The sequence below is a fragment of the Physcomitrium patens genome, chromosome 3 (assembly GCF_059467195.1).
Source record: "Physcomitrium patens ecotype Gransden chromosome 3, ASM5946719v1, whole genome shotgun sequence".
NCBI lineage: Eukaryota > Viridiplantae > Streptophyta > Bryopsida > Funariales > Funariaceae > Physcomitrium > Physcomitrium patens.
Genome location: NC_143412.1, coordinates 5,807,703 through 5,879,791, shown reverse-complemented (window position 1 = coordinate 5,879,791; position 72,089 = coordinate 5,807,703). Strand labels below are relative to the sequence as shown.

General features: G+C 33.4%; 5 protein-coding genes across 6 annotated transcripts; 3 read left to right on the top strand and 2 right to left on the bottom strand.

The window, feature by feature from the left end:
- Positions 1-42,025: 42,025 nt before the first annotated feature.
- Positions 42,026-44,093, top strand: LOC112279365 (uncharacterized). Of its 2 annotated transcripts, XM_024513743.3 has the most exons (3): positions 42,026-42,093; positions 42,334-42,505; positions 42,846-44,093. In XM_024513743.3, the coding sequence occupies exon 3, from the start codon at positions 42,885-42,887 to the stop codon at positions 43,857-43,859; it is 975 nt and encodes a 324-aa protein (XP_024369511.1). In that variant the 5' UTR covers positions 42,026-42,093; positions 42,334-42,505; positions 42,846-42,884; the 3' UTR covers positions 43,860-44,093. The 2 variants fall into 2 exon arrangements, with proteins under 2 accessions (XP_024369511.1, XP_024369512.1); XM_024513744.3 differs by lacking the exon at positions 42,334-42,505.
- Positions 44,094-44,584: 491 nt separating this feature from the next.
- Positions 44,585-46,278, bottom strand: LOC112279367 (early light-induced protein, chloroplastic). Its single transcript, XM_090248591.1, has one exon. It carries the CDS (start codon positions 45,583-45,585, stop codon positions 44,884-44,886), a length of 702 nt encoding a protein of 233 aa, XP_090104717.1. The 5' UTR covers positions 45,586-46,278; the 3' UTR covers positions 44,585-44,883.
- Positions 46,279-50,928: 4,650 nt separating this feature from the next.
- On the top strand, positions 50,929-52,848 carry LOC149989487 (early light-induced protein, chloroplastic-like). The gene has a single exon (XM_090248590.1). The coding sequence runs from the start codon at positions 51,852-51,854 to the stop codon at positions 52,551-52,553; it is 702 nt and encodes a 233-aa protein (XP_090104716.1). The 5' UTR covers positions 50,929-51,851; the 3' UTR covers positions 52,554-52,848.
- A 10,589-nt stretch (positions 52,849-63,437) lies between these two features.
- Positions 63,438-65,127, bottom strand: LOC149989486 (early light-induced protein, chloroplastic-like). Its single transcript, XM_090248588.1, has one exon. The coding sequence runs from the start codon at positions 64,432-64,434 to the stop codon at positions 63,733-63,735; it is 702 nt and encodes a 233-aa protein (XP_090104714.1). The 5' UTR covers positions 64,435-65,127; the 3' UTR covers positions 63,438-63,732.
- Positions 65,128-69,775: 4,648 nt separating this feature from the next.
- On the top strand, positions 69,776-71,695 carry LOC112279830 (early light-induced protein, chloroplastic). The gene has a single exon (XM_090248589.1). It carries the CDS (start codon positions 70,699-70,701, stop codon positions 71,398-71,400), a length of 702 nt encoding a protein of 233 aa, XP_090104715.1. The 5' UTR covers positions 69,776-70,698; the 3' UTR covers positions 71,401-71,695.
- The last annotated feature ends 394 nt before the right edge of the window (positions 71,696-72,089 follow it).

Below are 72,089 nucleotides of genomic sequence, written 5' to 3'. Positions count from 1 at the left end.
AGGCATCTTTGTGGAATCAGTCTTCTGGTGAAACATATTAACTACAGAAGTCTTCAGCATTCGAGACTATCTTGTCGAAAAGGGGGACTGGTCTTAACATATCCATAAATGTCAACACCTGTAGCTAAGTGAGTTACAAGTAAACACGTCCTACAGCTGAAAAAATCACTGTGTAGTCCTCACGCAAGCGCATAAAAATTACTATAACACATTGAACTTGGCAGCTGTTCTTCAACTGCTGATCGTCATGTAAAACTGGGAGATTCCCCTGATCATGTTCTGGTTACTAGCGACTGACAGTTAGGCACCATTCCCAACATGCAGTATGATAGGATAAATTAACCCCACATACCAAGGACTGCATGTTGTAGAAGAGTGTTCGCGAAGTTCTAATCATTAGCGTATTGAGTGCTGGATTATCGCTGTTACGGTTATCTGCTTGGACAGCTTGTCCCGCTTTTACCACAGTTATCCCTGTCGGTGTTGTCATCGACACTTACATTAATCGCAGTCAAACTCAAATCTGCATTTCATGTTTCATGCCCTGCAGTGCAGATCCAACTTGTTTACCTCGTCCACACAAATCCCTCTACAGCACCTCGCATTCTCCTGCTACTATGTTTCCCTTCCCAATCAACATCATCGCAGCCAACAGTGATGTGGGTGTCTTCAGCGGCTCATCCTGGCAGATCAAAAGCAGCAGGAGTCACAACGTGCTGTTTGGCGATGAATTCCATGTTACGAGGTGTAGATGAATCCACATGAGGTTTACCGCGACTGCACAGGTCAAATGCATCATGATCTAGAATGGAACATACAAGTCTAGATATTTTCATAAGAGCTCCGGCTATAATATAAATTTTGCAGAGCAACCATGATCACAGACTGCACAAACCGAATCGCCGTGTGCGATGTTTAATCCTGACCAAAAACATGTAAAGAGTGGCGGTTGCTAAGCGATGAAGCCGTTGGCAACTCTGTCGGGCACTTTCACTGCAGCTTTAGACTGGTTCTGTTTAAGCTATATCAGGAACTGGGTTCAAGCTTTCAACACCATAAAAAAAAACTGTACCAACTCCATGAAGTATTTTATTCAAAGTTTGGTCGCATGTCTGATGAGTAATCTCGGGCTTTTACTCTTGAAACATCTGTTAGTGGCTTTATTTGTTTGAGATGTAAAACACAAAACCTGCCGATAAAGATATACAAAGATAGAGAATCATGAATATACTTGTACTCACAGTTCTAATAGTGATTCCACCATATATAGAAGTTTCTCTTTCAAACTAATTATACACGTCATATGCTTATTATACTTCAGGTTATTATACCACAAATTTATATTAAGAATTCTGCTAATGCCACAACATTTTTTTTTGCTATTGTCATAAAATCTCTTCACCTATTAAACATAATATTTTTAGTTTATTATATTTCCAATCAAAGTTTTTATTCAATTATATGGTTTGAAAATCATAGAACAAAAAAATTTAATTGATTTAAAAGGTTTTGAACAATGATGACATGAAGTAGATGAAGGATTGTGGTAGCAATAGCAAAAACTTAAGTGATAATAAAATAATCCTATACTAATAATGTTCAAATATAATAAAATTTCATACTTGAAAGATTTTTATTTAATTTTAATTTTAGATATTAAGCAAAAGTACAAGTAAATATTATACAAGTAAAAACATATTTCTTATGATAGATATAAGTATATAATTTTATTTATATGTTTGAGTTTTAAAAAATATTTTCCTAATTATGGTTAAAGATATTATTGGCTCTAATATAGTAACATGAACAATATTATATATGATTTAATAAAATATATTAGCTAAAGGATATTTCATATAATTGATAAGATGAATTACTATGCTCAACTTTACATCTATATAAGAATAGATCAATATAAGATTGTATTATTGCAATACTCAATTTATTTAAAATAATGTAAAATTCTTATAGCATATTTAAACAATAAAAAAAAAGTGATCAAAAAAGAAATAAAACACAAGTATTTAGCAATACATAAATTATAGTAATCAAAATTACCATTTATAGATAATAATCAGATTTTAAAATATGTATATAATTAACTTAACTCGATTTTTATGAAGTTTTGTCATATCTTAGAATTATAAACTATAACATATACATATTTTTTTAATAATAATATAAATTAATATAATTTATAAAAAATATAAATTTATTTAAATAATATTAATTTTTTTTTTTAATTTAATTTTTTTATTTATGTACAGCAATTTAAAACTGATGAAGTCACAAATTCCCATCTTAAAATCAAGGGAAAAGAGTAAAAGTATAGTTCTTTTTTTCCTAAAACATGATTTTTATCACCAATGGTATAACCTTTTTATAACAATTACAATCTATAATTGTACTTTTTTGCAACTAATATATGCACAAAATAGTTGTTAGAATAGCATTCTCAGTGTTGTGTAATTTTTTTTTCTACATCAATTTAAGGAGATGAAAGTAAGCTCTTTGTTTTTAAATATAAAAATAAAAATATTACTTTAATTGATCTAAAGTATGAAGGAGCATGTTCAACATTTGTTATTCATTTGCAAAACTTTGCTCCTTACTTAAGAATATTATAATACTTTGGTAATAAGGTTGAGTTAGATTTACTAATATATATTAAAATTAAGTAATGTATATTAGTAAACATAGAATTATATTTAGGTAGATACAAAATAGTTATGAAGAAGTTATAACTATTCTCCCTACAAGACAATACAAAAGGCTCTTATCATTATACTGAATTATTACATTATGAAAGGTTCTTATCATTATAATCAACTTATTTCAGTGCATACCTACATACATACATACAAACATTTAGTGGAATACCGGAGCTCCACGGATTAAGCTCAGTCAAAACCAGGCAACAAGAATCCCAGCATCGCCAGCCACCCGTTCCATCACTCAACCCCCACCGTGAACGGCCCGTAGCTGCAAGCATCCGTTCACTCGTCGTTCATGATCAACACCAACCATATTTTTGTATATTATACAACACAACATCTGCAATTATCATGTCCAATAAATAGCCATTTGTAAAATATTTTATTTTAACAAATCTGTCCTTATGAGGATACAAGTCTCTGAACTCCATGATTGAGCAACTCCTAATTAAAACATTAAACATGTTACTACAGCACCACCCCTACCATTCTTGAACCATATTACTTCAACTTCAACTATTCCATATTACATGTTACATATTTATTAAATTCGTGTGGATGATGCAATACACATAGGTGGATTAAGACTCACCACCAAGCTTAACTACAAAAATATGTATTTTCAAAACCTCACGCATGACAAACAATTGAACAATTCGTCAATAAGAAATTCTTTCAAAACAAACATATCAAATCCACATTGGAGCAATCCATCGTGCAGATGCAAGATTGGATGTAGACCAAGGATGCTTTTGAATTAGCAATGGCTATAGAAGTCCATAAGGATAATGTTGTGAATTCTTGGATCTTGAACAAATGTCATACAAAAAGCCAAAGTCCTTGATAATCTCCCACATTTGAGGCCTTTATTCTTTATTCTTTACTTAAATGATTTAGTAAGTTCATTGGTTAGTTACTATGGACAAATTCTAGATGAAAGATTAAAAAAAATACAAAGATTTAATTTAGATAATTGGTTAAACTAACATATTAAAAATTTGGATGAATAATTTTTTTGGATGAAGTCATCAATTTGGATGAATAATTTTTTTGGATGAAGTCATCAATTTGGATGCAATGCATTCTATAGATAAAAAAATAAAATGACATCCATTATAAAAATTAAGATGAATTTATTTAGTTGGATGGATGTATGAAACATTATTAATCAATAGAATAAGAATTAGACTAAACTATAAATGCATATCAATTAATTTAAAATAATTAATAATTATTCATTAGTTTGTCAAAATTTAAGACATCCAATTGGAAAACACTTAATTCCTCTTGCAAAGTAAACTTCTCAAATATATATATATATATATATATATATATATATTAATCATGTAGTATTAAATACTTATAAAAGCTACAAAATATAGGTGTTATTGCTCTTTATACTATTTGAAAAAGATAATACAAAGTAAATGAACTAAAAACAAGTCAGTGATTCTGGCAAACAATTAAAGCAAAAAAATGAAGCATTCTTTATTTGGTGTATAACACAGTTAAGAGAAAAAATTGTTTTTCTATTTTTAATTTTTACAGCACATATAGTTGTAATTTTCAAGTAATATTATATATTTTTTAAAATTCTTATGAAATAAAATAGCTATGAGATAAAAATATACATTTAATACTATTTTAATTATTAAATACCAGTATATATATATATATATATATATATAGGTATTATCTATCTATAAGTGAACTTGATAATGATGTCACACATAATTTTTAAATAATATGAAAATTAAAATATACCTTCTTAAGTTGAATCTTACTTTCTTTTAATGTGCAATGAAAGACTAGTAATATTCTTTAATTTCATCATTATATGTAATTGATATCTAATATGCATATTAATCTATAATTTAATCTTTTTTTCTATTTTAATTTAAAATTTATATTCAAAAAATTATAATTATATCAAAAAATTATAATTATATCAAAAAATTATAATTATATTAAAATATAAATCTTGTTAAGATAAAATAATGTTAATTAAAATAATTTATTTAAATTATAATTCAAATAATCATAAATAAATCTTAAAAAATATATATTAGAGATTCTTAAAATATCTTTAAAAAATCTTAATTCTTAGGGAGACCTTAAATTTTAGATCTCATATTCTAAATAAATTCTAAGTTCTGAATTCTAAATTATAAAAATAAATAAATAAATAAATATATATATATATATATATATATATATATATATATATAAATAAAAAACCTTGATTTAAAGTTTTTTTCATTTTTTCACATCTTAAGACTTAAATGAGATTTTAGTCAATGTTAAGGCTTATATCTTTTAAATCAAAATTTGTATTTTTTGAGAATGATCTATTTATATTCTATTATATGTATATTTTTTGTATTATTAATATATTTGATGAATACATTGAATTTTTTCACATATATTATTTTTTATCCTTAGTTATTAATCTTTTTAAAAATTTTAAACTATTAATTTCAAAAGAATTATATTAAAAATTAAATATAATGCTTTTTACTTTGAGATATGAATTTCTTTAGTTCAATTGTTGCATATCAATAAAATCTATACAACATGGTTATGGTGAGGCAATTTCACCACAAGTTTATATTGCTACATCTTAAAACTATTTTGTTCTTTTAATCTAAATTATGTAAAATATACTAATTTAAAATTTATTTAAAAAAATATTATAATTATTTATTATTGAAAATAAAAAATAAAATAAAATTAAAAATAAAAAATAGATAGATAGATAGATAGATAGATAGATAGATAGATAGAAATAAACTAATTTTTATATTATTCAATACAAAGAAACTAAAGAGTCTTAAACCAAGATTAGAATTTAAGATAAGAGTTGATAAGAATTAAGAAGGTCTTAGTCTTGTTTCTATAAATAGTTGTTACTAAAAAGAACATGTTAAAGCTTCTTCAAAACCAAGAGACTTATATCCTACATGGTGTTATATTACATATAATTTAATTTCGAAATATATAAAATGTTTGGATGCTAAAGTCTTCTTGTCTACAATTATTTTATAATAAAAAAATAAAGAGCACAAAAATACCTTCCTTCAACAATTTCTATTATCTTAATAATTATAAATCTAATTACTTTCATACTAAACTATCCTATTAAATCTTTAAATCCAAATCCTAAAAAATATAAATCCTAATTCCTACAAATCATAAAAAAAAAAAAAAAAAATTTAATGCTTTAAATTTAATGCTTTAAATTTTGCATAGTATTGTTTTTCTAATTATTTTATAAAGTTATAAAATTCAAAAAAGATCTATCATAGAAAGCAATATTTATTACGATAAAACCATTATTAATGTTACTTGACTTCTCACTCCATATTTAGTGAAGACTTCTAATAGCTGATTTTCTTATTTCGATTGTTAACTTCTCTTTAAACTTAATATTCAACTTGGTTGTAACATCTTCAAGAAATTTTAATTTCTTCTTTTATATAAAATTAAATATTTTTTTATTATATTTTTAAAACAAATTAAGTTTTAAAACACTATATCTTATTTATATATGTATAAAATGATCAAAATTCAATTATAGATTAAGTGCATAGTATGAAAAATAAATCCAAATTTTAGACTCATCTCTACTATTTTTATAATCTTATTGCATACAAAACAGACTTCAATTGTTTCGTCAAAAATACTTTTAAAGTTATAATATTATGGTCTTTATACTTTTTAGAATGCTTTCAATACTAAATCCATAATAACCTCTTCTAATTTCTAAAAAGATCCTTATTTTGCTAAAGTCCCTTGCATTTGTGCCTATAAATCAAATTTAAACCTTTTTGTATAATTAATCATTTTTTACGTACCAATTTAAATTGTTTCATAATAGAAAATTGAAGAAGTTAAGATTGAAATATCTTAGAGGTAAGTATTTAATATTTCTACTTTACCATATCTTGTTCTACTTATAGTTCTTTCAAGGCAATAAAAGATTTTTTTCATACAAAAAAAAACATAAATTATAAAACTTGTTGTTAAACTCAATTTATTTATCATTAGGACATAAAAAATTCTATTAACTTAATAATTAGAGTTTTTTCTAAATATCTTAGATATTTTTAAATTTTTTTATTAAATAATTATATCATGATATAATAAAATTTAAATTATAATTTTTTAGTAAATTGATAATTATAATAAATTCCAAAACAAATTCTATAGCCACATGGAATATTTAAAAGAATATACAAATCTAATTTCTATCTAGTAGAATTCTTTGATTTGTTTTTAAGAAGATATTTAAATAATTATCTATTTCTACTTATTTCTATTTATTTAATTAATATAAAATATCTATTATATATCAATAATAATTTTATACAAAGCTTATCAAGTTCTTTCTTACAATAAGATATGACTATCAAATTTCTATCTAAATCAAATTCTATGAAATAAATATTAAATAAATCATAAAACTCTTCAAAGCTCATTTTATAAATTTTTCTTTAGCTTCTACTATGAAATAAGCTTTTCATTATAAATAATTCATAATTATTTTTTCTTATTTTTAATTATTATTCAATATAGGTCTACACATTTTACATTAGTTTTCTTTCTTAACTACAATAAATTTATCTTCATTTTTATGTTATATTTTATTCTAATATTGTTTACTTTTAACTATTCTTTTATATATGAATACTTTTATTTTATACTTACATATCTTTTTTTTTTTTTTTTTTTTTTTTTTTTTTCCTTTACCAACTAGATTCTATAGCTCTATTAATAATTTAAAATCAAAATTTAATTTTACTTTTCAGTAATTTTGTATTTAGAATGTAGTTTAAAATTTTTAAATTTTATTATTTATATAATTTAAATTCTAATTTATTATAAAATCTTTTTTAAACATCTTTCTTAATACTTAAGAATTCTACTTGCATATATAACCTTTGGTTGATATATATCTAATAGAACCACTATCTTATGTAAATATTATATTTTTATAATTATTGATTTAATTTGATTTCTAATTTATTGATTTTTAATATTCAATACAATTTAAAGTTATTTTTTTCTAATATTGAAATCAAATTGAATTATTTTTATTTGTACACTTATAAATTTCTATTTCATATGCTATCTTTAAAAGCTAATATTTGATAATATATCACTTGTATCTACTTGATAATATCACAATTTATCTTAACTAAATTTGTGATTAAAGATAGATAGCTGGTTCTTGCTAGATATCTATATAGTCTAAAAACTTGATATTGTTATTATACTAAAGTAGAACATGTATTCTACATTAGTTTCTACTTCTATTAAAATGTAAAATTTAATAATTTAGCCAAATTTATGGCTTTCAATTCTTACATTACAAATTCATGTCCAAAAACAATACAACATAGCAAGCTTTTCTTTGCCTTATTTAAGTATAATGAATAGCAAAAATATAATTAGTTTATAATTTCTCAAGAACATTGATTTTTCAAGTAGTATTTTGTTTTATATAATATATACATGAAGGCATCAAAAGCTTTTATTACATATAATTACAATTTAATTCTTATATATCTCTATTTTATGTTAAGTAAAGAAATTTAGAAAGTTTGAAAAATCTAAAATAATTACCAAACCATTTTTGATATCTAATAAATATTCAATCTCCACACATCAAAGTAAATGATATCAAAATAATTATTGTAACTTTAATGTTCTTTGTGATAAATGAATCTAAGCACACTACTCAACATTGTCATAAGAAGCAAAGCAATTATAAAATGAAGAGTACAAATGTCAAAGGAGACAATACATCAAAAAACAAGTTTGTCTAGTTACAATAGGGACCGAGCAACTGGAACCTTGTATAATATCTAATAAAGGTCCTATTTTCTCTTCAAAATCCTCTCCTTGTTTTATATTAAATATTATTTTAGGACCTAAATATTACAAAGTCTTTGCCTTATTAGATTTAGGAGCCTCAACATGTTTCTTAAATGAAGGATTTGCTTAAAGACTTAGCATATCTTTAGTAAGAAAAACTAAACCTGTTCATATAGAAATCATAGATCGTCGTCTATTGTCTGTTGAGATGTTTCTTACAAAATCTTTCTTAGAGACATAATAACTAATGGTTATAATAGCTTTGTGGTATTTAATATCATTAAATCTTTTTTTAATCCAATCATTTTAGGCTTATCATGGTTAGAAAAATATAATCCTTAAATAGATTTAAATTCTTCTATTCTTAATTTTTCTAAAAATATAACTAAGAGTGTAGTTAATCAAATAGAAAATCACAAGTTTAATACAATTAAACTTGTGTTTGTAGGTGCAAGAGCCTTCTTGCATGCTGCAAAAGAAGGAGCACCTTGTGTCATTTATACCACACTTGTTTCCAATGGTCCAAGTTAATATCTAGAATTTTAAGATGTATTTGAGAAAAAAAATATAGATATTCTTTAAAAACATCATCTACGATTGTTCAATTGACTTTCAAGAAGGAGCACAACTACCATTTGGATTAATCTAAAATTTATCATAAAAAAAGTTGGATAAATTTAAAGAGTATATTGAAGAGAATCTAGATAAGAATTTTATATGCCATTCCAAATTTCCAATAAGAGCTCCAATTCTATTTGAAAAGAAAAAAGATGAATCATTGTGGATATATATTGATTATCAAAGATTCAATAAGATCACTATCAAGAACAAGTATCTATTACCTTTAATATCTAGACTTCTTGATTAATTGAATCAAGCTAAGATCTATATAAAAATAGATCTATAAAGAGCATACAATCTAGTACGCATTAAAAAAAGATATCAATAGATGACTACTTTTCAAATCAGATACGAACATTTTGAATACAATGTCATGTCTTTTGGACTATAAATGCATTAGCAACTTTTTAACATCTTATGAATGATATTTTTCAAGAATTTTTGGACGATTTTGTTGTCTATTATCTAGACAATATTTTGATCTATTCTAAGAACAAAAAAGAATAAAAACTTTATGTTTGTCATATATTACAAAAACTAAGAGATGCAAGATTTTATATCAAGATAGAAAATTATGTATTTTATAATACTTAAGTTGACTTCTTAGGTTATATTATTTCAAATGATGGACTTATGATGGATCGTAAGAAAGTTCAAACTATTATGGATTAGATCTTAAAATGAATCCAAGATGTCCAATGTTTTTTAAAATTTATCAATTACTATTGGATCTTCATCAAGGACTTCCTTCAAGTTGCATCTCTACTTACACATTTGACTTGTAATGACAAACTTTAATGGAATCATGAAACAGAAGGAACATTTGAAGCTTTAAATACAACCTTTTTTTTTCCATTAATCTTGTATTGCATTGAGTTTTTTAAGGCATTCTTTATGGAAACAGATGCATCGGACTTTGCTTTGACTGCCATATTATCACAAATGCGAACAGATGATAAACTTCAGCCAATAGCTTTTCATTTCAAGAAATTTTTAGCAATCAAAATTAATTATGAAATCCATGATGAAATACTTTTTACAATCATGGATTCTTTTCAAGAATGGCATCATTATTTAGAAGGCACTTCTAGTCTAATCACCATATATAAAAATCACAAGAATCTCAAGTATTTGATGTCAATATGTATTTTGAATCATCACCAAGCTTATTGGAGCATAACTTCATCAAAATTTCAATCCAATATCACTTATTGAATAAAAAAACAACAAGGTTTGTTAGGTGCTCTTTTAAGACATTCTTATCTTGTACCTAAAGAAGGAGATGTAGCTTTTTATCAACAAAGAATAATTTTATTGAAGCTAGAATAATTTCATCTTTAAGTAGTGAAATCAACATTGATTGTTGATTCAACTTTTCTCAAGAAAATTCAATCAAATATATTCTCTTATCTTTTTGGTCATGATATCAAAAATACTTCTTCTAAGTTTTATGTTACTTCCAAGTTTGAATTCAAGAACAATCTACTTTATTTCAAGGGACGCCTATACATTCTAGAAAGAGAATCATGTTTACGTATTCTTTAAATACATTATGACTTTCCAACAACGAGACATTTTGGATACAATAAGACTTTGGAACTAATATCCAAAGATTTTTAGTGGCTAAAAATATAGAAGGTGTAAAAGATTTTGTTTAATCATGTGACATTTGTTCAAGGTCAAAAACTCCTTGTTATTGACTTTATGGACTTCTTCAACCATTACCTATTCCAAAACATCAAAGTCTTCTATTTCTATAGATTTTATTACGGACCTTTTAAATTCAAATTTATGCCATTTTATATTTATGATAGTAGATCATTTTACCAAAATGGCACATTTTAACCATGCATAAAATCTATCACAAGTGAAGAAACTGCCAAGCTTTTTTTTTCATAATATCCATCAAAGTCATGGATTGTCAAAAGATATTATATCAAATAGGGAGACTGGATTTGTATCAAGATTTTGAAGAATTATTTTTAAGATTCTAAAGATAGATATAAAGCTTCCTTTGACCTTTTATCCTCAAACTGATGGACAGATAGAGTGTGTAAACTAAGTTTTAAAGTAATACTTAAGGTGTACCATCAATAATCAATAAAACAATTAGACAACTTTCTTCCCATTGGTGTAATTTATTTATAATAATACAATGTATTCTTCTACGCAATAAATATCTTTTTTTTCCAATTATGATTACCATCCACAACTTGATATTTTTGACTTTTCAAAAGTTGATAATCTTACAATGGAAGATTTGGCATATTGTTTGTTAAAGCTACATGCAATAATGAAGGTGCAATTAAAGGAAGCTCAAGAATGACAAAAGATCAATACATGTGTCTATTGAAAAAAACAACCACAATTCAATGTAGGTGAGAGGTATAGTCACTTTGTTGTAATATCAAGACTATTCATTCTTGTAATAAATTGGATTATTGTAGGCTTGGACACTTTTTTAGTTGTGGAAAAATCAATATAGTTTCCTATTGATTACATCTATCAAAGTTAATGAAGATTCATCCCATATTCCATGTATCTCTTCTTAAACCATACAAGATTGTGAACATTTGAAAAAGAAGATAAGCCTTTTTTTATTTTTTTTTATTTTTTTATAGAAGTAAACAATTATGAAGAATTTAAAATAGAAGAAGTTCTAGACTCAAAGAAAAACCAAAATAAATTAGAATATCTTATCTACTAGCTTAGATATTATTGAAGAAAAGAAGTCTAAAAGCTACAAATACTTAGAATCAGCAAGGTTTGCATACAAAGAGAATTGAGGAATAAGATAATTCTTACTTCCAACATGCTTTACTTATAGGTAGTGGTTTGCTAACCAACAAGGCACCTTCCTATCTAAGATATACTCATGTAAGCTAGTAATTACATATACAAATAAGTAGAAGTAAGTAAAAGTAGATAAAAGTAAGTTAATTCTATAGTATTTGATATGGAAGCTTCCTAGAAGCTTTATAGACGTTGCTTTGACTTTATAGGTGTCTTTAATTGGCTTTTTGGATCAAAAACGTGGTCAACAAGTTGGCCATGTGCCACACATGTCATTAGCTTAAAGACCAAGCTAACTATGTAGCCCACACGTAGAAAAACTTGCCTTGTAAGTCAAGGCATGTGTCCTACAAAGTCAATACATATTGAAGGTCCTATAGAACGTTGCCACGTAGCCCCTTGTTAGATAGTATATATAGAGACAAGAATGAAGCCTTCTTCACTCTTGTCAACTCCTTTCTTACTTCCAGTCTAGTTTCAAGGGTCTCTAGTTTTCTTGTCTTTTGGCAATAGCCATTCTAGTTTCTCTTTCAATATACATACTTGTTTATTTATATTTTGTTACCTTTCTTTAAGTGAAGGGTCACTTGTCTGAATTGCCTTTTCATCGAGTTCTTATCCTTGACAGATCGATAAGAGTACACCTACAATATCAGAGCTTTGTCTAATCTTGATTAAGAGTAGATTACCTCTTTTTCTTGATAAGATATAAGCATATTAGAAGTTGCGGATTACCTTCTTTTAAACTGATATTGTCCTTAGTATTTTCTTTGTTCTCAAGTCCTCTCTTCTATTAATCTTGAGCGATATTAGACATCTTTTCTTTTCTAAGTATTATCATGGCAAAACTTGTTGAAATGAAGAGTGCAATGGTACAAATGCAAGAACAATTGAGGGAGTTAATACTTGCAATGTATCAACTCAATTTACTACCACAAGGAGCAACAAGATTGACAGGAAGTGAAGATATAGAAATGGTTGAAGTTGCTTCAATATCTGCACCAAATCATGTCCTTTCTCCTATGGTGAAACGTCCTTCCAGTGTTAGAGAACCAAGAATTGCCCTACCCGAGAAGTTTGATGGCACCAGATCCAAGTTTCGAGGATTTATCAATCAAGTGCAATTTGTGATTGAACTTCAACTCCAAAGCTATCCAACTCCAGGATCATAAGTTAGATTCATTGGTACACTTCTTTCAAATTAAGCACTATCATAGTTTTCATCTTTTCTTGAACAACGAGATCCAATATTCGATAATCTAGAGGCTTTTTTGGCGGAGTTTCAATCCATGTATGGAGAACATGATGCAATTCGTGTTACAATCAATAAGATCTGTATTTTATGACAAAGCAATCGATCAGTAACATTATATGCTTCACAATTTTGACAACTTGCAACTGATATCACGTGGAATGATGTTGCTTTTATTAGCCAATTTTTCTACGGATTATAATATGAGGTAAAAAAATTAATGCTCAACTTACCTGATCCTCAAACCGTGAGTCAAGCAATTGACTTTGTTGTGAAGTATGGCAATCACCTTTTTGAATTTCGATCTGAGAACCGTACAAGTGGACCTCAACGTTACTATAATTCAATAGCAACACCAACACCTCTTCAACACATACATTCAAAAGTAGAGGATATGTAAATTGATGCAGTACATTGTCGTATGGCGTGATTTGCTATCTGGGAATACACTGGGTATCTAGCTGTAGAGAGTGTACCTTAAACCTTTATATGATTCTTTTCTTGGCTTCCAAAACTCCTTTATTTTTGTATAAAACTCCAAATATAACAAAATCCCTTCAAAACATATTTTTCCTACGAAGGATTTTCTCGCCTAGAACTTTAGAAAATCATAACTATTGATTTAACCGTTCTATTTGTTTAAAATTTACAAGATAGGTAGAATTTACCCTTAAATTTTACCACAAAAAAAACCAACTACAAATTCACTCCCGATCTTCTGGCATCTAAGAAACCCTAGCAGACACTCCAAACCCTAATTTACAAGCACCCGAAAACTATTTTCTTTATATCTCAAAAACCCGAACTTCAAATGTCATAAAACTTATGCACAAAGTTTACTAATATGAAATTACATGTTCCTTAAAATTTTGAGCCAAAACCTCACAAAATTGGTCAAGATATAGCTCAAGAGACAAACACTAATAAATCGGTTTACTTACTACCCTTAGATTTCATGTGCTGACTTCAAAATCCAATAACTCCTTCATTCCAACTTGGAATCTAGTAAACAATATGTGAAAAGTATAGCCGCAAAAGTGCTCTCTCCAATCGCAGTCGCCGATCCTCAATTGCCGTCCGTACGCGTGCGTAATGCCCAAGAGAGTGACAATAGGTCCAAAACTAACACCTTAACTTTGAGCGCCTATAACTTCTTCATAAAAACTCCAAATGACACAAATTTTGCACCAAAACCTTAAATAAAAACCTAAACCTTCTGACTCTTGCCTTCAAAGTTCGAATGGCCTCGAGAAACTAACCCTAATCCCTAATATGGCCTCGGGCAGCCTCCTCAAAGCCCATTGGTCATGATTTTTGACCAATAGGAATGGAGATTTTCATCATTCATCTCCATTCATCTATATTGGTGCCCTAATTACTCCCTTTGCTACCAAAATCCTTCTTCAATCCTTTTTCTTATAAGATTTACATAATTTATGCTCTAAACACCAAATAAAAGAACCAAAAATAAATTTTCAAATGTCACCAATGTCCAATAAAGGTGACTCTAAATATTTAGAAGTTACTATCAACCAAAACCAATCTTAAAAGCCACTATCAAAAAGAAATTAAAGTTATACAAATTCTATAGTAATCTTTTTAAACAACCTCTTCTCAAAGTAATAATCAAATTATATCCTACAACCAACTAAAATCTACTAACATGGCTCTTACCATGTTACTTAATAAATTATATATTAAGTACATAATTACATTATTTTCATATAGTAGCCGAACCACAACACGACATCCACCCCCTCTAAACCTGTGCATCCTCCGGTATGCACCAAAAGAACCAAAGTTGTGGTCGGCTTCATATAACCTTCCTAATAATGTCTTCTTCAAAATCCAATTCTTCTTCCTCATAACTAGATGGATCAAATTCTTCTTCAACATCTTCAAGGATTAATTCTTGATTCCGTTGTTTGAAAATTTTTATACGTTTTCCTGCAATTGGAATTTTGAGTCTTGTTCCATCTAATTCCCTTAATGCATATGTAGCATTATTCAAAACATGTACAACCACATAAGGCCCGAAGCAACGCTTAGAGAAACGTGGCGGCTGAAACCTTGTACTGCATGTAGTAAAGGTCCCATTCTCTCCTCAAAGCCCTCTTCTTGTTTTATATTAAATATTATTTTAGGATCTAAATATTACAAAGCCTCTGCCTTGTTAGATTCAGGAGCCTCAACGTATTTCTTAGATGAAGAATTTACTAAAAGACATAGCATATCTTTAGTAAAGAAAACTAAACCTGTTCAGGTAGAAGTCATAGATGGTCATCCATTATCTTCTGGAGATATTATTCACGAAACCTTTCCTATAGAAGTAATAATCAATAGTCATAATAGCTTTGTAGTATTTAATATCATTAGATCTCCCTCTAATCCAATCATTTTAGGTTTATCATGGTTAGAAAAATACAACCCTCAAATAGATTGGATTTTCCAAACTCTCACTTTCTCTAAAAGTATAACTAACAGTGTAGTTAATCAAGTGGAGAGTCATAAATCTAGTTCAATTAAACCTATGTTTATAGGTATAAAAGCTTTCTTGCATGCTGCTATGAAAGAATCACCATATATTATTTATGCCACATTTGTTTCTATTGGTGGAAAGACTTCAAGTGGCATTCCAAGCCAATATCAAAAATTTCAAGATGTATTTGAAAAAAAAAATGCGGATACACTTCTAGAACATCGTCCCTATGATTGCTCAATTGACCTTCAAGAAGGAGCATAACCGCCATTCGGACCAATCTATAATTTATCACAAAATGAGTTGATTGAACTCAAGGAGTATATTGAAGAAAATCTAGCTAAGAATTTTATACACCATTCTAAATCTCCGGTAGGAGCTCCAATTCTATTTGTAAAGAAAAAAGATGGATTATTACGGATGTGTCTTGATTATTTAGGACTCAACAAGATTACCATCAAGAATAGGTATCCACTACCTTTAATATCTGGACTTCTTGATCAGCTGAATCAAGCTAAGATCTATACAAAAATAGGTCTTCAGGGAGCATACAATCTAGTATGCATCAAAGAAGGAGATGAATGGAAGATTGCGTTTCAAACTAGGTATGGACAATTTGAATACAACATCATGCCTTTTGGACTTACAAATGCACCAGCAGCTTTTCAACATCTAATGAATGATGTTTTTTGAGAGTTTGTGGTCATAAGAACATGAACTTCATGTTCGTCGTGTGTTACAAAAATTAAGAGATGCACGACTCTATGCCAAGAAAAAAAAGTGTGTATTCTATACTACTCAAGTCGGTTTCTTAGGTTATATCATTTCAAATGATGGACTTATGATGGATCTTAAGAAAATTCAAACTGTTATAGATTGGAAGATCCAAAAAATAGTAAGATATGTCTAATACTTTTTGGGATTTGCCAACTACTATCGGATCTTCATCAAAGACTTTTCTCGAGTTACAGCTCCACTTACACGTTTGACTTGTAAAGACAAACTCAAATGGAATCAAGAAGCGGAAGTTACTTTTGAGTCTTTAAAGACAACATTTGTTTCTGCACCAATCTTGTATCGTGTTGATTTTTCCAAAGCGTTCTTTGTAGAAACAAATGCATCAGACTTTGCTATGGGTGCGATTTTGTCACAAATGGGAATAGATGACAAACTTCATCTGCTAACCTTTCATTCAAGAAAATTCTCAACAATAGAAATTAATTATAAGATCTATGACAAAGAACTTCTTGCAATTGTGGATTCTTTTCAAGAATAGCATCATTATCTAGAAGGCGCTTCCAATCCAGTCACCGTATATACGGATCACCAGAACCTCGAGTATTTCATGTCAATATGCTGTCGTATTGTAACACGAGTATACCGTGAAAATATAAAGAAAGGTGAATTTTATTAATGTTTAGTTACCTCGAATATTGGGAGCAACGACCAACTCCAGTGTAAATACTGAGAGGCCAGGTTGAGTCATCCCGTTACAGTCAGCCGGGGCATACTGAAATGCTCCATTCGATTCTAATAACGGTAGTCAGTAGAAAGAGAAGGGACCAATTCAATGACGGATGAGCCAGGTTCGAAGAGCTAATTGGATCCAATTTCAAGACATCCAATCTGGGTCCTATTACCCAATATGAGACCTGACTTGGTCGGGCAACCCAATGCAGTCTAATTACGGAAACATCCTGGTCTTACTACGGGCCTCTTAGCCAATATGAGACTTGAATTGGTCGGGCGACTCAATGTGGTTCCGATTACGGGGTTCCAATTCCATTTCAGGCTGTTCCGTCCTTTGTGCCATTCCGGGAACGTCCTTTCGGTAAAAGGATCTCTTAAAGGTAAAAATGGAGGAGAAAGCTCTAACGGCGAAGCCAATTCCGGATTGAAGACGGAAGATTGAAGAAATTCAGAGACTAGGGTTTGAAAGAGGAGAGAATTAGGGTTAAAGGGGAGGATAGGTTAAGAAATGAAGGAGAGAGAATAAGGTTTTGGGGGGAGAAGAGTCGGGGAGCGAGCTTCATGCTTCGGGGCGAGGAAAAAAAGACAAAGAATTGAGGTTTTTTTTTCTTCATAGGGTTTTGGGAAGACTGAGGCAATCGTTGTTGAAGTCAGTGTTGTACTGGTGAATCGGGATTTTAATAAAGTGGGTGTGATTATTCTTGACTGTTTTGTGAAATCGAGTTACGTCTGTGATGAAGAATTAAAAGGGTGTCTATAGGATTGAGTATGCGGAGTGAATGAAATTTATTGGGTTAATCTAACAAGACAGTCAGTGGATACAAGATCGTGAGTATAAAGCGGTATCGAAGATTAGTAGTTTGGGTTGTTCGGGGTTCTCTGTAACGTCTAAAGACCTACCGGCTAGGACAAAAAAGGATTTCAGCGAGCAGTCGAAGGACATCCATATAGATTTACAATATATATTTACAATTGTTTATATTCTAATAGTCAAAAACCGATAGACTGCTTGAATATTAGCGAATCTTCATACTACCTTCTATAGCCAGAGGTTGTCGTATTACGTGCTTTCCTGCTTGAGAACGCGCCGGGCGTCTAGCTGTAGAAGGTAGTATGGAGATTCACCAATAGTCAAGCAGTCTATCAGTTTTTGACTGCTGGAATATAAACGACTGCAAGAATACACCGTAAATCTATATGGATGCCCTTCGACTGCTTGTTGAAGTCCTTTTTGTCCCAGCCGGTAGATCTCTAGACGCTACAGAGAATCCCGAACAACCCAATCTGCTAATCTCTGATATCGCTTTGTATTTACGATCTTGTATCCACTGACTGTCTTGTTAGATTAACCCAATAAATTTCATTCACTCCGCATACTCAATCCTATAGACATTCTTTTAATCCTTCAATCACAAACGTAACTCGATTTCACAAAATAGTCAAGAGTAATCAAACCCACTTCATTAAAAAATCCCGATTCACCATTACAACACTGACTTCAGTAACGATTGCCTCAGTCTTCCCAAAACTCTATGAAGAAGAAAAATCCAATTCTCCGTCTTTTCTTCCCCGACCCGAAGCATGAAGCTCCTCTCCAATCCCTGATCTTCCAACCTCCAATGAAAAACCGAACTAGTAACTTTGAAAAAAAAACTTGAAGCTAGCTCTTCCATCTAAAGAAAACCCCCCCAAAACTTATTCTCCCCCTAACCTTATCCTCTGAATTTCTTCAATCTTCCGTCTTGGATCCGAAATTGGCTCCCATCGTTAGAGCTTAGATCTGAAATTGGCTCCCGTCGTCAGAGCTTTTCTCCTCCGTTTTTACCTTTAAGAGATCCATTTACCGAAAACAACATTCCCTGAAATGGCACAGAGAATAGGACAGCCTGAAACAGAATCGAAACCCTGTACTCGGATCCACATTGAGTCGCCTGACCAATTCAAGTCTCATATTGGGTAAGATGCCTATAGTAACCTAGATTTTTCCGTAATTAGACTGCATTGGGTTGCCCGACCAATTCAGGTGTCATATTGGATAAGAGTCCAATAGTAAGACCCGGATTTCCCCGTAATTAGACTGCATTGGGTTGCCCGACCAATTCAGGTCTCATATTGGATAAGAGTCCAGTAGTAAGACCCGGATTGGATTCTCGAAATTAGATTCAATTGGCTCTTCGAACCAGGCTCACCCGTCGCGTGAATTGGTCCTTTTCCTTCCTGCTGACTCCCGTTATTGGAATCGAATGGAGCATTTCAGTATGCCCCGGCTGACTGTAACAAGGTGACTAAACCTGGCCACTCAGTATTTGCACTGGAGTTGGTCGTTGCTCCCAATATTCGAGGTAACTGAACATTAATAAAAGTCCCCTTTCTTTATATTTTCACGCTATACTCGTGTTACAACACGACAACGCCCGGCGCGTTCTCGAGCAGGAAAGTACGTAATATGACAACGCATATTAAATCATCGTCAAGCTTGTTGGAGCATGTCTTTATCAAGATTCGAATTTATCATCACTTATCGGCCAGAAAAATAACAAGGTTTGTTCGATGCCTTATCTAGACGTTCTTATCTTACACCAAAAGAAGGAGATGCAGCTTTTGAGCAACAAAGAATAGTTCTCTTGAAGCTAGAGTAATTTCATCTTCGAGCAATAAAATCAACATTGATTATTGATTTAACTTTTCTCAAGCAAGTCCAGTTAAGTATGTCTTCAGACCCTGTTGTTCATGATATCAATAATAATTCTTCTAAATCTCATGATCCCTTTAAATTCGAGTTCAAGAACAATCTATTCTATTTCGAAGGACATCTATATGTTCGAGAAGGAAAAATATGTTTACGTGTTCTTCAAGCTCATCACGACTTCCCAGTAGCAGGACATTTTGGATGCAATAAGACTTTGGAGCTGATATCTAGGGATTTTTGGTGGCCTCAAATGTAGAAGGTAGTCAAAGATTTTGTACAATCATGTGATGTTTGGTCAAGATCAAAAACTCTTCATCATCGACCTTTTGGACTTCTTTAGCCATTACTGTAGAATAAGTAGTTATTTTCAAAATATAGATACTTAGTATATAGTATATACAGGGATAGATAACTGCTGAAAAGGTGGTTCAACAGGTAGAATGAATGAATAGTCAGGAAAAGTAATTATCATATATAGTATAGGAGTTGGTATCTCGGGGTGGTATAAGGAGGATGGGAGAGGGGAAGAAAATGCCAGACTGTGAGAGTTGTAAGCCGAGGGCCAGACTGTGAGAGTTGTGAGCCGAGGTCTAGTCCACGATAGTACTGAGTCGAGGATAAGCTTGGTGCTATCTCTTCTTCTTAATTTTCTTATTTCTTTTGTGTTAGTGTTGATTCTAGTGAAGAGAATCGATTTAATGAATTAATTTTTGATTTATAAAGTTATTTATGGATCACTGTTTATCAATTATTGTGAAAGATTGAGGACGCATGGAAGTTTCCAGTCACTGTTTATCGTAAGGTTGTAAGTTTAGTGGAGAGGAATTATAATCAAAGGAATTGTCTTGATTAGATTTTGTGGATTGGAAGTTGTTTGTTCTAGGGTTTGGGATATGCTTGTATATTCGTGAATTATACAGGGTACTAAAATTGTTGTCGTGGATGTTATTGTATTGATATGAGAGAGTGGACATTAGGAGGAAAAGTTAAGTGTTCTTCGGTATGGTAAGCATTCAGTAGTAGCGGTTAATTGCGTGACCCTAACAATTGGAGCTCATATACATGGTCATTTCTCGAGTTCAAATCTCCCTGTAGCGGTTTATGTTGGGAGATTTCTTCCGAAATAAGCAAAACGAGCAATCACATTTTGGCACCACTGCCGAGGATTGACAACATTATTGAGTGTTAGGAATTAACTATCAAAGTAGTAAAGGAGATTAGGAAGCAAACTCAGTAGAAATAATGAAAGAGTATGGTTATTAAGAATGAGAATTTAAGAGCAAAGAGAATAAAGCAATCAAAGGAAAGAACAGAGTGATCGCAAGTAAGAAATTTGTTACATAATGAGCGAGATCGTAAATTGAAAAAGAAGCATCTATAAAGTTGAATTAAGCTGTGGTTGCATGCCTATCCGCATATTTGATCGTATCCAAAAGACGATCGACCTCTAATATTTTAGAAGTACATATCGTTAAAGAAATTACCAAGAGCACTGGCGACGAGCATTGCTAATAGTCCAACAAACCTCTCGAAGCCGTTAACGGAAAACGAGGAAGGCACATAGGAATTAGGTACCCCACTAGGTATCTTCTCAATTGAAAATATGTCCGATCCTAACAAGACTAGTTCTGAAGATCGGCATAAATCACTTGTCAATAAAGACCAATTGAGAGTATATCAAAACCTGTCATTTTCACCTCATATTCAACTAGTAAAATTATTTGGAGATAATAATAGTCAATCGGGAAGGCATGGAAGTCCAAAAAAGACTTTTATGGGAGACAGTTTTTATTTTAATAAGAAATTGAGCAGAACACCGGCATCTTTAATGATGTTCGGATGACTAGCAGTTCCGATTGTAATTCAAATGGGTGCAATGGGCGATCGAATGACTAGCGTCGCACCATTACCTAATTTTTGGGGCTTGCCAGGTACGGATCCAGATCAACATTTGTTTCAATTCTTGACGACGTGTGTAGTCAATAATGGAAGAACAAAAGACATTTGGCTGAGATGGCTACCAATGACATTGAAAGACACAGCATTGAGTGGTATAACCACCAATCTATGGGAAAATTTATCAATTGGAAGGCATTGAAAAATACATTTTTAGCCCATTTTTGACCAATTGGTTTTGAAGAACATCTTAGAGAAAAATTAATGAACAATAGAATGGTAGCAGGGGAAGCGGTACAGTCATATTATGGTCGTGTAGCAGATATACTTCAAAAATGGCCAAATAACCAAATGTCGAAATCATTTGTATTGTCCATATTGGTTAATGGACTACACCCACCAGAATTGAAAATGTTTGTAAAGGAGGCCCAATCAGCCACCATTGCATCATCTCTTGAGCAAGCAAAAGTATGGGAGGAATGTCACTATGACCAGAACTTAACAGTTGGAGCCACGATGATTCCATCTCAAGAAGGTTATCAAATGACAAATTGGAATGACACATCGGGAAGTTATCTGGGAAGGAATGATTATGGTACAATTCCACAGGGAATAGTGGATGCCATTCCATTGCAAGCTGTACCACCATTATCATCACACCCGTATGTACTTTATTCCGTGTATCAGAAATCAATACCTACAAAGGAATTGTAAAATGCATTGGTATCAAGGAATCCCAATGAGTCATTGCTGTTAACATTGATGAAAAAAATAGATGAATTAGCTGTGAACTTGGCCAAGGATAAAGAAAAAAGACATAAATCAACCAATATGCGTCCCAATGTCTGGTGCAGCAACTATAAGGGGCAAGGTCATTTAGTAACAAAATATCCTTCACGATCCCAAATGACTGTACAATATATCTTTTGTGGAGGCAAGCATATTACCACCAACTGTTGGAATTTACAGAAGCAACAACAACTCAATCACCAGATAATGACTCAACCAACTTCATGGGATGTCAATCAAGTACAGACGAATAATAGATTTGGCTGGAATGGAAATCGAGCAAATAAACAAAACAAGAATTATTCTAATTTCTTCAACTCTAAATTTCACTAAGAAGGTATATCCAATACTCATGGATTGGGGATGAACCAAGCAAAATACCATCAATATCTACCCATGACGAAGCCAATGCCAGACTCTACAGTAACAATGGATCAACCAGGATCTTTTACTCATCTGACATGAAACAGACCTAGCCATTATATTCCAATAGAGACACCCATTATTCCTGAAGGAGTTGGCAGGAGACCACTTCGTTGCTATCATTGCAGACAAATCGGATATTATGCGAGTGAATGTCCTAATCCAAGGGCCAGTGATGACTATGCTCCAATATGTGAAAATTGTAAGCAGTCTGGTCACACTTATCAACAGTGTAATGTGCCCTTTAATTATAATACCTGGGACCAGCAAATTCAAACAAGCCAACCAGTGGAGGACAAAGGCCCTGTTCAACGAGACGCATCAGTACATCGTATCAAGGTGGTGAACGTAGTGCTTACTAGAGGCCAACAAAAAGATAAGAATTTAATTTAAGACATGGATGAACCAATCACAGGAGAGCAAGTAGCACTGTCCACAGGGCTAAATGAACCAATATCAGTATTGGGACGTATCCCAACATTGAGACCTCAACAAATTGAGGAACCTAATTTGATTCCACGTGCCAATTGGCCGGGACCAACCAATCCAGGTCCTGTTACAGGCTCTGTATCCAGTATGAGACCTGAATCGGTGGCACAACCCATTGAGGTCCCAATTACGGAGGCTTCGGTTCCGTTCCAAGTAGTTCCAATGTCTATTCAGTTCCAAGAAATGTGCTATTCATTGAAAGATCCTCTCGGAGGCGGGAATTTCAACAAAAGCCCTGGCTACTATTCCAATTCCGAATCCAGGGCAAAAGAATATCTTACCTCACGGAGTAAAATCGAAACCAATGAAACGCAAAAGAACATTGAGAATTATTCTCAATATGGAACCCTACGACATTCTCAAGGATTTGGATGTTATTCAGCCTTCAATTACAATAAAGCAACTTTTGGCTGTAGCACCGGAATGTCGATCTATATTGAATTCAGCATTAATATGATGAAGATCCCGCACTAAAGAAATTCATGAAGTTAGCTTAAACCCAGATCCGGGAGCACCAACAATCGATGTATTAATTGATGGCATTTTAATTCCAGAGATACAAGTCGATGGTGGCTCCAATGTGAATTTAATGAACGTAGATATAATACAGGACTTGGATCTAAAGCAATTGCTACCTACAACATTGGTCTTGCAAATGGCAGATCATAGTCGGGTAAAGCCAATAGAAATCTTACAAAATATTGCCACTATAATCGTGGTATTGACATACAAAATCGATTATATTGTATTCTGATTATAGAGTTCGACTTTATTGTATCCAATTTTATTGGGATGACCCTGGCTTTATCAAGCCAAAGCTAAGAACGATTGGGACCGAGGCACATTGACAATTAGAAAAGGCCGGGACCAGATTGTTGTATAGATGTACCCGATACAATATCATGGAGAGTGTCAATTGCCAGCATCTGAATTAACGTCAGACGATGAGCTTAGCTCCGATGACGATGCAGTAGCACCAATTATGGAGGCGCCCGTAGACGCAGCACTACACCTTGGGGTAGTGTACCAATGTGGAGATCCGAGGGAGTACTTGATATACCTGACGGACTCGAAAAACTCGGATTATGTTAGTACTGATTGGATGACCAAGTATGATGTGCACCATATTAGTGCCTTAGACACAGGATTCAGTACTTTGTACATGTCGAACTTATCGACTGACTTTAAATCAGCGTGGGGGTTGAAACAGAACATCGCCGTTGCACCATTATGTCAAAATATCAACTTGGCAACCACAGCAGAACCTCGGACAATTAAGGTCTACGAAGGTATTAAGGAACAAGAGTTGACCTGCTGGATCGAATTTTTCTTGCATCATAAATCCGCTTTTGCTTGGACTTATGATGATTTAAAAGGTATTCCTGCTGAAGTCTTTGAGCATCATATCATTTTAGAGGAGAACGCTAAACCGGTACGGTAAAGGCAATATCGTCTTAATCCTAAATATTCTCTCATGGTGAAGGAGGAATTAGACAAGCTTCTTGCGGTTGGTTTTATTTACCCGGTACCAAATAATGAGTGGATTTCTTCAATCGTGATGGTACCGAAGTAGAATGGAAAAATCAGGATATGTCAAGTTTTTCGAAAGTTAAATGCGGCCACTAAGAAAGATTACTTCTCATTACCTTTCACGGACAGTATGGGTAAGATGTTATTATCATCAAGTAGTAAAAGAATAGGAGTGGGGTACCAATTAAAGTCATTCTGTGGTGTTGTTTTGGGTTGGCTGGAGTGCCATTTTCTTATATTTCTTGTGTTTTCGAGAGTAGTAGTTTCAGTTAAGAGTTAACAGTGAGGAGCCAGTCACAAGAAAGAGAACGTATGATGGAGATCCACATGCAAGAACTATTCCGGGCTCGTAGTAATTCAATTTTAGAACTAAAAAAAGCAAAGGGTCAGTTGGTAATGGAACGAGAAAATGTCGAGTTATTAGCGCAAGAGAAATTGGTATTGAGTGACCAATACAGATGTAAAACGGAGTGGTTAAGGACTGAAATTGAGGCCTTGAATGCCAAGGTGACAAGATTGGCAGAGGATTTAGTCAATATTGGCCAAGTACAAGTATCGACGTTGCCAGTTCCCAAAGTTCCAGAAGAGAGGAGTCACTTTCAGCGCTAGTTGGAATTGAGAGATGCCCAGATCCTCAAATTGGAAGCTCAAGTCCGTGAACTGGGCGAGTACAATGAAGACCTTTCAACTCAGTTGGGGCAAGAGCCGATGAAAGGATTGGAAGAGGATGAAGATTTGCAGTTGGAACTAGAATCGGTGGAATCAATAACAGATACTGCGGTAATTGATTAATTAGATAGGCCAGAGGGATCCCAATTTTTGTAGAGTTTTGTTAGATAATTTTTAGATAGGTATCAATTGTGTGTTTGCAAGGGCATTGCACAGTTAGGAGTGGGGCTATGTAGAATAAGTAGTTATTTTCAGAATGTAGATACCTAATGTATAGTGTAAATAGGGATAGATAACTGCTGAAAAGGTGGTTCAACAGGTAAAATGGATGAATAGTCAGGAAAAGTAGTTATCATCTGTAGTATAGGAGTTGGTATCACGGGGTAGTATAAGAAGTATGGGAGAGGGGAAGAAAATGCCAAATTGTGAGAGTTGTGAGCCGAGGGCCAGACTGTGAGAGTTGTGAGCCGAGGGTCAGACTGCGATAGTATTGAGCCGGGGATAAGCTTGGTGCTATCTCTTCTTCTTAGTTTTCTTGTTTCTTTTGTGTTAGTGTTGTTTCTAGTGAAGAGAATCAATTTAATGAATTAATGTTTGATTTATGAAGCTGTTTATGGATCACTGTTTATCAATTGTTGTGAAAGATTGAGGACGTATGGAAGTTTCCAGTCATTGTTTATTGCAAGATTGTAAGTTTAGTGGAGAGAAATTGTAATCGAAAGAATTGTCTTGATTAGATTCTCTGAATTGGAAGTTGTTTGTTCCAGGGTTTGGGATATGCTTGTGTGTTCGTGAATTATATAGGGTACTGAAATCGTTGTCATGGATGTTATTGTATTGATATGAGAGAGTGGACAGTAGGAGGAAAAGTTAAGTGTTTTTTGGTATGGTAAGCATTCAGTAGTAGCGGTTAATTGCATGACCCTAACAATTGGAGCTCATATACATCGTCATTCCTCGTATTCGAATCCCCTTATATGGGTTTATGCTAGGAAGTTTCTTCTGGAATAAGTAAAATGAGCAATCACAATTACCTATTCCAAAACAACCACGGTCTTCTATTTCTATGGACTTCATCACGAATCTTCCAATTTCAAGTTCTTATGACTCTATATTCGTGATAGTAGATCGTTTTATCAAGATGGCACATTTTATACCATGTACAAAATCTATCACAAGTGAAGAAACAACTAAGCTCTTTTTTGACAATATCTATCGCTATCATGGATTATCCAAGGATATTATATCAGATAGGGAAACTCAATTTGTATCAAGATTTTAGCGAACTCTTTTCAAGATTCTTAAAGTGGATATAAAACTATCTTTGGCATTCCATCCTAAAAATGATGGACAAACGGAGCGTATTAATCAAGTTTTGGAGCAATATTTAAGATGTACCATCAACTACCAACAAGATGATTGGACAACTCTTTTGCCATTGGCAGAGTTTTTTTACAATAATATAGTACATTCTTCTACAAAACAAACACGTTTCTTTGCTAATTATGGTTATCATCCATGATTTGATACTTTTGACTTTTCAAAAGTTGATAATCCTACTGCAAAAGATTTGGCAATTCATTTATCAGAGCTAAATGCAATGATGAAGGCGTAGTTAAAAGAGGCTCAAGAACAACAAAAGGTCAATGCGGATGTCTATCAAAAGGAACAACCACCATTTCTCTTGAGTGATAAGGTATGGCTACTTCGTTGTAATATCAAGACCACTTGTCTTTGTGACAAGTTGGACTATCGAAGGCTTGGACCATTTTTTATTTCTGTACAAATCAATCTAATTGCATATTGTTTACATCTACAGGAGTCAATAAAAATTCATCCAGTATTCCACATGTCTCTTCTTGAACCATAAAAGACACTGGACATACTAAGAAGACGACAAGTTCTACCTCCTCCTATAAAAGTGGACAATAATGAAGAATTTGAAGTAGAAGAAGGCTTAGATTCAAGGCGGCGCCAAAATAAATTGAAATATCTTGTCCATTGTCACGGATATGATATTAGTGAATGCACATGGGAGCCAATGAAAAATCTTACAAATGCAGCAAAGGCAGTGGAGGCTTTTTATCGATAACATCCATCAAAATCAAGATAAAAACCTTCTTTATAAAAGAAACAACATCTAGGCAAGATAACATTCTACTTTCAATCTTTGTTTGTAGCTTCTTTGTAGTTGTGACGCTCAGGAGATGGAGAACCAACAACCAGCGAATTTGACTCAAGAGCCTTCATTTGTTGACATACCGGATGAGATATTATAATTGTCACAATCTTCAAGACGACACAATTGAGATGAAGTTCTTCAAGAACGACATGTTCTTCCTCGAATAGATGGTGAGATACAATGAGTTTGGTATCATGACTTCGAAAGGGACTCCCGATGTTTGGTGATTTTGCTAGAGGTAGAAACAACTCTTGATGGTGTTCCAAATATTTTATTTGAAGGAAGTTACGAAGGCCTCAACAATGATCAAATAACTAGGTGGTCTTCCTGCCCTGGTATGGGACACTACCGATGGTTGAGAGGCCCTATCAATCATCTTCGAAGAGAACAAAGATTAGAATATGTGGCAAATACAATTCGTTGCATCATAGATTTCTTCAACATATGATGACTGCTCCTCATGGAACTCGTCCCTAGAAGGGGAGGTAATGTCATGGACATACTCATGTAAGCCAATAATTACATATACAAATAGGTAGAAGTAAGTAAAAGTAGGTAAAAGTAAGCTAATTCTAAAATATTTGATATGAAAGCTTCTTAGAAGCTTCATAGATGCTGCTTTGACTTCATAGGTGTCTTTAATTGATTTTTTGGATTAGAAACGTGGTCAACAAGTTGGCCATGTGCCATACATGTCGTTAGCTTGAAGACCAAACTAACTATATAGCCCACACGTAGAAAAACTTGCCTTGTAAGTCAAGGCATGTGTCCTACAAAGTCAACACATATTGGAGGTCCTATAGAACGTCGCCATGTAGCTCCTAATAAGATAGTATATATAGAGACAAGAGTGAAGCCTTCTTCACTCTTATGAACTCTTTTCTTGCTTCTAGTCTAGTTTCAAGGGTTTCTAATTTTCTTGTCTTTTGGCAATAGCCATTCTAGTTTCTCTTTCAATATACATACTTGTTTATTTATATTTTATGACCTTTGTTTCAATAAAGGCTCACTTGTTTGAATTGCCTTTTCATCGAGTTCTTGTCCTTGACACTTCCATCATTTTGATCTTACACCTATTTCTACTTCATCCAATTAAACCTTAGGTACTACCATAGTAACTTTCTTTAGCTCTTTGCTACCTTTTGACTATTAGCAATATACTATGTTTAATTTCTATGTGGTTGTAACTAAGCAAATACTTGCTAATCTTCAATACTCCCACTTTGCTAATTTTTAAAAGGCTTTCAATCCTAATCTATGTATCAATTCAAGATGTTTATCCTTAATTAAAACCTTTGTAAGCACATCAACAAGCATGTCATTTATATCACAATACTTCATATCTATTATTCCATCTTCAATCTTCTCTTGTTTAAAATGATGTTGAATATCAATGTGCTAGGACCTTGAATGGTATTTTTTATTTTATTTATTTATTTATTTTGATTCTTGATAAATGTAAGACATCATTAATCATCACACATAATTAGAGTTGCTTCTAATTGTAATAGTAAGTTGTCTCTTGTAGTTTTATGAAATAGCACCCATTCCAATGAACAAGACATATTCCATTGTAGATCTTCTATCATTTGCATCTACAGTCCAATCTACATCACAAGAATGTTATAAATCAATGTTCTTACTACCAAGGTACAATTTGAAGTCTTTTGTAACTTTTAAGTATCTCAATATCTTCTTTACCATTGTCCAATGCAATAATCCAGCCTTAGACATGTATTGCCTTGTGCCTTACTACTACACCTATTGCATCTCTTTTAGTCATAAATACCAACTTGTAACCAACACTAGATCGATTTACTAGAAGGGGTGCAAATTCCTATGTACCATTATTCATAAGACATTGGTACTCTTCTTCCATAGCCTTCTCCTACTTAATTGCATCTTAGAACTTCAATGCATCACACAAAGATAATAGATCGGCAAGAAGAGTAACATTTGCATGTTCTTCACTTACTTGAGGAAAGATGTGATCCTTTGACCATTCACCACGTTGCTTTTTTTCTCTCAAAGAATATCTCCTTTCATTTGTAGAAGAAGATTCACCTTGTTGCACTCCATGTTCTTTTCTAACCTTCTTCTCTCTTAAACCTTCTCGTTTCTCACTCAATGGTTGATACTCCTCCTCATCATCATCATCATCATAATCTTCAATATCTTTATTTCCTTCATATTTATTCCTAGTAATTGTAGGAGCCTTCATCTTTTCAACCTTCTTTGACTTTTCATCTTCATCATCTTCATTTTCTTCATCTTCTTGTTTCTTTGCTGAATTCAAAGATGTATCCACAAAGACACCATTAATCCTACTTGGACACATCTCCAAGTGCTCACAAGCACTCTTGTGCTCCAAAAACTCAACATCACGACTTTTGATGATCTTCTTGGTTTCCAAGCTTATTAGCTTATATGCCTTAGTACCTTTTTTAATAACCAAGAAACACAAACTTTGTACCTTTTGTATCAAGTTTGGACCTCATACAGTCTGATGTTTTTGTATATGCAATACAATCAAAGGTCCTTACATGGAAACTGCAAGGTTGTCTTCCACTCCAAGCTTCTTGTGGTGTCATTGATGCAAGAATACTTGTTGGACACTTATTTCTTATATATACTACATTCGTCACAGCTTCTACCCCAAATTCATAGCCAAGGTATTGAGCATGAAGTATGCTCTTTGCCATTTCTACAATGATTTGATTTGTCCTTTCGGCAACACCATTTTGTTGTGGAATGTATGGAGTTGTGGTTTGTCTAGCAATTCTTTCATTCTTCAAATAAACATCAAATTGCTTGGACATGTACTCACCTCCATTGTCCATATGCAACACCTTGATCTTGCATTCACTTTGTTTCTCAAGAAGTGCTTTAAACTCCTTAAACCTCCAAAAGCATTCACTCTTGGCTTTAAGAATATAGATCCAAATCTTTCTTGAATAATCATTAGTGAAAGAAAGAAAATACCTTGATCCTCTAATACTTGTATTCTTCATAGGTCTACATACATCAAAATGGACAATCTCTAATAATTTAGTAGCACTTGTTGCAACGCTACTTAAAAATGATGCCCTTTGTTGTTTGCCTTGTATACATCCTTCACATGCAAGTTTTTTGCATTTTGGCTTATATTACAAAGATCTAAGTTACTTATCATAGACTTAAACCCTCTCATGCTCTTCACATTCAAATAGCCCAGGTGACGATGTGATATATTCAACTTATCTTAGTTTGATGTAAACTCAACAAATATGGTTACTTCCACTCCATTCACCTTCTTACAAATGAAGTAGTACAAATTTCCCTTTTTAAAGCCTTTGGTGACCTTGTCTCCACTCAATGTTCTACAAAACATCCATTCATGTCAAATTGAACTTTAAAATCTTCTATTACAAGTTTACTCACCAAAAGTAGGTTTTGCTTCATCTTAGGCACATGAAGGACGTTTTTGAATCTGATCATATTGGTTTGTCCATTCACAACCACCTCTACTATAATAGAGCCAATTCCGAAGGCTTCACATGTACGACTATCTACCAAAACCACATTTGATACTGGAATAGTCTCATAAGTGTCAATTGAATACTTATAAGATGTCATATGCTTGGAACAACCTGAATCCACAATCCATCTTGACATGGAGCGATAGAGGTACCATTTGTTGTGGTGAATGCATAATCTTGTCCTCCAAATTCATCTTATACACTATTTGTATTCTGCTTTTCCATCTTTCTCCTTTTGTAGCAATTTCGAGCAAAATGACCTACTTTGCTACAAATGAAGCAAGATTTGATATAACCTTTTTGATTTGGACAGTTGTCCTTGCCTTGACATGAATAACGTGCTGAATCTTTACTTTGAGGCTCTTTTTCTTTCTTCTTGGTTACTTCATGGGTAAGTCTTATCGTCACATAGTCCATTGTAAGCTCTTTTAGCTTAATAGACTTCAATGCCACAATAAGATAGTTGTAAGATTTCGAAAGCTTCATCAACAAGGTCATGACAATATCACTTTTTTCTAAAGGCTTGTCAACAATTGCTAGTTGATTTGTAAGAGATTTACTTTATTGACATGAGCCATGAGATCTTCACCTTCTTCCAACTAGCAAGTAAAGAACTTCCTCCTTGTATAGATGATGTTGGATAAGTTCTTGCTCTCACAAAAGTTGCAAAGAATCTTCCATGATTTGTTAAAAGATAAAATCTGGAAGAACCCACATTTTAGTCTAGGTGACAATAGGAAATTCGTTAAAAATGTACTCTTCGTGGCAGTTTGATTTGTATATCAAGAGAAGAATAGAATAAGGTAACTTTCACTTTCGATATTTATTACTTTTAGGTGGTAGTTGCTGCTCTTATTAATAATTTCTATAGTTTGACTTTTATACTCTGGAAAGCATATTCTTTGATATTGTATATACTAAAGATATACTAACTAAATTTGTGATGTTGTCATGGTTTTCCAAAAAGTTTAGTTTGTCAATATTAGGATACTATCTTATACATTAGTAAAAAACTTTTGCAATCAAGTTCTTCAAAATTGATTCTACATTAATATTACAACAAAGTCTAGAAATAAAAGAAAATTGTTGAGTGATGAAATATTGTAGGGGATAATTTACCTTTTACAAATCAAGTCATGGACTTGCCATACAATTAACTGCATATGTAAAACAATTCAATCTGATTTATATATATTTTTATATATTGTAAATAAATAACATATTATTATTGATGATTTCAAAAAATGGTAATTAATAACCATTCATTTTTATTTTTTTAAATTTTTGGTGTTAATATGATAGACTTCTTCTATCAAATACATGGAAGTATTCACATTGAGATTACTTTTTAAAAATAAAAATATATTTGAATTAAATTTTGAGAATTAAACTTTTTAAGCATATCAAACTGATATAGGTACTTGTTGATTTTACAACAAGTTTTCAAACTTATATATGAAAATACTATTTGATTTTTTAAAAATATCACAAACACTTAATTTTGTATATTCAATACCTTATATACACTTATAATTTTTGCAATGAAGTTTCATCATTTCATAAATTTAATTACTTGATATTTGATAATTAACTTTATCAACTATGTAGAATATTAACCACATGATATATGATAAATTTTTTCCAATTTTCATGTATCAATGAAAAATTCACATGGCATCAAGAAAAAAATTTGATTTTTGTGTCAAATACAGATGAATTTTGGATTTTTATAACTCATATTTATTATCATACCTTTTTTTTTTAATTTTTCAAAATGGATTTATTTACTTAATTTATTTGAAATAAATGATATCTTCAATTGAATAAACATACACACACATAAATGTACAGTCAATCTGTATATGTTCTTGATAATACTTGAAAATTACATCATTGAGCAACCTTGTTCTCAATAATAAACACTATTTTCCAAATCGATACATTATTGAAACCAATGAGCATATAAACCTAGGATGTTATTATGGTATAATTTATAGATACACAAAAAATTGGTCCTAAGGAGGATCAAGGAATTCATATTAATTGTAGTGAAAACATCATTTCCATCAACTAAATTATTAGAGCACAAATTCATGTGATCTGTTGAGAATCTCAACTTTCAAGGGGTTGGAAGTGTTGGAAGGGAGTTTTGTTCTCCTATCATTGATTCTCTCTGTTTTTTTTGTTGAAATACCAAGTGTGGTGTATATTTTAGTACACTCCTCTAGTGAAAAGAATATCAACATATAAATGTTAAGCTTAAAATTTCATTGTAAGAATTTCTCCTTAACCATTGAAGGCTGTTTTATCTTGAATTGTCACTATCATCAATATATTGATGTTTGTCCCAAATGTCTAAGTACGTCCCTTACAAACAATAACCATACAAACTCAACTGATAATTTGTGATAAAAATTAAAAAATACTAACATGAATAAACACAATAAAACTACGTTTTTTGTTGAATCAAATATTTGTTGGTTCTAATATCTAGTTGCAATATATTGAAGAGAAACAATAAGAATAGTCTTAAGTATAGATGAAAATAGTATACCAAAGGGAGTTAAAACACCCACCACAACCTCATTTGTTTGCAAGATTGTCTCTTCCAAGTTCTCTTGACTTGATCAGTTCTGTTTAGATAGATAAGAGAATTCATATGCTTTGGTTTGCAAAAGTAGTCAATCAATTGTATTGCAAGGATCCTATATTGTGTGCCATCTAGCATTAACTTGAGACATCATTCAAATCCATATTCTTGAATATCATGCAAAATATATCTGATATCAAGCACAATGAAAAGCAAATATCAAATAAGCAGCATAAAACTTTTGGCAACCTCATTTTCAAATATAATAGAAGCTCTCAACTATTCTAAATTCAAGTGATAAAAACTTGGTTTGCGTAACAAATCAATGAACATCAAAGTTGATTGTGTAATAATAACTAATTACTATTTGATTTATACAATAATAACCAATAAGCATCAAATTGCCATCTTGTCAGACAAATTGAGTTTCTACTCACTTGATTATATCACTTGCTTCACATCTTCTTGCAACTAATCCATTTCCATGCACAAAATATACAATGACCATCTTCTTTAATCCTTGGCTACTAAATATATGGAAAAGGCTACAGTTAGCCTTTGAGATGTAATACTAGTGATGTGCATGACTTCCAATTATGTGTGATTTCTACCAAAAGATAATGCCAAAAGATATCAATTTCATAAATTCAACAATCAAAAATATGAATTACAAATATCACTCTATTTTGATCAAGGTATTATCCGCTTTTGCACATAATATAGGCAATCAAAGGCAAAATTTTCAGTATGCAATGGATCAAAAACACAAATCAAGTATTTTTTACACTTGAGCTTGAAAATAAATCAAAAAATTATAAGCATTGTTGCTCTTTTATCCTACTTAATTCCCTTCTTGCCACTCCAATGCTATCACCAGCAATCTAGCACAACATAGTCTTTTGATATGATCAACTATAAAATGAACTGTGAATTCTAGACTATGTTAACTTTTTGGACAAAAATCATTGCATTGATTTTTTGTCCAATATTATAATTAAATGAATTTAATATGATTTAAATTTTTTTTTCTTTTTTTTATATAAAAGATTATATTATCTTTATTATATTTATAAGTATACTACAATAAATCATCACATGTTATTTAGTAATATTATTTTATCAAGAAAATAACATTGTAGCAATCCATCGTGCAGATGCAAGATTGGATGTATCCTATTTTGATTTAAGCACATGTGAGAATAAGAGCCTCATTTCCCAGACCAAACTACCAACAATATGGAGAATCAAAAATTATATAATTAGCATTTATCAATCTCAGTTTCATGGGATGCTAAAGCAGCTACATCTATTCCATTCACCTTCTTATAAATGAGGTAGTACAAATTTTCTTTTTTAAAGCCTTTGAAGACCTTGTCTCCTCTCACTGTTCTTACAAAACATCCATTCATGTGAAATTGAACTTTAAAACCTTCTATTACAAGTTTACTCACCGAAAGTAGGTTTTGCTTCATCTTAGGCACATGAAGGACATTTTTGAATCTAATCATATTGGTTTGTCCATTCACAACCACCTCTACTACAATAGAGCCAATTCCAATGGCTTCAGATGAACCACTATTTGCCATTACTACATTTGATGTTGGAATAGCCTCATATGTGTCAAATAATCAATTATAAGATATTATATATTTGGAACAACCTAAATCCATAATCCATCTTGACATGGCAGCCATAGAGGTTCCATTTGTTGCAGTGAATGCATAATCTTATCTTTCAAATTCATCTTATATACTATTTACATTCTTCTTTTCTATCTTTTTGTCCTTGTAGCAATTTCGAGCTAAATGGCCTACTTTGCCACAAATGAAGCAAGATTTGACATTACCTTTTTGATTTGGATAGTTGCCCTTGCCTTGACATGAATAGAGTGCTGAATCTTTACTTTGAGGCTCCTTTTCTTTCTTCTTGGTTACTTCATGGACAAGTCTTGCCGTCACATAGTCCATTATAAGCTCTTTTAGCTTAATAGACTCTAATGCCACAATAAGGTAGTTGTAAGATTTAGAAAGGCTCATCAGCAAGGTCATGACAATATCACTTTCTTTTAAAGGCTTGTCAACAATTGATAGTTGGTTTGCAAGAGCCTTTACCTTATTCACATGAGTCATGAAATCTTCACCTTCTTCCAACTTGCAAGTAAAGAACTTCCTCCTTGTAAAGATGATGTTGAATAAGTTCTTGCTCTCATAGATGTTGCAAAGAATCTTCCATGCTTTCGCTAATTCTTTGCAAGAGATAATGTGGGAGAAGTTGGCTTCATCCACATTGATTGCAACTAATCCAAAAGCCTTCTTTTCATGACGTTTTAACTCCTTCTTCTCCTTCATATCAACATCTTTGCTTGGAGCCTCTTCACTTTCATCTACAATATTCCAAAGATCCAAAGACACCAACAAAAGCTCTATTTTTACCTTCCAATGGTAGAAATTCTCACCTCTGAACTTCTCAATTACTTTCAATCCTTCACCTTTATATGAAGCCATGTCAAAGGGAGAGATGTATTAAAAAAAATTGAAACAAGAAGTCCTAATGTTCTCAAAATCAGCAAGAAAGTATTGCTGCGATAGAATCACATAATCCTTCTTTGTGAACAAACTAATATTCTTCTTTTCAAAATCACTCTCAACTCCACTTCTAAGGCTTTTCACAAGTCTAATGACCTATCTAAATGTCTCAAATCTGAATTTCTACTCAAATATCACTCTTATGCTTACAAATCACATCTATATATCATAAGAGGTCTTTTAAGCACAATCAACACCTTTAAAACATGAAACTACAAAGTGAAACCACAAAGGATCTATCTCAGCAATAGCACAATGTAAGTGTTCTATAAATTTTTCTTAAAGAGAAAAATCAAATACCAACACCAAAATGCTCTTAACCACGAGTAAAAGCAAACCAAGATCTACATGTAGATCTGAATCTGAAAGTTTGCTACTTCTAAATTCTAACATCAGCAACAACAACTTCATCAACTCCACACATCAACAACCACTTCAAAGAACTTCAAAACACTTAAGCAAATGTGAGTGGGCCCATAACCTATTAAAGAAAAGAAGTCTAAAAGCTACAAAAACTTAGCATTACCAAGGTTTGTACACAAAGAGAAGTGTGGAGTAAGATAATTCTTACTTCCAACATCTTTTACTTATAGGTAGTGGTTTGCTAACCAATGAGGCAACTTCCATTCTTTTAATCTTACATCCATTTCTACTTCATCCAACTAAATCCTCGGTGCCACCATAGTAACTTTATTTAACTCTTTGCTATCTTTTGACTATTAGCAACATACTATGCTTAATCTCTATGTGGTTGTAACTAAGCAATTACTTGCTGATCTTCAATAGATATGATATTAATAAATGCACATGGGAACCAACAAAGAATCTTACAAATGTTGCAAAGGTGATTGAGGCTTTTCATCAACAAGATCCATCAAAATCAAGATGAAGAATAATAAGTCTTTGCTATAAAAGAAACAAGGTCTCGGAAAGATTGCATTCTATCTTCTATCATTATTTGTAGTTTCTATGTATTTGTGACATTAAGAAAATAGAAAACCAACAATCAGTGGATTCAATTCAAGAGCCTTCATTTACTGACTTATTGAATAAGACATAGCAATTGTTACAACCTTTAAGACAATGTAATCGAGATGAAGATCCTCAAAAATGACATGTTCTTCTTTGATTAGATGGTAAGATACACCGCGTTTGATAATATGACCTTGGAAGAGAATTCCAATGTTTAGTGATTTTATTAAAAGTAAGAATAATTCCTGATGGTGTTTCAAATATTTTATTTGAAGAAAGTTATAAAGGCCTCAACAATGATCAACCAAATAGGTAGTCTTTCCACCCTGATATAAGACACTCTTGATGGTTGAGAGGTCCTATAAACCATCTTTGAAGAGAACAAAGATTAAAGTATGTGGCAAATACAATTTGCTACATCTTAGATTTCTTCAACATATGATGACCGCTCCTTGTGGAACTTAACCTTAGAAATGCGGATAATGTCACAAACATACACATATAAACCAATAATTACTTATATGGTTAGATAAAAGTAAATAAAAGTAAATTAATTCTAGAATATCTTTTATGAAAGCTTCTTAGAAGCTTCATAGATGTTGCTTTGATTTTATATGTATCTATAATTAATTTTTTAGGTTAGAAACGTGGCCAATAAGTTAACCATGTGCTATATATGTTGGTAGCTTGAAGAACAAGCTAACCATATGGCGTACACATAAAAAATCTTGCCTTGTAAGCTAAGGCATGTGTCTTGCAAAGTCAATACATATTAGAGGTCCTAAAGAACATTGCTACATAGCTCTTAATTAGACAATATATATAAAGGCAAGAATAAAGCCCTCTTCACTCTTATCAATTCTTTTCTTGCTTCTAATCTAAATTCAAGAGTTTCTATTTTCTTTATCTTTTGGCAATAGCCATTCTAATATCCTTTTAATATATATACTACTTTATTTCTATTTTGTCATTTTTCTTTTTACACAAATTTTTCAGATTTATGCATCTTTTTTCCAGTTCATGTCCTTGACAAATTGCTATTGTCAAAGACAAGACGACCATAAAGTCTTGAAACAAGACTAAGGACTAGAAAGGCATTGAGAAGAGGGAAGAAGGCTTCACTCTTGCTTCCATATATACTCTCTAACAAGGAGTTATATTGCAATATTCTATTCAACATCCAACACGTGTTAACTTTGTTATATACATGACTTAACTTGCAATGCAAGATATGTATATATGTGCCACATAATAAGCTTGTTCCACAAGCTACTAATGCATATGTTTTGTGGCTAACTTGTTGATCAAGTTTTTAGGCTATCAATTAACTACAAACACATGTAAAGTCAAAGCAGTGTCTATGAAGCTTCTAGAAAGTTATTTTAGAAGATATTATGAAATTAATTTATATGTACTTACTTCTACTTAATCTTATTGATAAATATTAGAAAAAATATATATATTCATGATAATATATAATATTTATTTCTTTCACATGTATGTATAAGTATATATTGTAGATAGATAATTATATTATTAAATTCACTTGATTTTATATAAATTAGCTATTAAAATTAATATTTTCATACTAATTTTTTGTAACGATAATCACATAATTTCAAAATAAGTTAAATATTATCAAAGTAATAATTTATTTTTAATAGAATAACTTGCAAAGCTTACAATCATATAATACTTGATAATATAAAGATCTTACTTAAGCAAGAATTTTTAATATTTGATATTTTAAAAGATATCTCCATTGTAAAAAAATAAATATTATAAAATCTTATAATTATAAAATATAATAATACTATTTCAAAAAAATGATCAAAAAATATTTTATAGCTTAGAATTTAAAATAATATATAATTGATACTATATAAAATTTTATTAATTGATTTTAATTTAATCATTTTTTATTATTTTTTATAATAATTTAAATTTTGATCTATACTATCAATCTATAAATCTTACATTGTAATTCCTAAACTTTACATTTAAAAAAGAATTAAATATTTAAAAGATATACCTAAAAATAAAATTATATAATAATTATTCATGTTGTGTTATTTAATAAGACATCTCAAAGTTCAATAATGAATACCAATATAAATTCAAGATTTGTAATTTAATTATTTATATATATATATATATATATATAATGAAATATTCTACAACATAGATTGTAGATATTTTTAAGTCTTTTGATCATATCTTTATTCTATAATAGCTACAAATATATCTAAATAACAGCCATGTAATTATATAAAAATAGATTGTAATTGCATTCGTATGAAAACAAATTTCCTATAAGACAACTCGGTTATATAAAAATCAATTACGTTTCAAATTTGTGTAAGAAATAGTTACATTTTTTATCCCACTTAGACAAAGAGTAATTGTTGATAATTAAAATAGATTTTATATCTATTCTTGTTGAGTATGTTTTTAAGAAATAGATGCAATTTTTTGTAGAATTTTTATTAAACCAAAGTCAAAGATTTAATTAGATCCCTTTGAAATCTGTAATTATAACATCTTTTTTAAATTAAAATTACATCTAAATCTAAACAAATTTTCAAAAAGAAAATTCATCTATATGTAACCAAAAAAATTATAAAAAATACAAGTAACAAGATTACAGATGGTTATAGTTTTGTTTTTTAATCATAAGCTGGCAAGGAAATCATACAGATTATTTTTAAAGAATATAATACTTCCAAGCTAAAAATCCAAGTTGCAAGAAAATTCTATGACAGTTTCTTACAAATATATTTTCTTTGGATAAGTTTAAATAGTTACATGGCATAGTTGTAGATCCAATTTGCATCTAATAAATTTAATTAATATTTATTGAAATAAGTTCTATAAGAAACAATCATATTTTTCTTATATTTTGATTGTTTAGTAAAATTAGAGATTAATTAAATTATATTTACTACAAAATTTAGTATCTATTTTATAAAATGATCAATTATTGATCTCTTGGTCTATAAATAATGTTTCATATTCAAACAAGAAATTTATTAAATTTATTTAAAAAATTCAAAGATTTTTTTTTTAATAATATGATATTTTGATGTTCTTAATTGGAATTTTATGAATTATATAAACCTCTAATATTTAAAAGAAAACACATTATTGCACAATAATTATCTTCAAAAAATAAAATAAACCAAATTTAAATGATAAGAAATGTAGACAAAATATGATGTTTGCTAAGTAAAATAATAAATTATTTTATAATATAATTATTTTTTCAAATAGCAATAAAGTTATTCAATTGTATCAATAAAGTTATTCAATAGTATACCACAAATGTTGTTATAACAAGTCATTTAATTGTTTGATTTTCTTCTAATTTTAGAATAAAATTTCAATATATTTATGTTTCTATTTTTTATGTTGTAAAAGATATTCTCCAAATTGTAATATAAAGTGGAATCCTTCAAAAAATAAAATGTAATTTAGAAATTTATGATATAAAAAGCCTTTTTGGAAAAATAAAATTATCTTCTATTTTACACGTAAGGATTTTGGTACAAAATAATTAAATGCAAATTTCATTTCAATTAGACAATACATTATTTTAAAATCAAATTTGTTGAAATTAGAGGTTTGTAAATATGCAATAAAATCTAGAGAAGCATATAATCATGGTTGTTTTAGAATAGACAATGGTTGAAGAAGTCCATACAATTAATGTTGCAGAATCTTTGTCTAAGAGTATATATCACAAGATTTTATAATAACATCACATTCAATACCACCAAAAATATCTTTAAAATAACATTCAATAAATAACTAAATAAATAAGAATGCATATATATATATATATATAAACACATACCAATGTGATTTAGTGAGACTGTTTTTCAATTTGACGGTAACCAAAAAAACAACTTAAGCATTATTCCAGGAGGAAAAAAGAGTTGACAGTTTGACGAATCGCCACGTGCCTAATCGAGAGTTGAAATGTAATGTCAATTTGTTGGTAGCCACTGGAATCGTAGCACATTTTTTTTGGACGAGGTCTGTGGCAAACTTCAGAGCTGAGTGCACTCGATCCGATGCTTATGGACAAGGAAGTTGCAGAGTACGCGTTACCGACTGTAGCCTTCCTCGAAAAAGCTTTTGTCGCATCTGCTGTAGCCTTCTGTGCTGGACGTACCGACGAAGCACATTTTCGCGCTTACCAATCCCGAGGATTCTCTTGCTTTGGGTCAACTTCGGCGGCCTAGTCGGATTAAGGTCCTCTCACCAGGGAATTACCGAATACTGGCAATTGGGCGCCCCTTTGGGAGTATCAACGAGATAACCGCACCGATGCACGGTAGTTGTGACCAATTCTATTCCCTGGAGGTGTGGAACCCCCATCCCTCTCGTCAACTTGAAGGCGCAAGTTGCAACCCAAGTGCCTATTCCTCTGCGCGCGGTTGCTTCAAAAGCCCGCTCATCTGAAATCTGCAGATCTTTCAGTGAAAAGCAATGTCGAAGGTTTTGTGAGGACAGGGGCATGCGTGCGAGCGTTCGTCACCGGCTGCACTAATCGGTAGGCAGATTACGCAGGCAGTTTTGTTTTGTCTACTTCTCTTCCTGATTGATATCTTCTTGATGATTCACTGATGTATTATCTTCGCTACCTCTTCTCCTCAGAATTCGGCATATATGAGTATGTAAGCATCCACCGGGTGAATTCCACAATGCGAATGGTATTCGTTCCGATGAATCTTTCCTTAGATGTTGATGTTTGAGGAGTTTCTCTTGTCTGCTGGCAATAATTTTATTGTAGGTTCGGAGACGCGCAGTTTTCAAACTAACGTGCCGTCAAAGGTACGCGAGTTCGTCGCTTAATCGTGTATTAGATGCTGAGGGTGGAGTTTTTGGTTTTCCAATTGCCGAAGTGGTGAGCGGTGTTGCTCATTTTGTGGGCTGAAGAGATCTACTTCAGCAAACAGAAAAGTGTGAGTACCATCATCTGACAAATCTCGATCATAGGGTTGCCCTTCGGTCGTTCAAAACCTTCGCCGTTGAAGTGCAATGCCAGAAACCTTGTGATGTTTATTCCGCGCTTCCTGCTACCACTTATGTTATCGATGGTCTCGCTCTTTGGTCAAATGCGGAGTCTGAAATTTCCAAGGTATAAATGCTACCCTGGAAATTCCAGACCTAGAATTACTTGAAAGGTTGAGTCTCTGTTAGGTTTGTGGTGGTGATTTTCTCGAAGGGTAGTGAGTCCTAATGGGACTCTCGATTCCATTCCTTCATTCAATATATTTGTTCTGATTCTTACTTGGATTTCAGGAAGGTGTTGCTGTTACCTATCGCTCTCGCCGTGAAACCATGGCCGAGAATGGTCGAAAGAAATCGTCGGAGGTCCAAAAGCTAAGTGATCCTAATTTCTTGGTGGAAGTTGGAGTGGGTCCTCCGACGCCAACATTAGTTCCGCAAAGGCCAGGGACAGGAGTAGTTGTGGGAGGCCAGTATGCCGATGAGGTGAAAAGGTTCATCTGGAAGAAAGCACATTTTAGTCTAGATGACAACCGGATATTCGATAAGAATGGACGCTTGGTGGCCGTCTCTTACCACTGGGGAAAGAACCCGTACGAGAGCTTAGACCCTTTGAATGTTATTCCAGATAATCCAGTGGGAGAGTGGGAATCCGTTTGCTACATCTCAGGATACGACGGAATGCCTCAATTAAAAGTAAGGCCCGCGGCCTGGTCCTTGCACGGCAGACAGTACATTTACGACTGCAATGGCGAGAGAAGTTACTGTAACATAGCCAGCGTCTCGAGGCTGAAAACTATGTCCGTCCGACGCAACTTTGCGGTCTTCGCCGGAGACGAAGACTCAGAGCCCACGTACACCGTCCTGGTTGACCTAGCGGGGCGAACGATGCAGCTGGTGAATGCAAATGAGGAGCGCGTGGCGGTGTTCACGAAATCGGTGGAGACGCTGATTCTGAACGCTACTTTGGGGGTGGGATCGGAGTTCACCATCGATGTAGCACCGGGGGTGGACTGGACGGCCATGCTGGCCATCTGCATCGGGTTGAACCAAGTGGGAAAAAGCTATCAGAAGGACGCGATGAACAACTTCCTGGTAGACCCAGCGAAGGATGCGGCCATGGGCTACGCTTTGAACGAGGCCCTCTTGGTCGCAGACGGAATTCAATCGGGTGAAATCGAGGTGCCCGAACTCGGTGAAATCGAGGTGCCTGAAATCGAGGTACCCGAAGTCGAAGTACCGGAGGAAGTATCTAGTTTCTTTGGAACTGTTATGGAATCCTTACTTAGTGCGTTAGCAGAAGAATAGAACCTGCCACTGTTGCTCCAGCCATGTTGTGTGGCAATTGCCTACAATTGCTATAGAATGTACATTCCCTTCCAACAAGATAGAAAATTTCGAGTAAACAAATGCAAAGCATGAATTTCGAGCAGCGTATGATACGACGGTTGTTGCTAGTTGTACAAAGAAAGGCTGCAACATAAATTCCACGTGTACGGTATCATACATTTAATATTGGGTTTCCATTATCTTTTGAAAGTATCTCAGAATTCTTTCGAGTATATTGTTTGAAAAAATGTCTAAAATAAGCGCATCCTGAAGCCTTGCAATTGCAAACCAAGATAATAAGTAACAAATTGTAAAAATCCCCAACCTATTTACTAAATAAACCCATCCATCATTATTTTACCCCAGCCCTCGGTATACAAATTCATGAACTCGATCAATCTTGCAACATCCATCATCAATACCCGCACAACCAAAATAAATCAGTGCAAGATCTGCAACAAATAAAACTATTGCGCTTCAGGATCCTGTATGTCAAACATCCCATATTTCACAAAGTCATTTCGAAAACTCCAAACCTCAACTGAACAACTCCCGATAAAAACATTCATGTTACCACAGCACCACCCCAACAGCTCTAGAACAACATTACTTTGATTCGATTCTTCAAAATCATATGTTACATATTTACCAAGTTTGTATGCACCACTCAGAAAACATGGGTGGATTCACGCGCACCACCAGGCTAGGCCACAAAAATATGTATTTTCAAATCCTCACGCATGACACATAATTGAACAGTTCGTCAACAAGAAATTACTTCAAAACATACATGTCAGGTCCACGCTGGAGCAATCCATTCTCAGCACGCAAGGCCGGCTGTTTCCTACTTCCATATGAACAGACGCCGGGGCAAGCATCCAATCTCCTTCACCTGACTATCGACTCAACGAACTACCAAAACTCTACAATCGGCACTGTACAATCTTGCAGCAGTCCAGGAATTGATCCCTCCGCGCCTGCCTGCCTGCCTACCTACATACATTTAGTGGAACACGGGAGCTCCGCGGATCAGCTCCGTGACAACCAGCGACAAGAATCCCAGCATCGCCAGCCGCCCGTTCCATCGCTCAGCCCGCGCCGTGAACGGCCCGAAGCTGCGAGCATCCGTCGACTCGCCGTTCATGATCGGCACCAGCGACGCGTACGTGAACAGCTGCACCGCGCCCACGAAGTACACCAGCCCGCTCGTGGTGGGGTTGAACAGCTGCTCCGCCACCGTCAATCCCGTCGCCTTCTCCGCGAAGAACGCCCACACGATGCCCAACATCGCCAGCCGGCAGTTGATGGTCTCGGGGGCAGCCCCGTCGAACGCGAACACGCTGAAGAAGGACTTGTCGCCGGTCTCGGGCCGCCTCTCGATCTCGGGGCGGGGGGTGAACCCCACAGCCTGGTCGAACCCCGGGGTGGGCTTGGCGCCGAAATACGAGCGCTGCTCCGACTCGTTGGTCTCCATGTTCTTCAGGATCTCGCCCTCCGTGATGTCCTTCTTCGTGCTCTCATTGATGGTTTCCCGCAGGCCCTTGCCCGCCTCGCATCGAACTCGTCCGGCCAGCGACGCGCCCAGTCTGGGTCGGTCCACCACGCGGGAAGCAGCGCTGGACAGCCTCGTGGAGGAGGGGGCCAGGGCCATGAGGCCGCCGGCCATGGTTGCAGCGGCAGACATCTGAGACATCGCGGCGGCCATCGTCCTGTTCTACTCACGAATATGAGAGGCAATCAATCGGCCTCCTAAATCTCTTCTGGATTGATGATAATGCGAGATATCCGATTGAAGGCTCAATTTCTTAGTTGGTCGTTTGCAAAACTATGAGAACTGCTGCAAAACGATTTAGGATCTGTTGAAGTAACATGAAACCGCGTCATTTATACACGAGGTTCATTTGCCTGAGCCCGTTTGTTCCAGAATGCGAGCGCCGTAGATGGGCATGCAGAGGAAGCAGCCAGATGCAAGCTGCAGGGCTCGACAGAGCATGGTTGTGGTCAGGAGGGGAATGCGAGAGGTAAATCGTGTGGCATGTGGCAGTGAACGGCTCTGTGTAGTGTAAAGCGACGGTTTGGCTCAACAGAGTTCACCACGTTTCCAGATTTCGCGTGAGCAGGCGATGGGGTGGGATGTGCAGCGCTACGATGGGGCGCGACGGTGTCCGTGGATTGAACCTTCGGCTGTAGCTCTTCCACCGCGTCGTCCGTCACGTACCCTCCTGGCCATCGACGACGGCTGCGCTGCAGCCACAGAATTGCCCCCTCTCTTTGTGGTTTCCATCTTTAACACTGCTCGCAGGATTCTGTCACAATATTGGCTCTGTTGTATGGGTTTCACTTTTCTTTATTGAGTTAGTATCTTGTCCAGTTTGAAAATTTGAATCTATGTCAAAATATCACAATCTGAAGTGAGTGGATGGGTTCAGAGTGCGATTGATTCTTTGGGTTTGAGACCAAGGTTATTTTATTTGCTGTGCTTACTCTTTTGTCAGGTCTGAGACACACTTATTTGTAGATGTTGTGTTTAACATCAAGTTTCCTCACGAATTCCATGTGTTTTAAGAATAGTATTGAAGATATTTCAAAAACTGGAAGATACATAGTGTAATGACTTTAACACACACAAGAAGATGGTCAATGTGGCACCTTAGTGGATTACAACTTTTAATATCTATTTGAAAGCGTTTTTCTAAATGATAGAAAATGAGTTCAAGAATAGTTATATATATACCAGACAAGACATTAGAGATTTAAACAACCTTATTTGTTAATAAAAGAAGGGAAAGAAGAGAATTTGTGTTGAAAGAAAGGTTTGAATTTAAAAGTTCATAGAAATATAAATGAAAATAAATGTCTTTTATAGAAGATAACACTACAATATAAATTTGTTACTTCACCCATATAACTTATATTAGAAATTATAAACTCTAAATGTGAATCAAGTATAAAATAATTAAAGATATGAATCAAAGTGTATTAATATTTAGATTTTCAAAGTTGTGCAATGCAACCAATGATGTCTAAAATAAATTTTTAAATGTTTTCATGATTTAAAAAGACTTCAAATTTCATTAAAGTTTTCTTTTTGGATACAACCTTATTATCAAAGTATTCTAACATTTCAAAGTAAGAAACAAAGTTTTGCAAATGAGTAACAAATGTTGAATATGTACATTGTGTTACAAAAGAGGTTTTATAAGTTGAGATGATGGATGCTCCTTCATACTTTAGATCAATTAAAGTAATATTTTTGTTTTTATTTTTATTTTTAAAAACAAAGAGCTTGCTTTTATCTCGTCAAATTGATACAAAAAACAAAATTACACAACATTGAGTTATAAGTTTAATAACTTTCATAAGAAGTTATTATAATAATTATTATATTATGTGTTGTCTTGTTTCAAAATACATTGGGCATTTGATTATGGAAGGTAGAGTTAAATTTTGCAACTACCTAAGAAACTCTTATAGGTTTGGACTAATTAAGAGCAATGTTATGTATTTCTAGTTCAAGATATTTTAATAAAAATATAATGTGTTCAAATACACTCTTCTTTTTTATCATAACCATGTAGAAACTCTTATTACTTTGTTATGTTTATTTGTTTGCAATATCAAATTTTCCTTTAAAATTAGAACTCTAGTCACTAAACTTTATATAGCTATAGCTTTGAAATACACTATTTAACAAGTGTGAATTTTTGCACACTTATACCACTATAAGCATTCTATAAAATTACAAAAATTTAGCTCAATCATATTCATATATTGTGTGAAAAAAGCCAAAAATACCACACTAATGTCCTTCAAATTCCAACTTGAAAGAAGTTCTAATATCAATTTTTTAATTTCTAATTATTTATTTTGGTTCAAAATTCATTTATAGCTAAGCCATTAAGACTTCTAATAGCCTGCTAAGATTCATCTTAGTTTATTTAGCAGATATTCAAATATTGCAAGAATCGTAACCAATCCTAAAAGTTATTAAATTTGGTACCTCTTTGTATCTATGATATGAGATCTTTTATTTGCATTGTTACAATAGCATAAATTTTAACACATGTTTATTATATATAATAAGTCATATACTCAAAAAATTCCAACCATATGTAGTTTTTTAATTGCATAAACCATCCAAGAAAGCTAGCTCTAATTATATTTTGTAAAACCTGAATTGCCAATACAAACCCTGACTTTGAATAGTTCTTTCAAAGTCAATCCAAAGCAAATTGAAACCAATCTTTTGTATTTAAAACAAGCTTAAGGTAATTTTGCCAATCTTCTAAGCCAATCTCCAAAATGCATCCTTATTTTGCCCTAGGCTATTGTTTTAGTAGCTACAAGTCTAATTTTGACTATGACTTAGAAATAATTGTCTCCCAAGTATCAATTCAACTTATCCTAGGATTCTTTTAGCATGATCCTATACTTAACATTACTTTAGAGTCAATCATTTGTTCTAATTATCTAATCACCTCATCTTTATAGTTTTTTGACTTGTTCAAGGTGGTATAAGGATTTTTATTCTAAAATAGAGCCTTAAAGAATACTTTGCTAATCTACTTTAACGTACTAGATATAAAGACAAGCAAAATAAAACCTTAGTAGGCTTTCATAAAACCTTGTTAAATGTCTTGAATTCTTCTTAAACTAAGATAGTAAAGTATTAGTTTAAGATCTCTCTTGATTATATTTTACCACATAGCTATGTCAATACACAACAACAAAAAGAAACTACAAAACATCTATTTTAGCAATAAGATGAGTTCACTATTAATGCACTTAGCTACAAGTATTGATATTAATTATTATATTTAGATTAATATTTATTTTTATTAAATTAGTCTCTAATGCTAAAGACCTTCTTACTTAATATGTTGTACAAAAAGATTTTTTATTACAAAATAATTCGTGCTTATAATCAAACACATTATAAAGTAAGTGTAATTCTAGTAGAAAAATACACTCCAATTTGAAAGATGTCATCAACTTAAGAAATATTGGGTATTTTAGAAATAAAGCAATATTTTTTAATAAGTATTCTTGAGTGTTTTGAGTTTTGAAGGTTATACCAAAAAGCAAGTAAATTTACTTGATGAGTCTACAAAAGACAAGAAATGGAGAGAATTATATTGCCAAGTCTAGGATAAGTGGTTATCCAGTTGACATGGTGTTGTTGTTAAGCTCTCTTATTGGACTTAATAAATATTGGGAGCATTACCAAAAAAGTTAAATTAGACTTCAAATCTTATTGTGATATGTCCAATTTGTATGTCACATTGAATTGAAATTATTGTAATAAAAAAAGAAGTGGGTTTATAACTAAAGTGTACATTCTATTTTGTGTTCTACTTTTGTACTATTAAAAACCTTTTAGACTAATGATAAATATTGGAAGAATATTTGCATTGATTTATATTACAATTTAAAGTTGGGATTTTTTTTCAATTGGACTTTTCGTTAACTTGAAGAGGTTCATGAAAAGATAAGAAAAAATTAACCTTGTTGCCTAAATTGGTCATTAATGCCAATCAAATTAAGTCTAATGTAGGGCAAATGTTAAAGGTGTGATTACATCAATTGTAATTAATACCAATTGGTGTTACTTATAAGTCCCAAGTTATCAAGATAACTAATTAATCTAAACCAAATAGTAAACAATTTTGTTTATTTTAACTTTTGTATTTGGTAGTGTGCCTCTTTGAATTCAAATTAATAAAATGTTGGCTAAACCAAATTAATAAGAAAAAAATAATTCAATAAGTCTATATACAAAATATTTTAAGATCAAATTTAAACAAATATCTAATAGCATTTAACAACATCAAACTTTTTACATAGCTAGTAGTATTGAAGAATTTAGATTCTAAAATTACAATTTGAAGTAGAAACATAATTTTATTTGAAGTAAAATTTTGAAAGAATATGTATGCTTTGTTAGTTAAAAACCATTATACTTAAATGGTTAATAATATAATGATCCTTTTAACAATACTATTATATATGTTGTCAATTTTTAAAAACACTATGTAACTTATTTAGAAATCTCAGTTTTTTTTGAAAATCTCTCTCTCTCTCTCTCTCTCTCTCTCTCTCTCTATATATATATATATATATATACATACATACATGTACTCTTAGAAAAAAATGCCACTGGTTACCTTAGTTTCTAATTTAATAATTTTATTTTGTATGTTTCCATTACAAAAATATTCTAAGTATAATACATCAATTTCAAATAGAAGAAATACATAATAAAAAAATAAAGTCTAATTAATCATTTATCTTTCCAATAAATTTTACGTTTATTACTTGATGCATTCCAAAAACATTACTTGTGTAGTCTGATTTGATGTTATATTTATACATAGATCTCTTCTACCAGCATTAAAAAATTACGTACTGGATCAAATAATCTTCAAAAGAATTAAAATTCATCAAATAAGTCTTCTTATAACGTTCTGGAACAATTAGATCGTAATCAAGATACCCAAAAAACTAATATATCATTCCAAAACCAAAAACTTTGATATTTACTTCCACATAAAAACTAAATCGTGGTAAACATAAAAGATAAAATAAAATGAAATAACAAGTCAAGGTTTTTGATATAAACTAAGGATATAAATATAAAAAGAAAAAAAATACTTGTAAATTCTTAAGTACAACTGTATCCAAAACAAAAATATAAAACCAAAAAAAAAAAAAAAAAAAAAAATCTATTAAAAACCTAAATTTGAGAAAACTTAAACTAAATATATTTTTTCTTTTTTCATTTTTTCATCTTTTACATAAAAATCACTAATTCTCCAAATCTAAAACTCGGATCATGTATACCATTCTTTTATGTATAAATACATACATACATACATATATAAATCACTTCTACTAGCTATATCAATACAGAATATAAATCATTGCTTGTATTCTAACTATAAAATATATATACCATGAAAATGCCTAAAACCCACAAATCTAATCTTGATGTGCAGACAACAAAAATAAATAAATAAATAAAAATAAGAAAGAAAAAAGAAAGAAAAAAAAAGAGCTTCAAATAAATCGCAACCACTCCTACAAAGACCAATTTTACTTCTTTTTAGAGACTATTTTAAAACTAAATGGTTTAAATTCTAGAACTTCTCATATTGGCATAGAAAGATTAAAAGCCCGAACAATGAAAACATATCCATTCTCGTATACATATCACTGGTGAGCTAAGAATAAACCGAACGAAGCGACCTGCACCTCGAAAGAGAGGTTGTGTGTGTTGCTGGTGGTCAACACTGTTGAGCACGAGAGATCTGGTCACGCGAGGGGAAAGCAAACGCACATGAGCTCCGCAGCCAGCCTATGAGCGCCTGATGGAGGCACACTCTTGCGGCCAATCCAGACGCGAGGAACAGGCCGTGCCTGGATGCCTCCGTGGTGCCTCCGGAACAACCGAAATTTGGAGGGAGTCCAGTCTGAGTGCACCACGCAGGCATCGACGCTCTGCCTCCTCCTGGCGTCTGCCTTGGCTCTCTATCATCCAGAGGCAGTCGCCTCGATGCGCTTTTCTCCACATTTCCGCAGACGTGGTGGTATTCCTCGCCCAACGCCCTCACTTTTGCGAATGTTTCCGATTCATCGCCACATGCCATCCTCTTGTGCCCCTCATCTCCATCCTTCTCTGTCGCGCCCTGCAGCTTGCAGCTGGGCGCACCTTCCGCATTGCCATCTGCGGCAACCCCACCAGGGCTTCCTCAGATTCTCCCACAGGCCCTTGCACATAAGCCCAGGCGCTCCGCCCCCAATTGTCATCATCGCAACATCCATCAACCTTCCACCGCGCGGCGAAATAAACCGGATCGACAACCATTCACGTTATTATTCAGTAGCCTGTCTTTGCTGTGCAGCGCACTCTTTCCTCCGCGCGATTTAGGAGGCCGATTGATTGCCTCTCGTATTCGTGAGTAGAACAGGACGATGGCCGCCGCGATGTCTCAGATGTCTGCCGCTGCAACCATGGCCGGCGGCCTCATGGCCCTGGCCCCCTCCTCCACGAGGCTGTCCAGCGCTGCTTCCCGCGTGGTGGACCGACCCAGACTGGGCGCGTCGCTGGCCGGACGAGTTCGATGCGAGGCGGGCAAGGGCCTGCGGGAAACCATCAATGAGAGCACGAAGAAGGACATCACGGAGGGCGAGATCCTGAAGAACATGGAGACCAACGAGTCGGAGCAGCGCTCGTATTTCGGCGCCAAGCCCACCCCGGGGTTCGACCAGGCTGTGGGGTTCACCCCCCGCCCCGAGATCGAGAGGCGGCCCGAGACCGGCGACAAGTCCTTCTTCAGCGTGTTCGCGTTCGACGGGGCTGCCCCCGAGACCATCAACTGCCGGCTGGCGATGTTGGGCATCGTGTGGGCGTTCTTCGCGGAGAAGGCGACGGGATTGACGGTGGCGGAGCAGCTGTTCAACCCCACCACGAGCGGGCTGGTGTACTTCGTGGGCGCGGTGCAGCTGTTCACGTACGCGTCGCTGGTGCCGATCATGAACGGCGAGTCGACGGATGCTCGCAGCTTCGGGCCGTTCACGGCGCGGGCTGAGCGATGGAACGGGCGGCTGGCGATGCTGGGATTCTTGTCGCTGGTTGTCACGGAGCTGATCCGCGGAGCTCCCGTGTTCCACTAAATGTATGTAGGTAGGCAGGCAGGCAGGCAGGCAGGCGCGGAGGGATCATGGGCGGTGGATAGCATCGCCGTGGGGTGGCTGCGTGTGTATGATACTGTGGCGGAGTTCGCTTGTGTAGCGGAGCTGGGACGGCGATGGGGCTGGGGAAGCTGGTATACAATTTCGTGCTGGGATGAGATGGCTAAGCGGTAGGCCTGCGAGAGGCGGGCAGGATCAGTTGTGAAGGACCATGCAGGATGTACAGTGTATTGTTGAGATGGCGTTGAGCGTGAGTAATTGGAGATGAATTGAGAAACATCGTTTGTTTGGGGGTGTGTGATGTGGGATGTGCATGCAGTGGTTTGAGGGCAGGGATCGTTGTCTGAATGAGATGTTTTGTTACAAGAATGATTGGATTTCAGCAGACGTCATGAGAATGGGATGCTTTGTTATAAGAATGTTAAGATTGTAGCTATCGCAGAGGTGCATTTTGTGCAACATGATATTCGTTTCAGGGAGGTGATTTGTGGAATGTGATGCGGGCAAAGTAAAGGTGCTGTTCCGGTAGTGGAACAGAATTGTGAATGGGTTTTTCGTCGAGAGACCGCTTCTCAAAATGAGGGTATCCATCGATTTAGATACTTGATGTTGCAGTGATTTCAAAAGCGCTTGAGTATTTGTTTCACCGGGTGCATGTTAGTATTGTCATGAAGAGTTGGATGACGGGTTTATAGTTATGTAAAACGCCGTTGCAGTAGTGATCTTCTAATGCAAATGGTGTGAATTTGTTACTGCAATGGAAGTAAAAAATTGAAAACAGTGTTGCAATTGTCCAGGTGGTGATGTAGGAGCGGTGTAGTTGTGGTTGAGATTGTTGGTCATGAGAATTATGTATATTTTGCGCTATATTTCTTTTGCTTGAGATAACCAAGTAAGGGTGCAACTTTTTGCAGCAGCATGGGCTATAATTGCTAGTGTAATGGCATGGACTTTGAAGAGAACTTTAAGGAAGTTTGTGTGAAATGCTTTCTATAGTTGTTAGTTGTGATTACAACTTTTTGTATGCTATAGCATTTAGAATAGACATCGGGGGTAAATGGAATGTTCTTTAATAAATCATGACATTAGAGCATTGTGAGTAAAAATATAATTTTAGATTTTAATTATATGGTTAGTAATTGGTATCAAATAAACATATATTTGTTTTATAAATTTATAACAATAAGGTGTTTTATACTAAAGTGAATTGGGTGATATTTTTTCTTTGATGATATCTCAAAATATTGTGACATATTTCCAAATATTACTTGATACTATAGAATCACCCACATTGTGTAATGGATAACTTTGGAATCTAAATTTAAAAAGAAGGGCCAATGAAATCACTAAAATTGCCTTGCTTGCTTTAACTATGTATCTCTGCCTTAACTGCCTTGACTCTTCCAAATCACTAAAATGTCAAGTGATATTTTAGAAACTTGAAGAGGGTAATGAAGTTTGAAAGGTGATGTTTTGGGAGGTATCATTTTTAGTGATCCATGATATTTAGTTTCCTAAAAACCAAAAACTCGTAATATTTATTGATCCAAAAATATTAAGTCTAAATTTCTTTTTTAGGAAGGTTTGTATATCAAGGGAAGAATAGAATAAGGTAACTTTCACTTTCGATATTTATTACTTTTAGGTGGTAGTTGCTGCTCTTATTAATAATTTCTATAGTTTGACTTTTATACTCTGGAAAGCATATTCTTTGATATTGTATATACTAAAGATATACTAACTAAATTTGTGATGTTGTCATGGTTTTCCAAAAAGTTTAGTTTGTCAATATTAGGATACTATCTTATACATTAGTAAAAAACTTTTGCAATCAAGTTCTTCAAAATTGATTCTACATTAATATTACAACAAAGTCTAGAAATAAAAGAAAATTGTTGAGTGATGAAATATTGTAGGGGATAATTTACCTTTTACAAATCAAGTCATGGACTTGCCATACAATTAACTGCATATGTAAAACAATTCAATCTGATTTATATATATTTTTATATATTGTAAATAAATAACATATTATTATTGATGATTTCAAAAAATGGTAATTAATAACCATTCATTTTTATTTTTTTAAATTTTTGGTGTTAATATGATAGACTTCTTCTATCAAATACATGGAAGTATTCACATTGAGATTACTTTTTAAAAATAAAAATATATTTGAATTAAATTTTGAGAATTAAACTTTTTAAGCATATCAAACTGATATAGGTACTTGTTGATTTTACAACAAGTTTTCAAACTTATATATGAAAATACTATTTGATTTTTTAAAAATATCACAAACACTTAATTTTGTATATTCAATACCTTATATACACTTATAATTTTTGCAATGAAGTTTCATCATTTCATAAATTTAATTACTTGATATTTGATAATTAACTTTATCAACTATGTAGAATATTAACCACATGATATATGATAAATTTTTTCCAATTTTCATGTATCAATGAAAAATTCACATGGCATCAAGAAAAAAATTTGATTTTTGTGTCAAATACAGATGAATTTTGGATTTTTATAACTCATATTTATTATCATACCTTTTTTTTTTTAATTTTTCAAAATGGATTTATTTACTTAATTTATTTGAAATAAATGATATCTTCAATTGAATAAACATACACACACATAAATGTACAGTCAATCTGTATATGTTCTTGATAATACTTGAAAATTACATCATTGAGCAACCTTGTTCTCAATAATAAACACTATTTTCCAAATCGATACATTATTGAAACCAATGAGCATATAAACCTAGGATGTTATTATGGTATAATTTATAGATACACAAAAAATTGGTCCTAAGGAGGATCAAGGAATTCATATTAATTGTAGTGAAAACATCATTTCCATCAACTAAATTATTAGAGCACAAATTCATGTGATCTGTTGAGAATCTCAACTTTCAAGGGGTTGGAAGTGTTGGAAGGGAGTTTTGTTCTCCTATCATTGATTCTCTCTGTTTTTTTTGTTGAAATACCAAGTGTGGTGTATATTTTAGTACACTCCTCTAGTGAAAAGAATATCAACATATAAATGTTAAGCTTAAAATTTCATTGTAAGAATTTCTCCTTAACCATTGAAGGCTGTTTTATCTTGAATTGTCACTATCATCAATATATTGATGTTTGTCCCAAATGTCTAAGTACGTCCCTTACAAACAATAACCATACAAACTCAACTGATAATTTGTGATAAAAATTAAAAAATACTAACATGAATAAACACAATAAAACTACGTTTTTTGTTGAATCAAATGTTTGTTGGTTCTAATATCTAGTTGCAATATATTGAAGAGAAACAATAAGAATAGTCTTAAATATAGATGAAAATAGTATACCAAAGGGAGTTAAAACACCCACCACAACCTCATTTGTTTGCAAGATTGTCTCTTCCAAGTTCTCTTGACTTGATCAGTTCTGTTTAGATAGATAAGAGAATTCATATGCTTTGGTTTGCAAAAGTAGTCAATCAATTGTATTGCAAGGATCCTATATTGTGTGCCATCTAGCATTAACTTGAGACATCATTCAAATCCATATTCTTGAATATCATGCAAAATATATCTGATATCAAGCACAATGAAAAGCAAATATCAAATAAGCAGCATAAAACTTTTGGCAACCTCATTTTCAAATATAATAGAAGCTCTCAACTATTCTAAATTCAAGTGATAAAAACTTGGTTTGCGTAACAAATCAATGAACATCAAAGTTGATTGTGTAATAATAACTAATTACTATTTGATTTATACAATAATAACCAATAAGCATCAAATTGCCATCTTGTCAGACAAATTGAGTTTCTACTCACTTGATTATATCACTTGCTTCACATCTTCTTGCAACTAATCCATTTCCATGCACAAAATATACAATGACCATCTTCTTTAATCCTTGGCTACTAAATATATGGAAAAGGCTACAGTTAGCCTTTGAGATGTAATACCAGTGATGTGCATGACTTCCAATTATGTGTGATCCCTACCAAAAGATAATGCCAAAAGATATCAATTTCATAAATTCAACAATCAAAAACATGAATTATAAATATCACTCTATTTTGATCAAGGTATTATCTGCTTTTGAACATAATATAGGCAATCAAAGGCAAAATTTTCAGTATGCAATGGATCAAAAACACAAATCAAGTATTTTTTACACTTGAGCTTGAAAATAAATCAAAAAATTATAAGCATTGTTGCTCTTTTATCCTACTTAATTCCCTTCTTGCCACTCCAATGCTATCACCAGCAATCTAGCACAACATAGTCTTTTGATATGATCAACTATAAAATGAACTGTGAATTCTAGACTATATTAACTTTTTGGACAAAAATCTTTGCACTGATATTTAGGCATATCTTTGATAGATATAATTCTATTTTAAATATAAAGTTTAGGAATTACAATGTAAGATTTATTGATTGATAGTATTGATCAAAATTTAATTTATTATAAAAAATAATAAAAAATGATTAAATTAAAATCAATTAATAAAATTTTATATAGTATCAATTATATATTATTTTAAATTCTAAGCTATAAAATATTTTTGATCATTTTTTTGAAATAGTATTATTATATTTTATAATTATAAGATTTTATAATATTTAATTTTTTTACAATGGAGATATCTTTTAAAATATCAAATATTAAAAATTCTTGCTTAAATAAGATCTTTATATTATCAAGTATTATATGATTGTAAGCTTTGCAAGTTATTCTATTAAAAATAAATTATTACTTTGATAATATTTAACTTATTTTGAAATTATGTGATTATCGTTACAAAAAATTAGTATGAAAATATTAATTTTAATAGCTAATTTATATAAAATCAAGTGAATTTAATAATATAATTATCTATCTACAATATATACTTATACATATATGTGAAAGAAATAAATATTATATATTATCACGGATATATATATTTTTTCTAATATTTATCAATAAGATTAAGTAGAAGTAAGTACATATAAATTAATTTCATAATATCTTCTAAAATAACTTTCTAGAAGCTTCATAGACACTGCTTTGACTTTACATGTGTTTGTAGTTAATTGATAGCCTAAAAACTTGATCAACAAGTTAGCCACATAACATATGCATTAGTAGCTTGTGGAACAAGCTTATTATGTGGCACATATATACATATCTTGCATTGCAAGTTAAGTCATGTATATAACAAAGTTAACACGTGTTGGATGTTGAATAGAATATTGCAATATAACTCCTTGTTAGAGAGTATATATGGAAGCAAGAGTGAAGCCTTCTTCCCTCTTCTCAATGCCTTTCTAGTCCTTAGTCTTGTTTCAAGACTTTATGGTCGTCTTGTCTTTGACAATAGCAATTTGTCAAGGACATGAACTGGAAAAAAGATGCATAAATCTGAAAAATTTGTGTAAAAAGAAAAATGACAAAATAGAAATAAAGTAGTATATATATTAAAAGGATATTAGAATGGCTATTGCCAAAAGATAAAGAAACTAGAAACTCTTGAATTTAGATTATAAGCAAGAAAAGAATTGATAAGAGTGAAGAGGGCTTTATTCTTGCCTTTATATATATTGTCTAATTAAGAGCTATGTAGCAATATTCTTTAGGACCTCTAATATGTATTGACTTTGCAAGACACATGCCTTAGCTTACAAGGCAAGATTTTTTATGTGTACGCCATATGGTTAGCTTGTTCTTCAAGCTACCAACATATATAGCACATGGTTAACTTATTGGCCACGTTTCTAACCTAAAAAATTAATTATAGATACATATAAAATCAAAGCAACATCTATGAAGCTTCTAAGAAGCTTTCATAAAAGATATTCTAGAATTAATTTACTTTTATTTACTTTTATCTAACCATATAAGTAATTATTGGTTTATATGTGTATGTTTGTGACATTATCCGCATTTCTAAGGTTAAGTTCCACAAGGAGCGGTCATCATATGTTGAAGAAATCTAAGATGTAGCAAATTGTATTTGCCACATACTTTAATCTTTGTTCTCTTCAAAGATGGTTTATAGGACCTCTCAACCATCAAGAGTGTCTTGTGGTTTGCTTTTACTAGTGGTTAAGAGCATTTTGGTGTTGGTATTTGATTTTTCTCTTTAAGAAAAATTTATAGAACACTTACATTGTGCTATTGCTGAGATAGATCCTTTGTGGTTTCACTTTGTAGTTTCATGTTTTAAAGGTGTTGATTGTGCTTAAAAGACCTCTTATGATATATAGATGTGATTTGTGAGCATAAGAGTGATATTTGAGTAGAAATTCAGATTTGAGACATTTAGATAGGTCATTAGACTTGTGAAAAGCCTTAGAAGTGGAGTTGAGAGTGATTTTGAAAAGAAGAATATTAGTTTGTTCACAAAGAAGGATTATGTGATTCTATCGCAGCAATACTTTCTTGCTGATTTTGAGAACATTAGGACTTCTTGTTTCAATTTTTTTTAATACATCTCTCCCTTCGACATGGCTTCATATAAAGGTGAAGGATTGAAAGTAATTGAGAAGTTCAGAGGTGAGAATTTCTACCATTGGAAGGTAAAAATAGAGCTTTTGTTGGTGTCTTTGGATCTTTGGAATATTGTAGATGAAAGTGAAGAGGCTCCAAGCAAAGATGCTGATATGAAGGAGAAGAAGGAGTTAAAACGTCATGAAAAGAAGGCTTTTGGATGGGTTGCAATCAATGTGGATGAAGCCAACTTCTTCCACATTATCTCTTGCAAAGAATTAGCGAAAGCATGGAAGATTCTTTGCAACATCTATGAGAGCAAGAACTTATTCAACATCATCTTTACAAGGAGGAAGTTCTTTACTTGCAAGTTGGAAGAAGGTGAAGATTTCATGACTCATGTGAATAAGGTAAAGGCTCTTGCAAACCAACTATCAATTGTTGACAAGCCTTTAAAAGAAAGTGATATTGTCATGACCTTGCTGATGAGCCTTTCTAAATCTTACAACTACCTTATTGTGGCATTAGAGTCTATTAAGCTAAAAGAGCTTATAATGGACTATGTGACGGCAAGACTTATCCATGAAGTAACCAAGAAGAAAGAAAAGGAGCCTCAAAGTAAAGATTCAGCACTCTATTCATGTCAAGGCAAGGGCAACTATCCAAATCAAAAAGGTAATGTCAAATCTTGCTTCATTTGTGGCTAACTGTAGCCTTTTCCATATATTTAGTAGCCAAGGATTAAAGAAGATGGTCATTGTATATTTTGTGCATGGAAATGGATTAGTTGCAAGAAGATGTGAAGCAAGTGATATAATCAAGTGAGTAGAAACTCAATTTGTTTGACAAGATGGCAATTTGATGCTTATTGGTTATTATTGTATAAATCAAATAGTAATTAGTTATTATTACAGAATCAACTTTGATGTTCATTGATTTGTTACGCAAACCAAGTTTTTATCACTTGAATTTAGAATAGTTGAGAGCTTCTATTATATTTGAAAATGAGGTTGCCAAAAGTTTTATGCTGCTTATTTGATATTTGCTTTTCATTGTGCTTGATATCAGATATATTTTGCATGATATTCAAGAATATGGATTTGAATGATGTCTCAAGTTAATGCTAGATGGCACACAATATAGGATCCTTGCAATACAATTGATTGACTACTTTTGCAAACCAAAGCATATGAATTCTCTTATCTATCTAAACAGAACTGATCAAGTCAAGAGAACTTGGAAGAGACAATCTTGCAAACAAATGAGGTTGTGGTGGGTGTTTTAACTCCCTTTGGTATACTATTTTCATCTATATTTAAGACTATTCTTATTGTTTCTCTTCAATATATTGCAACTAGATATTAGAACCAACAAACATTTGATTCAACAAAAAACGTAGTTTTATTGTGTTTATTCATGTTAGTATTTTTTAATTTTTATCACAAATTATCAGTTGAGTTTGTATGGTTATTGTTTGTAAGGGACGTACTTAGACATTTGGGACAAACATCAATATATTGATGATAGTGACAATTCAAGATAAAACAGCCTTCAATGGTTAAGGAGAAATTCTTACAATGAAATTTTAAGCTTAACATTTATATGTTGATATTCTTTTCACTAGAGGAGTGTACTAAAATATACACCACACTTGGTATTTCAACAAAAAAAACAGAGAGAATCAATGATAGGAGAACAAAACTCCCTTCCAACACTTCCAACCCCTTGAAAGTTGAGATTCTCAACAGATCACATGAATTTGTGCTCTAATAATTTAGTTGATGGAAATGATGTTTTCACTACAATTAATATGAATTCCTTGATCCTCCTTAGGACCAATTTTTTGTGTATCTATAAATTATACCATAATAACATCCTAGGTTTATATGCTCATTGGTTTCAATAATGTATCGATTTGGAAAATAGTGTTTATTATTGAGAACAAGGTTGCTCAATGATGTAATTTTCAAGTATTATCAAGAACATATACAGATTGACTGTACATTTATGTGTGTGTATGTTTATTCAATTGAAGATATCATTTATTTCAAATAAATTAAGTAAATAAATCCATTTTGAAAAATTAAAAAAAAAAAGGTATGATAATAAATATGAGTTATAAAAATCCAAAATTCATCTGTATTTGACACAAAAATCAAATTTTTTTCTTGATGCCATGTGAATTTTTCATTGATACATGAAAATTGGAAAAAATTTATCATATATCATGTGGTTAATATTCTACATAGTTGATAAAGTTAATTATCAAATATCAAGTAATTAAATTTATGAAATGATGAAACTTCATTGCAAAAATTATAAGTGTATATAAGGTATTGAATATACAAAATTAAGTGTTTGTGATATTTTTAAAAAATCAAATAGTATTTTCATATATAAGTTTGAAAACTTGTTGTAAAATCAACAAGTACCTATATCAGTTTGATATGCTTAAAAAGTTTAATTCTCAAAATTTAATTCAAATATATTTTTATTTTTAAAAAGTAATCTCAATGTGAATACTTCCATGTATTTGATAGAAGAAGTCTATCATATTAACACCAAAAATTTAAAAAAATAAAAATGAATGGTTATTAATTACCATTTTTTGAAATCATCAATAATAATATGTTATTTATTTACAATATATAAAAATATATATAAATCAGATTGAATTGTTTTACATATGCAGTTAATTGTATGGCAAGTCCATGACTTGATTTGTAAAAGGTAAATTATCCCCTACAATATTTCATCACTCAACAATTTTCTTTTATTTCTAGACTTTGTTGTAATATTAATGTAGAATCAATTTTGAAGAACTTGATTGCAAAAGTTTTTTACTAATGTATAAGATAGTATCCTAATATTGACAAACTAAACTTTTTGGAAAACCATGACAACATCACAAATTTAGTTAGTATATCTTTAGTATATACAATATCAAAGAATATGCTTTCCAGAGTATAAAAGTCAAACTATAGAAATTATTAATAAGAGCAGCAACTACCACCTAAAAGTAATAAATATCGAAAGTGAAAGTTACCTTATTCTATTCTTCCCTTGATATACAAACCTTCCTAAAAAAGAAATTTAGACTTAATATTTTTGGATCAATAAATATTACGAGTTTTTGGTTTTTAGGAAACTAAATATCATGGATCACTAAAAATGATACCTCCCAAAACATCACCTTTCAAACTTCATTACCCTCTTCAAGTTTCTAAAATATCACTTGACATTTTAGTGATTTGGAAGAGTCAAGGCAGTTAAGGCAGAGATACATAGTTAAAGCAAGCAAGGCAATTTTAGTGATTTCATTGGCCCTTCTTTTTAAATTTAGATTCCAAAGTTATCCATTACACAATGTGGGTGATTCTATAGTATCAAGTAATATTTGGAAATATGTCACAATATTTTGAGATATCATCAAAGAAAAAATATCACCCAATTCACTTTAGTATAAAACACCTTATTGTTATAAATTTATAAAACAAATATATGTTTATTTGATACCAATTACTAACCATATAATTAAAATCTAAAATTATATTTTTACTCACAATGCTCTAATGTCATGATTTATTAAAGAACATTCCATTTACCCCCGATGTCTATTCTAAATGCTATAGCATACAAAAAGTTGTAATCACAACTAACAACTATAGAAAGCATTTCACACAAACTTCCTTAAAGTTCTCTTCAAAGTCCATGCCATTACACTAGCAATTATAGCCCATGCTGCTGCAAAAAGTTGCACCCTTACTTGGTTATCTCAAGCAAAAGAAATATAGCGCAAAATATACATAATTCTCATGACCAACAATCTCAACCACAACTACACCGCTCCTACATCACCACCTGGACAATTGCAACACTGTTTTCAATTTTTTACTTCCATTGCAGTAACAAATTCACACCATTTGCATTAGAAGATCACTACTGCAACGGCGTTTTACATAACTATAAACCCGTCATCCAACTCTTCATGACAATACTAACATGCACCCGGTGAAACAAATACTCAAGCGCTTTTGAAATCACTGCAACATCAAGTATCTAAATCGATGGATACCCTCATTTTGAGAAGCGGTCTCTCGACGAAAAACCCATTCACAATTCTGTTCCACTACCGGAACAGCACCTTTACTTTGCCCGCATCACATTCCACAAATCACCTCCCTGAAACGAATATCATGTTGCACAAAATGCACCTCTGCGATAGCTACAATCTTAACATTCTTATAACAAAGCATCCCATTCTCATGACGTCTGCTGAAATCCAATCATTCTTGTAACAAAACATCTCATTCAGACAACGATCCCTGCCCTCAAACCACTGCATGCACATCCCACATCACACACCCCCAAACAAACGATGTTTCTCAATTCATCTCCAATTACTCACGCTCAACGCCATCTCAACAATACACTGTACATCCTGCATGGTCCTTCACAACTGATCCTGCCCGCCTCTCGCAGGCCTACCGCTTAGCCATCTCATCCCAGCACGAAATTGTATACCAGCTTCCCCAGCCCCATCGCCGTCCCAGCTCCGCTACACAAGCGAACTCCGCCACAGTATCATACACACGCAGCCACCCCACGGCGATGCTATCCACCGCCCATGATCCCTCCGCGCCTGCCTGCCTGCCTGCCTGCCTACCTACATACATTTAGTGGAACACGGGAGCTCCGCGGATCAGCTCCGTGACAACCAGCGACAAGAATCCCAGCATCGCCAGCCGCCCGTTCCATCGCTCAGCCCGCGCCGTGAACGGCCCGAAGCTGCGAGCATCCGTCGACTCGCCGTTCATGATCGGCACCAGCGACGCGTACGTGAACAGCTGCACCGCGCCCACGAAGTACACCAGCCCGCTCGTGGTGGGGTTGAACAGCTGCTCCGCCACCGTCAATCCCGTCGCCTTCTCCGCGAAGAACGCCCACACGATGCCCAACATCGCCAGCCGGCAGTTGATGGTCTCGGGGGCAGCCCCGTCGAACGCGAACACGCTGAAGAAGGACTTGTCGCCGGTCTCGGGCCGCCTCTCGATCTCGGGGCGGGGGGTGAACCCCACAGCCTGGTCGAACCCCGGGGTGGGCTTGGCGCCGAAATACGAGCGCTGCTCCGACTCGTTGGTCTCCATGTTCTTCAGGATCTCGCCCTCCGTGATGTCCTTCTTCGTGCTCTCATTGATGGTTTCCCGCAGGCCCTTGCCCGCCTCGCATCGAACTCGTCCGGCCAGCGACGCGCCCAGTCTGGGTCGGTCCACCACGCGGGAAGCAGCGCTGGACAGCCTCGTGGAGGAGGGGGCCAGGGCCATGAGGCCGCCGGCCATGGTTGCAGCGGCAGACATCTGAGACATCGCGGCGGCCATCGTCCTGTTCTACTCACGAATATGAGAGGCAATCAATCGGCCTCCTAAATCTCTTCTGGATTGATGATAATGCGAGATATCCGATTGAAGGCTCAATTTCTTAGTTGGTCGTTTGCAAAACTATGAGAACTGCTGCAAAACGATTTAGGATCTGTTGAAGTAACATGAAACCGCGTCATTTATACACGAGGTTCATTTGCCTGAGCCCGTTTGTTCCAGAATGCGAGCGCCGTAGATGGGCATGCAGAGGAAGCAGCCAGATGCAAGCTGCAGGGCTCGACAGAGCATGGTTGTGGTCAGGAGGGGAATGCGAGAGGTAAATCGTGTGGCATGTGGCAGTGAACGGCTCTGTGTAGTGTAAAGCGACGGTTTGGCTCAACAGAGTTCACCACGTTTCCAGATTTCGCGTGAGCAGGCGATGGGGTGGGATGTGCAGCGCTACGATGGGGCGCGACGGTGTCCGTGGATTGAACCTTCGGCTGTAGCTCTTCCACCGCGTCGTCCGTCACGTACCCTCCTGGCCATCGACGACGGCTGCGCTGCAGCCACAGAATTGCCCCCTCTCTTTGTGGTTTCCATCTTTAACACTGCTCGCAGGATTCTGTCACAATATTGGCTCTGTTGTATGGGTTTCACTTTTCTTTATTGAGTTAGTATCTTGTCCAGTTTGAAAATTTGAATCTATGTCAAAATATCACAATCTGAAGTGAGTGGATGGGTTCAGAGTGCGATTGATTCTTTGGGTTTGAGACCAAGGTTATTTTATTTGCTGTGCTTACTCTTTTGTCAGGTCTGAGACACACTTATTTGTAGATGTTGTGTTTAACATCAAGTTTCCTCACGAATTCCATGTGTTTTAAGAATAGTATTGAAGATATTTCAAAAACTGGAAGATACATAGTGTAATGACTTTAACACACACAAGAAGATGGTCAATGTGGCACCTTAGTGGATTACAACTTTTAATATCTATTTGAAAGCGTTTTTCTAAATGATAGAAAATGAGTTCAAGAATAGTTATATATATACCAGACAAGACATTAGAGATTTAAACAACCTTATTTGTTAATAAAAGAAGGGAAAGAAGAGAATTTGTGTTGAAAGAAAGGTTTGAATTTAAAAGTTCATAGAAATATAAATGAAAATAAATGTCTTTTATAGAAGATAACACTACAATATAAATTTGTTACTTCACCCATATAACTTATATTAGAAATTATAAACTCTAAATGTGAATCAAGTATAAAATAATTAAAGATATGAATCAAAGTGTATTAATATTTAGATTTTCAAAGTTGTGCAATGCAACCAATGATGTCTAAAATAAATTTTTAAATGTTTTCATGATTTAAAAAGACTTCAAATTTCATTAAAGTTTTCTTTTTGGATACAACCTTATTATCAAAGTATTCTAACATTTCAAAGTAAGAAACAAAGTTTTGCAAATGAGTAACAAATGTTGAATATGTACATTGTGTTACAAAAGAGGTTTTATAAGTTGAGATGATGGATGCTCCTTCATACTTTAGATCAATTAAAGTAATATTTTTGTTTTTATTTTTATTTTTAAAAACAAAGAGCTTGCTTTTATCTCGTCAAATTGATACAAAAAACAAAATTACACAACATTGAGTTATAAGTTTAATAACTTTCATAAGAAGTTATTATAATAATTATTATATTATGTGTTGTCTTGTTTCAAAATACATTGGGCATTTGATTATGGAAGGTAGAGTTAAATTTTGCAACTACCTAAGAAACTCTTATAGGTTTGGACTAATTAAGAGCAATGTTATGTATTTCTAGTTCAAGATATTTTAATAAAAATATAATGTGTTCAAATACACTCTTCTTTTTTATCATAACCATGTAGAAACTCTTATTACTTTGTTATGTTTATTTGTTTGCAATATCAAATTTTCCTTTAAAATTAGAACTCTAGTCACTAAACTTTATATAGCTATAGCTTTGAAATACACTATTTAACAAGTGTGAATTTTTGCACACTTATACCACTATAAGCATTCTATAAAATTACAAAAATTTAGCTCAATCATATTCATATATTGTGTGAAAAAAGCCAAAAATACCACACTAATGTCCTTCAAATTCCAACTTGAAAGAAGTTCTAATATCAATTTTTTAATTTCTAATTATTTATTTTGGTTCAAAATTCATTTATAGCTAAGCCATTAAGACTTCTAATAGCCTGCTAAGATTCATCTTAGTTTATTTAGCAGATATTCAAATATTGCAAGAATCGTAACCAATCCTAAAAGTTATTAAATTTGGTACCTCTTTGTATCTATGATATGAGATCTTTTATTTGCATTGTTACAATAGCATAAATTTTAACACATGTTTATTATATATAATAAGTCATATACTCAAAAAATTCCAACCATATGTAGTTTTTTAATTGCATAAACCATCCAAGAAAGCTAGCTCTAATTATATTTTGTAAAACCTGAATTGCCAATACAAACCCTGACTTTGAATAGTTCTTTCAAAGTCAATCCAAAGCAAATTGAAACCAATCTTTTGTATTTAAAACAAGCTTAAGGTAATTTTGCCAATCTTCTAAGCCAATCTCCAAAATGCATCCTTATTTTGCCCTAGGCTATTGTTTTAGTAGCTACAAGTCTAATTTTGACTATGACTTAGAAATAATTGTCTCCCAAGTATCAATTCAACTTATCCTAGGATTCTTTTAGCATGATCCTATACTTAACATTACTTTAGAGTCAATCATTTGTTCTAATTATCTAATCACCTCATCTTTATAGTTTTTTGACTTGTTCAAGGTGGTATAAGGATTTTTATTCTAAAATAGAGCCTTAAAGAATACTTTGCTAATCTACTTTAACGTACTAGATATAAAGACAAGCAAAATAAAACCTTAGTAGGCTTTCATAAAACCTTGTTAAATGTCTTGAATTCTTCTTAAACTAAGATAGTAAAGTATTAGTTTAAGATCTCTCTTGATTATATTTTACCACATAGCTATGTCAATACACAACAACAAAAAGAAACTACAAAACATCTATTTTAGCAATAAGATGAGTTCACTATTAATGCACTTAGCTACAAGTATTGATATTAATTATTATATTTAGATTAATATTTATTTTTATTAAATTAGTCTCTAATGCTAAAGACCTTCTTACTTAATATGTTGTACAAAAAGATTTTTTATTACAAAATAATTCGTGCTTATAATCAAACACATTATAAAGTAAGTGTAATTCTAGTAGAAAAATACACTCCAATTTGAAAGATGTCATCAACTTAAGAAATATTGGGTATTTTAGAAATAAAGCAATATTTTTTAATAAGTATTCTTGAGTGTTTTGAGTTTTGAAGGTTATACCAAAAAGCAAGTAAATTTACTTGATGAGTCTACAAAAGACAAGAAATGGAGAGAATTATATTGCCAAGTCTAGGATAAGTGGTTATCCAGTTGACATGGTGTTGTTGTTAAGCTCTCTTATTGGACTTAATAAATATTGGGAGCATTACCAAAAAAGTTAAATTAGACTTCAAATCTTATTGTGATATGTCCAATTTGTATGTCACATTGAATTGAAATTATTGTAATAAAAAAAGAAGTGGGTTTATAACTAAAGTGTACATTCTATTTTGTGTTCTACTTTTGTACTATTAAAAACCTTTTAGACTAATGATAAATATTGGAAGAATATTTGCATTGATTTATATTACAATTTAAAGTTGGGATTTTTTTTCAATTGGACTTTTCGTTAACTTGAAGAGGTTCATGAAAAGATAAGAAAAAATTAACCTTGTTGCCTAAATTGGTCATTAATGCCAATCAAATTAAGTCTAATGTAGGGCAAATGTTAAAGGTGTGATTACATCAATTGTAATTAATACCAATTGGTGTTACTTATAAGTCCCAAGTTATCAAGATAACTAATTAATCTAAACCAAATAGTAAACAATTTTGTTTATTTTAACTTTTGTATTTGGTAGTGTGCCTCTTTGAATTCAAATTAATAAAATGTTGGCTAAACCAAATTAATAAGAAAAAAATAATTCAATAAGTCTATATACAAAATATTTTAAGATCAAATTTAAACAAATATCTAATAGCATTTAACAACATCAAACTTTTTACATAGCTAGTAGTATTGAAGAATTTAGATTCTAAAATTACAATTTGAAGTAGAAACATAATTTTATTTGAAGTAAAATTTTGAAAGAATATGTATGCTTTGTTAGTTAAAAACCATTATACTTAAATGGTTAATAATATAATGATCCTTTTAACAATACTATTATATATGTTGTCAATTTTTAAAAACACTATGTAACTTATTTAGAAATCTCAGTTTTTTTTGAAAATCTCTCTCTCTCTCTCTCTCTCTCTCTCTCTCTATATATATATATATATATATACATACATACATGTACTCTTAGAAAAAAATGCCACTGGTTACCTTAGTTTCTAATTTAATAATTTTATTTTGTATGTTTCCATTACAAAAATATTCTAAGTATAATACATCAATTTCAAATAGAAGAAATACATAATAAAAAAATAAAGTCTAATTAATCATTTATCTTTCCAATAAATTTTACGTTTATTACTTGATGCATTCCAAAAACATTACTTGTGTAGTCTGATTTGATGTTATATTTATACATAGATCTCTTCTACCAGCATTAAAAAATTACGTACTGGATCAAATAATCTTCAAAAGAATTAAAATTCATCAAATAAGTCTTCTTATAACGTTCTGGAACAATTAGATCGTAATCAAGATACCCAAAAAACTAATATATCATTCCAAAACCAAAAACTTTGATATTTACTTCCACATAAAAAACTAAATCGTGGTAAACATAAAAGATAAAATAAAATGAAATAACAAGTCAAGGTTTTTGATATAAACTAAGGATATAAATATAAAAAGAAAAAAAATACTTGTAAATTCTTAAGTACAACTGTATCCAAAACAAAAATATAAAACCAAAAAAAAAAAAAAAAAAAAAATCTATTAAAAACCTAAATTTGAGAAAACTTAAACTAAATATATTTTTTCTTTTTTCATTTTTTCATCTTTTACATAAAAATCACTAATTCTCCAAATCTAAAACTCGGATCATGTATACCATTCTTTTATGTATAAATACATACATACATACATATATAAATCACTTCTACTAGCTATATCAATACAGAATATAAATCATTGCTTGTATTCTAACTATAAAATATATATACCATGAAAATGCCTAAAACCCACAAATCTAATCTTGATGTGCAGACAACAAAAATAAATAAATAAATAAAAATAAGAAAGAAAAAAGAAAGAAAAAAAAAGAGCTTCAAATAAATCGCAACCACTCCTACAAAGACCAATTTTACTTCTTTTTAGAGACTATTTTAAAACTAAATGGTTTAAATTCTAGAACTTCTCATATTGGCATAGAAAGATTAAAAGCCCGAACAATGAAAACATATCCATTCTCGTATACATATCACTGGTGAGCTAAGAATAAACCGAACGAAGCGACCTGCACCTCGAAAGAGAGGTTGTGTGTGTTGCTGGTGGTCAACACTGTTGAGCACGAGAGATCTGGTCACGCGAGGGGAAAGCAAACGCACATGAGCTCCGCAGCCAGCCTATGAGCGCCTGATGGAGGCACACTCTTGCGGCCAATCCAGACGCGAGGAACAGGCCGTGCCTGGATGCCTCCGTGGTGCCTCCGGAACAACCGAAATTTGGAGGGAGTCCAGTCTGAGTGCACCACGCAGGCATCGACGCTCTGCCTCCTCCTGGCGTCTGCCTTGGCTCTCTATCATCCAGAGGCAGTCGCCTCGATGCGCTTTTCTCCACATTTCCGCAGACGTGGTGGTATTCCTCGCCCAACGCCCTCACTTTTGCGAATGTTTCCGATTCATCGCCACATGCCATCCTCTTGTGCCCCTCATCTCCATCCTTCTCTGTCGCGCCCTGCAGCTTGCAGCTGGGCGCACCTTCCGCATTGCCATCTGCGGCAACCCCACCAGGGCTTCCTCAGATTCTCCCACAGGCCCTTGCACATAAGCCCAGGCGCTCCGCCCCCAATTGTCATCATCGCAACATCCATCAACCTTCCACCGCGCGGCGAAATAAACCGGATCGACAACCATTCACGTTATTATTCAGTAGCCTGTCTTTGCTGTGCAGCGCACTCTTTCCTCCGCGCGATTTAGGAGGCCGATTGATTGCCTCTCGTATTCGTGAGTAGAACAGGACGATGGCCGCCGCGATGTCTCAGATGTCTGCCGCTGCAACCATGGCCGGCGGCCTCATGGCCCTGGCCCCCTCCTCCACGAGGCTGTCCAGCGCTGCTTCCCGCGTGGTGGACCGACCCAGACTGGGCGCGTCGCTGGCCGGACGAGTTCGATGCGAGGCGGGCAAGGGCCTGCGGGAAACCATCAATGAGAGCACGAAGAAGGACATCACGGAGGGCGAGATCCTGAAGAACATGGAGACCAACGAGTCGGAGCAGCGCTCGTATTTCGGCGCCAAGCCCACCCCGGGGTTCGACCAGGCTGTGGGGTTCACCCCCCGCCCCGAGATCGAGAGGCGGCCCGAGACCGGCGACAAGTCCTTCTTCAGCGTGTTCGCGTTCGACGGGGCTGCCCCCGAGACCATCAACTGCCGGCTGGCGATGTTGGGCATCGTGTGGGCGTTCTTCGCGGAGAAGGCGACGGGATTGACGGTGGCGGAGCAGCTGTTCAACCCCACCACGAGCGGGCTGGTGTACTTCGTGGGCGCGGTGCAGCTGTTCACGTACGCGTCGCTGGTGCCGATCATGAACGGCGAGTCGACGGATGCTCGCAGCTTCGGGCCGTTCACGGCGCGGGCTGAGCGATGGAACGGGCGGCTGGCGATGCTGGGATTCTTGTCGCTGGTTGTCACGGAGCTGATCCGCGGAGCTCCCGTGTTCCACTAAATGTATGTAGGTAGGCAGGCAGGCAGGCAGGCAGGCGCGGAGGGATCATGGGCGGTGGATAGCATCGCCGTGGGGTGGCTGCGTGTGTATGATACTGTGGCGGAGTTCGCTTGTGTAGCGGAGCTGGGACGGCGATGGGGCTGGGGAAGCTGGTATACAATTTCGTGCTGGGATGAGATGGCTAAGCGGTAGGCCTGCGAGAGGCGGGCAGGATCAGTTGTGAAGGACCATGCAGGATGTACAGTGTATTGTTGAGATGGCGTTGAGCGTGAGTAATTGGAGATGAATTGAGAAACATCGTTTGTTTGGGGGTGTGTGATGTGGGATGTGCATGCAGTGGTTTGAGGGCAGGGATCGTTGTCTGAATGAGATGTTTTGTTACAAGAATGATTGGATTTCAGCAGACGTCATGAGAATGGGATGCTTTGTTATAAGAATGTTAAGATTGTAGCTATCGCAGAGGTGCATTTTGTGCAACATGATATTCGTTTCAGGGAGGTGATTTGTGGAATGTGATGCGGGCAAAGTAAAGGTGCTGTTCCGGTAGTGGAACAGAATTGTGAATGGGTTTTTCGTCGAGAGACCGCTTCTCAAAATGAGGGTATCCATCGATTTAGATACTTGATGTTGCAGTGATTTCAAAAGCGCTTGAGTATTTGTTTCACCGGGTGCATGTTAGTATTGTCATG

What these genes read in the sequence shown, in the direction of transcription:
- LOC112279365 (XM_024513744.3), top strand. Translation starts at nt 42,885, where the DNA reads ATGGCCGAGAATGGTCGAAAGAAATCGTCGGAGGTCCAAAAGCTAAGT.
- LOC112279367 (XM_090248591.1), bottom strand. Translation starts at nt 45,585, where the DNA reads ATGGCCGCCGCGATGTCTCAGATGTCTGCCGCTGCAACCATGGCCGGC.
- LOC149989487 (XM_090248590.1), top strand. Translation starts at nt 51,852, where the DNA reads ATGGCCGCCGCGATGTCTCAGATGTCTGCCGCTGCAACCATGGCCGGC.
- LOC149989486 (XM_090248588.1), bottom strand. Translation starts at nt 64,434, where the DNA reads ATGGCCGCCGCGATGTCTCAGATGTCTGCCGCTGCAACCATGGCCGGC.
- LOC112279830 (XM_090248589.1), top strand. Translation starts at nt 70,699, where the DNA reads ATGGCCGCCGCGATGTCTCAGATGTCTGCCGCTGCAACCATGGCCGGC.